Here is a 50,597-nt window from a genome sequence, read left to right on the forward strand (position 1 = left end):
ACTGAAGCCGCACCACACCTGTGGCAAGAGTGAAGACGTGCACAACAGCATTAGTAATAGCTCTTAACTCTACAATCCTGAAATGATTTTGATAGCTACAAATCTTGTATACCAGGTGGTCATAAAGTTGAAAGTGGCAGGGGAATCAATGCACAAAAATGTTTCTGTGCAAGAAACTTATGTCAACTTTGCTGCCATGAGTTGAATTCCTAGGTGTCATAGTTTCGGATGTAAGGCGTGATGGGGCCCGTTGCATAAAAGTTACAATTATGGTAACTTTGCCATCCAATGGCAACTACCATGGCAACAATACTCAACAGCCAATCAAAATCAAGAATTCCATGGAAGTTACCATTGGATGGCAAAGTTACCATACATAGTAACTTTTATGCAACGGGCCCCAGAACTGACCAACCATAGTATCTTTAACCCTAACTTACCTGGACTATTTAGCAAGCTTGAATTCCTGGGGGGGGGGGGGGGGGGGGGGGGGGGGGGGGGCATCTTCAGATCTCGGCCGTTGATCGCGCAATCGCCGCAAAATTTTGCATGAACATAAAGCCGGATGTAATCTACAATTAAATATGCAAATATATGCAAAAAAAAAAAATCATTTTCGTCTGTAATTGGCTTATAAAAGCTTATGGAATGCTGATTTTTTTATGTAAATATTCCTAGTGACATTCCGAACATTTGTGCGTAAAAAAAGTTAATTTCTGTTATGGTTTTTTATTGTTTTATCAATTCTTTATGTATTTCTTTGTTTTTTCGAACATTTGTTTTTGTTGTTTTCTCAGCAGAATTTGTCACACACATTTTTTGAAGCATGATTATACTAAAATAAATTGATTTCAGCTATCAAAATAAAGAATATGAATCTTTATATGAATTAATTGAAAAAATACAATTTGTATTGACTTTGTACACAAAATCACGTTTTCAAGCAATTTTGGGGTTGACGAAAGTTTTTTGAAGGGGTGTGGCTTCGGAACGGTATGCCCGGGCGCGACAAATTTGGTCTCAAAAGTTGCGCGAGACTTGAAATTAAAAAGTCAGCAAACGGTGCGGTCAAAAAATTTTGCGCGCCGGAATGGTCGCAGAATTCATTGAGGGGGGGGGGGGGCATTATGCCCTCCCCCCCCCCCCCCCCCCCCCGGTAAGTTAGGGTTAACTTTGCTGTGGGAAAATCGACACAAATTTGCAGTTCATGCTGTGGAACATCTTGATTGATAGAAAGGATAGAAAAATGAAGACTGATTACAGCCCCTCTGCAACACTACGACAAAAGGAAGCTTGTATCCTACATGATGGGTTTGTAAAAGTATTGTTGGTAAACTTGCTTGAAAGTACACATTAAAAAAAATGCACGTTATAAAAAGTCTAATCATAGTCACAAGATATTAGTGGTATATGCAGGCCAGTGAAACTACATTACTCCCTAAAAGTCATTTTTTGGGGGGGCCAAATTATATTGCTGCATTCACTCAGTTCACATTAATATTATGGGTTCTTTCCCCTTTAAAGTTTTCAAGGCATGATACTACAGCAATCAAAAGGTAAACCTTGAACAACTGTCAGCCACACACACAAGGTAAGAGTCACTCTACCTGCTGTTTGTGGTGATGGATACTGTGATTGGCTGGATGTCACCATCGCCACGGCGCTGTGGGCCCCACCTCCTGGCTTTGCCCCCTTGGGAGCATGGGTCGAGGGCTTCTCATCTCCTATCACTTCGATGCCTGCCTTTTTCCCTTCAGATGTTGGCTTGGCATCTATGGCCCTGCCGTCAGGGAGAAGCAGTGCCTGCAGGCTGCTACTTCCATCATTTCCTGGGGGCGAGGTTGTCAGCTGAGGGTCAAGTGGCTGAATCCTGTTTCTCTCTGGAAGGAAAGTGTGTACACAACAGCTTGCTTTTAAGTACTCAATGGTCACAACAAAAGTGGCACCAGGCTGTAAATAAAACATCTATATTACCGCCTTTACTATTTCCTGCAATAATATTTACCATAACAAGACATTTCTATAACTGGTCTCTCATTCTCTGTACACTATCAAACAAAAAATTGTCTCCTGGCTAAATCTTTAGATTTCATGTCTGACAAGAAATAAAAGATCAGTGAAAAATTGAAGCAAAGAAAATGGGATCTGCTTTTAAGAAATGAAAGAATTACAATATAACAGGCTATGTGTGCTATCATAAAACAGATGGTATCAAAATAGTGATGCCCAGCACAGAACTCGAGAAGAAAAAAAAAAGACAGAAAGCAATACTCTTACCCTTCACCTGCTGCAGAGCAGTTGCCATGGAAACACACTTCAGCATCAGTCTCCTGCTGCTCTGACTCGAGGGTGGTAAGACAGCCCCAAGCCCCGCACCAGGAGATGAGGGCTTGGTGACGGCTACGAGGACCCGGTCATCGGGCAGGCTGAGGAGTCCAGCTGGCCGCTCCATCTCCTCCAACTCCTGATGGAAGGCAGAGCAAGTTTCAAAAGTGAACATTGACAACCAGTACTGTAAAACAAGGAATGTTCATGTGAATTTTGATTTCGCAAATTTCGCGTGCGCCAAGATTTGCGAAATTTCTTATCTATACTATATGCATTGAACGAAAGTGGCAATTCGCAAAAATTTCATGCCATGAAAAAGGCCGCTGGCTCCAATTCACGAAAATTTCGTGCCGCGAATATATTGTTTTACAGTATATACTGCACAAGATTAATCCCAAAGGGTTGAAAACAGTGAAGTCCTGTTAAACAACTCTGAAGTTTTACTGTAAACCCCATATATTCAGGTATACTAAATTTTAATGAATCAGAATTTTGCGACAATATCGCGAGTGGGTAAATTCATAATTGTGGAGTACAGTACTGAACAGGGAAATGTATGCTTGCACATGACATTCATGTCCGGATCGGATTTAATAGTTCATGTGTTTATGAATTCGTGAATAGCACTTGACTCGCAAAATTTGTGAAAATAAAAACCTCATGAAATATTCAGCTTATACAGTATTTTTATTTCACAGGTATATTTGACAATTGTTTTAACCCGTTGAGGACGAGTCCCGAGTATACTCGGGATGGTGTCTATGGGAAATGCTTCTTGTAGCAAAAATCAGTCCGTCCTCAATGGGTTAAAAGCAGTGAGTTGGGTTGTTTGTTTGTTTGTTTTTATAAAGGAAAGTGGCATGTTCATGTAAACTAGCAAAATGTGTACTTGCATTCGACATGGTTATAATGAATGAGCAATATGCAAGCTTGTAAATTTTGTGCACTCATATTCAACAGCGCACATATGCAAACACTTACCATGGAAAATGGCTGGAGCAAAGCATTACGCTCTGAACAAGGAAAGACAGACAGCGCCCTCGTACTGCAGCTGCCAACAACAATGCATTTTGGCCGCTCCTTGGAAAAGGGTCCAAAATGAGAGGGGGACATGAATGTAAACATCGTGCATCTCACACATGAAGTTAAACCTAATGACACCTCGCATGGAAAATAGAAAGGATGGCCTTTTATATAGACAGATGACACAGACAGGTTGAGGCCACACTTGATAATACAAAGTATTTTGACAATATTTTTTCCCTCTGCCCTGTTTGTAAATAGGAAAATATAATTTTTGGAAAAAAAAAAATTATAACTCCCATGGGGATGTTGGGTGTTATACTGCTCTTCTGAAAAGGTAATATCTGTCTAAAATTACACCTCTGACAAGGCAATATTTGTCTAAACCTACACCTCTAAAAAAAGGCATATCTGTATAAAACTACATTTCTGAAAAGGCCTATCTGTACAAAACTACACCTCTGAAGTGGCGTATCTGTATAAAACTATGAGCCTGTGGGAGAGAAATCATATTGTTGCTGGATGTCTTAACCCACTGCCCAGGAACCTATTGGGTTTTGTGCAAAATTTCGGAGGATTTTAAAACCTTCATGGGAATGGTTTAACAAATGAAGAGTTTGTTCGCAAAAACCGATAAGTCCATTTTTGAAGATTTTGAAGTACAGTCTCTGTCATAAAGTACAAAGTAATACCTTTTCAATGATATATTGGTCACTACATATAAAGGTACATTTTTGAAGTTATGGCCAAAAGAAGCAAACATTTTCTTATTTCTCTCTTCATTTTTCTTGACCTTTAATCGCAAGCTGTATCTCCATTTGACAAATATGGACTTATCGGTTTTTGCAAACAAACTCTTCAAATATACACTTTTACATGGCACAGTGACCTCTGACCCCACTTTGACCTTTTTACCATTATAACTTCACATATACTATGTTCTTCATTTAGAAAGGACTGCTAACATTCAAATATCAGAATGTGGAAGGTCTTACAGAGTGAATTAGAAAGAAAATTGAATGGCGAAATGCATCTATGTGGGGCAAGAATTATTCAAAAATATGGAAATACTCTCGTTATTCTTTTGTCATGGTATAAAGAAATGTCAAATTTTTTATAGAGCCTCCTGTAGAATCAGGGAGAGATGGTACAATGTAGTTCTATTTATACTCTTCCTAGCAACTACTATTAGAAATTCCCAGATGAACATACTGCTGAAACTAGTGAAAATACCATTTTGTAGTCAAAGTCCTGTGACCTTTGAACTCTGACCTCAAGGAATTTTGCACAAATTCTAATCAGCACATCTATACGTCATGTTGCATACCTGAGCACAGTAGGCCTACTAAAAAAAAAATAAAAGGGCCACTTTTTTTTCATAAATGACAATAACACCTTGATGAAAGGGAAAGACAGACAGACAGACAGAAAAACCCAAACTAATTGTGCCTCCAACACCCTTTCGGTGGGGGTAAAAAAAATAAACAAAGCAAAAGCAAAGAATGAAGAATACAGGAGTTTTGGCAAACCTTATAAATCAGCAGTGAGGGTGAGATGATGCCTTCCACTGAATGACGGCTCACTATTTCATCCAATGCTGTATCAAAGAGAAACAGCTCGGCAGTGCTACCAGCTCCTGGCTTGAAAAAACATGGGAAGAAAAATCGAACAAACACACTGAGCAGCCACATTACTTCAAAGGACAACTACACAAGGAAACAGAATAGGCCAAATCTATCCCCCTACTACAATTGATATAAGAGGCAGCAACCATCAAAGGGAACAAATTTTCAGAGTGTGGCATGTGGGAATGATGGATATCAAATCTCAGCATGGATGCTACAAATATACCTACAAACTTTAATTATTTTTTTTGCATTTTTTCCATTTATTGCAGTTAATGTCATAATTCATACTGTTTATGCCATACTTACTGAAATTACAAAATGTCTACAATCTATCTAGAGCAATACACTCGGTTAGCTGCACATTCTAAGTCCACATCCTCATAGAAGTCACCAATTCAAAGAGATTGCCCCACACCTCAACGCTAGCTTGGCAAATTGAGAATAGTGAACTGAGCCTGTGCCACAGCCATTATCATCTGTCATATTACTTTTAAACATTCGCACCTCTGGATTTCACTACGTATCTTTTATTGGAGAAAGGTTTATAGATGGAACTGGTTAGTTCATTACATCTGCACCCAGTCAGAATGTTTTTGTTGTTCTTGATGATGTTGCAAATTTGAGTCTATTATAGATTTAGTACCAAGATTTGATTTAAATCAACACACTTTTGAAAATTCTGCCATTGAAACAATCATATTTGAACAACAAAGGATTCAAGCGAAATATTCATTTTTGGTCTACTGTAAAAGTGGAAATTTTCGCGGTGTTCAAATTTTCGCGCATTTCGCGCAACCAGAAACTAGCACGAAAATAAAAGCATGCGAATATTTTTGCTTGCCATATGTGCCTGTGCGTGATGTCTTGATTCCGCGGAATTAAAAACACGCAAAACTCTTCCGACCCGGCCAAGCGCGAAAAATTAGTCACGCGAAAATATCCACTTTTACAGTACTTCATGAGACACTAACCATGAAGAGTAAAACTTATACATGTAATAAAAAGATAAGGCTAAATAACCACAGAAATAGAACTGTCAAACACCACTTACCATGGTTGTGTGCTTGAAGTGGGGAACAGTTGTTGTTTCCACAGATTTCAGTGAAGTTAGATCGACTGGATTATCAGTGTGGTGAGAATCCTCTTTACCACAGACAGGACTCTCTGCCTCATCGAGATGAAGCAATAGCTGTGCATCTCCTGGTTGGCTCATTTGAACATGCCGCAGTTCATCGATGTACGAATCGGCATCCTCCCCTCTCAAGCCCGTTCCGCCATCTCCAGAGCCCAAAGTGTTTCCTGGAGATGTCGTCCCATCCTTCTCCGGGTTCAGATTGGCTTCCACTCCATCCGCACACTTTCTCTCGCTCCCTAAGTCGCTGGGAAGCAAAGTACTGCCGCTTTGGGGGCTCTTTAGCTGGGATAACAGCTGTGTCAGGTCTACGGGTCCCTTCGTGTCTTTCAAGGCAGCCTCCAACACTTGTTTGGATGGGCGATCGCAGATGTCGCGGTACTTGGTGGTAATTATATTTTCCTGTGCAGTGACACAAGTGTCTGCCACGAGTGATGTAGTTCTACTTGTGTCACCTTCACAAACCTCAGGGGTGTCTTCAAAGTCGGAATTTCCAGCTTGTGGTGCTACGTGATGCATTGGTAAGACGTCTGCACCAGCTGCAGCTGGCATGGTAGCTCCCTCATCACACTCTGCCTGTGTTTCATCGAGAATCGATTGTTCGATGTCGTGGTCCAGTTTGGCAGAAGCCGTTCCAAGCATGCAATCGACACCTTTGCCCTCAGATGTACTGGACAGAAGGATGCCCTCTTGAGTTCCTGTCCTATGAATACAGCTCTCATCACCACCATAAGATTGAACAGGGATTTGTTCATTGGACTGGGTCCCCATTTCACAGTTTGTTCTCCGTAACTCAGTGCTGCTCCCTGCAAAGTCTACGTGCTCTGCCGTAAAGAGGTCAACTGATGTCTCAGTGATGATCTTCTGTAGGGGGAGCTCAGTTGTCATGGCAACCAACCTCTCGGTTATCCGTGTCATTGAGCAAATGGAACCTGGGATCCTATTAAAATCAAAGACGAGAAACACCTTTTAGAACACACAGACACTTTGATGGAAAAACAAATAACTACAATTCAAATAAAAAAATATATATATAATATATGTATATACATGAATGTAACTGTCCATTCAAAATCGCTCTTAAACCCATTGAGGATGAACTACAACACACAATTTCCCTTTAGATACCTGCCAGAGTATACTTGAGACTAGTTCAGTCTTCAATGAGTTAAAGCCAACATTCATTTGCACAACATCTTTGCAAACTCCTGTTTTAGGCATATTTCCTCTCTCTCACTGGTTGTTGTTTGATCATTCATTAACTCCTGCTATGTTTGAATAAAATATTTTATTCAGTAGTCTGTTTGCATCTTGTATTCTTATATGTGAAAAAAAAATAGTATTTCAACAAGTGCCACATATATTCCATGATCCTCTAGAAAACAAGTGAGGAACATAAAGAGTCATGAGAGCAGCTTTGACACTCACCCTTGTTCTGTCATGTCAGTTTCCGATATCTTCACTGGAAGGTTATCATCCACATCATAGATCTACAAGTGGGAACAAAGAGAAAGATAGAAGAACGGAAGAAATAAGAACTAAAACACATCATTTCAACCAATCTGCACATAGAGTAGAAATGCTCTTTGCATATCAACAGAAGTACATGTACAAAGTACAGCAGTCTCAAGTGTCACAAAGATTGAACAAATCTACCTCACTGTGCTGAAAGTTGGGTATGAAAGATGAGACAAAAAAGAAGAACAAAAAAAAAACACCTACCCAGGGTTCTCCTGACAACCAGAAATGAATGATCAAGGGGTCACCCTTTGTAGCCTACAGCCATGCTACAAGCCTACCTTCTGAGCGAATGGGTGTGATGTACAACCTACAGCAGGCATAATCATTAGTATGCTCCATTCAAAAGACACATGTATTGTCATGCTCCCTAAGGCCACAGAAGCTTTATGACCACTATGAAGAATCTAGTACATGATTCTTCATGAAGGGAAATAGTATAAATCATACCAAGAGCTGATTCTACAGTGGAGGATGGGGGGGGGGGGGAGGGGGCAAAGGACATTGAAGATGGCAAATCTTATTCAGAGATGAAAAAGTCAAACTTGTGTTCATATACATTCAATTCAATCATGTAAACATGTTGCCCACAGTTACCACTAACTGCTGTCCATCTGCCACCATGAGCCTCTGTCCATCAAATGTCCAGCAAGCTGCAGTGATGTCCAAGCCGCGGTGGACGATGCTGACCATCCCGCTGTTGGTGTCGCATAGTGCCACCTCTGACCCAGAAAGAGTGAGCAGAGTCGGCCTGCTGGGATGCCATGCACAGCCTTAGGGAACAAAAAGAGGAGGAAAGGAGAAACAGAATTTGGTCAAGTATGCGATGGTTTGGACCAAATGTTGGTGACAACAATTTTTTAGTCTTTGAAAAAACTTTACATCTATGTATGAAGTTGAAGCCCAAAAGCCCTCATATATCACATTACGCTAAATGTTGACTTTGATTCGATAATATATTCCTATCATCTTTCAAAATCCACAACACAGAACAATCTGGACAATGCATAGAGAAAATATAAATACACATTTTTGATAACTGATGGATTAAAGACATGCCAAAGTAACTCGTGTTGGCCCCGACACCTTACAAAGTAGTAAAAAGATACTTGGACATGTCATGTGACCCATTTCTCCTTCTTATTTCATACTGATGCAGAAAGACACACTCTTCGGAAGGAATCACCTATTAAAGTTGCAAAAACTTTGGGGTCATTTGTCATACATGGCTGAGTCTGACAATGTCATTGGAAGTGATGACTGAATGATAACTCTGTTTTACCTGGTTTTCTACTTAAATCTCACCATTTTGAAATCTATTTATACTGCGATAGATAAAAAGAAAGACTGCCTGGGCACACACCTTTCCTTGGAGATGAAAACTGGAATGTGTGAGCCTTCTGACAATCCAGACCAAGGGCATTTTCTCTGTTGAAAATGAGGAAATTTTAAACATATTTTGAAACAAGTGCAAGCCCCATTTAAGTAAAATACAAATCCATCCACATTGGAGGTATACTGTAAAACATGATATATTCGCGGCATGAAATTTTCGCGAATTGGAGCCAACAGCCTTTTTCGTGGCATGAAATTTTCGCGAATTGCCACTGGCGTTCAATGCATGTAGTGTAGACAAAAACTTTTGCGTGCATTTTAATTTCGCGAATTTCGGCGCTCGCGAAATTCGCGAAATTAAAATGCATGCGAAAATTCCTCGTTTTACAGTAGCCTACAAGTTGATTTTGTGCAATATGATTTTTAACACAATTTGAAGAGACAACCCACTCCATGTTCAATAGAGTTTAATAAGTAGGGTTAAATCAAATTAAACAATACTATAGATAGTTCAGTCAAAGTGTCATATAAAATAAGAAAAATATAGCTATTCAACTTGGAACTACAGAAACATTTTCATAAAACAATGATATCAATCACATCCACATTATCAAATGCAAAATGTGATATAAAATAGGAGAAATAGGCCTAGATAGCCATTCAACTTGAACTATACAACATTTTTACAAATCTATGGTAGCAATCACATCCACTTTAATGCAAATTATGTGAGGTGATGATCTTATTGTCAAACAACTCTCATCAGCACAGAACTTGTCGCGATGTACTGTACTTAAACATTTTATGAAAATCATGTAGCTTAATTTAGGACCTGTCAATAAATTGACATGGGGGATAAAATACATTCTTCTGATGTGATCATGTCCAAAATATAAAGAATTATGTGATTATTTGTGGGCAAATTCATCAAGTGACCTATAACTTATCACTATAGATTTACAAAAGTTATTTTATTCCTTGTCCCAAAATTAGTCTTCTTGGACAATGTTGACTGAGATACAGTAGGTGGGAGCTACTCTAAATTAACATTAACAGTATATGGCCCGTGCAGTCATACATTCAAAAAGAGTGCCATGGACAAGGAAGGGCAAACATACAGTACAATTATGTGCATGGAGAATGATCATACCTCTGTGCTTGTACTTTCCAAATGACCACACAAGACTTCTGCCGTACAGCTAGAAAATTCTCTACAGCACAATGCAGTTTGGGGCCCCAGACACAGCTCAAGACATCACTGCATGATCAAAATGCAAAACAAAATCAAGAAATGAAAACCTGGGCATACTTTCTACTGATAAGAAGATAATGACTAGACTAAGAATTGAGTGATCTAGACATTATAATTGTGATGACAATGATATAAAATATCAATGATAATGTAATCACTATCATCATCATGATGACAATAATAATAACAATAATGAAAATTATGATGAGTAATCTCTCCAGAGTCAGCACAGTTCTCCATGAGGACTGGCCCTGGCCTTATTACTATTCCAACATTGCAAAGTTGTAATGATACCCATTTACACCTTGGTCAAGAGAGATAGTACATTACAGGATTAACTTTTTTTTTTCCAAAGATGTACAGCATGCACCAATTGGGATTTGAAGGCAGGATCTCCTGTTTAAGTGTCTGCAGCCTCATCCAACACACAACACACAACTGTCAACTATCATAATATTACAAGTTTGTCTGAGGGACAGCATCTAAATTTACTGTTTCTCACCTGAATTCTCCAAGCACTTTTGTCGCCTCAAGGGCTGGTATTCCTGGGGCTACGTCACCATCATCACCATCAGGAATAGGACTGAGGAAGACCGCTCTGCCGTCTGTCCATACGAATCCAAATTCTGCATGTACAGCTGTGAGTTGAATTAGAATTAACCAAGAAGGAGATGGAGATCCAAGGAGGGGGTGGAGGAGGAGGAGGAGGAGGAGGAGGAGAGGGAAAAGAAGAAGAGAAGAAGAAAATGAAGAAGAAGAAGAAGAAGAAGAAGAAGAAGAAGAAGACGAAGAAGAAGAAGAAGAAGAAGAAGAAGACGACTTTTTTTGACTTTTCAAAATGGTACTTTATTTACATCACTCTTGCACACTATTCACACAGTGAATATAGTGTTTACATACAAATTATTTTAAAAGAGGGGGTACATTAGAAGAAGAAGAAGAAGAAGAAGAAGAAGAAGACTTTTTTTTTGACTTTTCAAAATGGTACTTTATTTACATCACTCTTGCACATTATTCACACAGTGAATATAGTGTTTACATACAAATTATTTTAAAAGAGGGGGTACATTCGCCCTCGACATTTTCATTTTTTTTTTTTTTTTTTTTTTTTTTTTTGCATTTTAATACACCACGTGTGGTTCACAATTTCCATGGGGTAAAGTCGAGGTGTTAAGGCAAATCAAAAGAAGTATAACAGTATTTAGCAGTCGGCATGATTACATTGTCATGACAACTAAAGGAGGTTTTACAACATTGTTGCAGTCAGCTTGTTAGCAGAAAGTTCGTAACTACACGTATGATATTGAGAACTAATTGTTGTTTTCAGTGGGTATATATGCATGATTAACTCAGATATCCTTATTTGGCCAGGTTATGGCGTACATGCTGTGGTGACAGCGGATGGTATATAAACGTCGCAAAGTACTGTGCGGCGTAATATGGGGAGCAATAAGCTCTACACCGAAAAAGAAGAAAACGTTATGGCTTTTCAAAAAAAATTGCTTTGTTTACATCATGCTTGCAAGCTATTCACATTGATACATATTATGATGTGTACATACAAGTCAAAACAATTGATGACTGTGCTTACAGTCAGCATGATGATTTCTCATAACGAGCTAAGAGTGACACAGAAGGCAATAATTTTTGCACTTTTTTTTTGCATTTTTGCATTTTTGCGCACTTTTCACATGGTGAATGCGGTGTAAACATACAAATCAACAAAAAAGGGGAAACATATTTGCCCTCGACATTTTCATTTCTATGTTTTTTTCTTTTCTTTTCTTTTTTTTTGACATTTAATACATCACGGGTGATTTTACAATTTCCATGCGGTAGAATCGAGGTGTTGAATACAAATCAGGGGATTCAGTCGGTGGTAAATGGAAATGAACAGACTCTGTGTAACTGTCGGGTCTAACACTATAATCGAGGACTGCGTTTGCAGTCGGCATGATTGCATTATTATAACAACTAAAAGAGGTTTTTACAAGGTGCAGCCAGCTTGTAAGCAGAATGCTCGTGACAATATTAAGGATAATTAGCTGTTTTCAGCGGGTGTACATGAAAAACTCAAATGTGCTTGTTTTGCCAGGTTATGGCGTATCTATGCTGTGTTAGCAGCGGATAATATATAAACATAGCAAAACATTGTGCCGCGTTATGGGGAGGCAGTGAGCTCTACACCGAAGAAAGGAAAAACTTTGTGGCTTTTGAAAAAGACACTTTGTTTACATCACACTTACATACTATTCACATTGGTACATGTTATGATACAAGGCGAACAATATGACTGTGCTTACAGTCAGCATGAAGAACTCGCATACTTTCGCTTAAGGTGTATTGAGCCAAGAGTGACACAAAAGCAAATGGAGGTCATAATGTTGACAGTAATATCAATTATTATATCAACCATGTGATGTTTTCCCCGTGCATCGTGAAGAGTGAGTTGTTATGACACCATCGTTTTGTGAAGGTGCTCGTGTTGTTCTGTAGCTTATAAAATTCATATTCAAGAGTGATCCTGTTCTTTATCTTTGTTGTCCAAAAGGGGATCGGGTCTAGGAACCGAGAGGTACGATAGAGCCAATAGAGGGTGCTCTTTAGGCTGATGATTAGGTAATTGGATAGACACATGGCTTCCCTGCTTCGACCCCGCGCGTGTGGGACCAGTGTCCAGTAGAGGTCGAAGTCGAGCTTAATCGTAGGTAGGAGACGCGATAGCAGGTTGTGGAGAAGGTCCAAAACAGGTTGTATGGCCTCGCAGGTGAGGAACAGGTGAAGAATGGTCCCCCTTTCATTGCACCATCCACACATCGGCGAAATGTCAGGGTTGAAGTGGTGGAGGACTGTGAGTGGTGGCAGGACATTGTGCAACAGTTTATACTGTGTATCTCCATCTCGTTTGGAGGAGGGGGGACGATGAATGTCCGACCAGTGAATTGTCTTTGTTGGTGACAGCACGCCGTTTTCGTGCCAGGCTGTTGAGGTGAAAGACGGCAAAGAGTTCACTGATTTGTTCAGGATGCGGTATATGGAACGGGTGGGCGTGATGAGGAGGTTTCGATTGTCACTGGTTCTGGCCGGAAGGGGGGAAACAATGCCTGCGGAGATGTGATGGGGGGGATGTGTGGATGACCGAAGTCCGTCAATGGTGAAGAGGGCAGGGAAGTGTTCGATGAGAGATTCGTGTAGATGGGAAAGTTCGTGATCAAGAAGGCGGAGTGAAGATCGTCGCAGAAGTAGGGGAAGCTTGATGTCACTGGCTGGGAGCCACTTGCCATGGGTTGGGTTGATGAGATCTTTGACGAGTTTGGTACCACTTGCGAAGAGTCTGGCGGGGAAAGCCATGTGACCTACTACTGAACTTGGAATTAATAGGGGATGGTTCAGGGGTGTATTCATCACATGGTTGAAGGAGAGGGACGACGCTTCAATATGAGCTCCGGATATTCTCCAAGCACTAAGTAGTTCAGCATGAAAGGGTGACAAGCTATGATAGTGTTTTGGTTCTAGGTCAGTGAGAAAAAGTTGAGAGTCTAGTTTGAGATTCTTGTACTTTTGGAGATTGTGTGAGCACATTTTGTACGCGGGGTGAGGAAAGAGGTTCAGAAACCGTTGGACAAAACTAAGGCGAAAGGTAAAAATTCGTGCTTGGAGACAAGCTAGACCAAGTCCACCTTTTTCACATTCCTGAAACAAGGTTTATTTCTTTAACAGATGTCTTTTGTTACACCAGATAAAATTGACAAGCATGTCTTGTAATTCAGACAGAACACGCTGGGGTGGTGAAAGAATAGCGAGACAATGGAATGTTTTGGAGGCAGCTAGTTGATTGGCAACTAAGGTTCTGCCTTTGAGGGAGAGACTTTTGGAGAGTGAACTCCAACGAGACAGAGTTTTACTTAGTTTTTCCTTGCATTTAATCCAGTTACAATTTATGTGTTTGTTGTTACTACCTAAGTGTACTCCGAGGATGACAAGCCCCTCATTACTCCATTTAAATCCGAGGGGCTTGTCGCTACGATTTGCCCATTGGCCAAGCCACAGTCCCTGTGACTTGTCATAGTTAAGACATGCTGCGGATGACTTACTGAATATGCAATACACATCATGAATAATATCAAAGGCAGTGTCAGTGGTAACAAAGATTGATATATCGTCAGCGTACGCTGACACTGAAACACACGTGCTGGTGTTGGGTAATAAAAAGCTATGGCCATTGAGTCTGTGCCTGAGTGTGTGAAGAAAGGGTTCGATGGCAATGGAGTACAGAAGGCCGGATAATGGGCAGCCTTGTCGGATCCCCTTTTGTAGGGAAAACGGTGCGGTGAGGGACCCGTGCACTTTGACCATGCCTTCGGCGTTTTCGTACAAGAGTTTGATACAAGAGATAGACGAAGAAGATGAAGAAGATGAAGAAGAAGAAGAAGAAGAAGAAGAGGAAGAAGAAGACAAGGAAGAAGGAGAAGAAGAAGAAGAAGAAGAAGAAGACATAAAATGAAAAAGAAAAGAAAAAGGGAACTTAGTCTGTTGCGTTGCTGTTAGCCGGATAGCCTACACCTAGCATAGGATCATCCCAGAGCCAGTTGACCCTCTCTTGGCTATTTTAATATTTAACACAATCAGTAAGTTGTTGGTTGCCTAAGAGTTAGAATCTAGTTCTGTGAATCTAATTATCTGATCTATGTTATGTCATTAGATCTACTATCTAGACCACGGTGGCACGACACCTTTTTGAAAAATAAATAAAGTTAGCAATGTTTAACATTGTCTAAAATCCTGAAATGGTGTTGTTTTTAATGTTACTCTTAAGTAAAACTTAAACAATAAAAAAGGGACAATGCTGACAGGTTCAAAACAGGTATTTCGACATATAGACAATAAAAAAGTCGGGCCCAAGTCCATGGTAGAGTCCATGTCAATAAAGTCACAATTACCGTTAAAAAAAAAGGAAAAAGAAAAAGAAAAAAAATATCAGTTAAACCAAGAACAAGTCACACTCATTCGCAATATGTGGGACTACTGTCGACTCACCTGCGTCCAAAATATTTTGTTTCGAGTTGAACGTTGAAATGATGGGTTCCCTTTCCATCTTGTATTTCACAGGGTTTTTTGTTTTTTGTTTTCTCGTTGGAAAACGTGACTGCGTCTAACTCGTTGTTGGGCAAATGACACAATAAAAACATGCAAAAGTTATGCATCTATCAACGACGACAGTGCTGTAATCGTATCAGGCGACACAGACAGGATTTCAAGTTTGCCGCGACGCGACGCCACTTAATCTCTTCAAGTCGGAGGAGCGGAGCTCGCTACCTCCGCCGCGACAGCACAGGCAGGGACCTTTGGGAAATTTCGCTCCTGCTCGCTGGTGCTGCAGCATCCTCCGAACGTTCTCTTCCGTACGTGGTCTCCTACCGTAGCCCCACACACTTCTACACAGCACGTCGAGTCTTGCCGGTGTGTTTCGCGAGCTTGATGTGAACAGCGACACGGCCAAGCGAGCTTTACAGTTTGGGATAGGCAAACTTTTCGTCGTATCCACTGAAAATCCTGCTCCTAAAATGGCATCGCAGATAATACGAGCAATACCAAAGAAACTGGTAAGCAAATGAAATCCAGACTTCTCGCAAATACGAAAATATATTTCTTTCTTTTGTTTTAATACCTGCTTGCGTCAAAGTAGATGTCGTACTCGTAGTATAATTGCTGGTATAAAGCTGCATTCCTCATCTGTAGCAAACATCATACTTGTACAGTAGTAAACCACGTGAGAGTGAACTGTCGATAACCTACCATTGTTATGCAATAGTGCCAGTGGGCCTAATGCAGTCTACACGACACATGAGTTTTATCTCCTTCGACACCATTTCAATTCCTCGCACCTTAGTCACAGAAAGTTGATGATGACACAATACACATTTGATCTCTGATTCATGTTGTTCCAATTATTTCAGAATATTTCTTTCTGCAGGATCGACATGATCAAAACAGCGGAAGTCCTGGTCAAAATGGCTGGAAAGTGGTCTTTCATGTTGCTATAGATCCAGCTACTAGAAAATATTTGTGATCTTCCCTGTCTGCAGTGCATGTTCAGAAAAGAACTGATGGTCTGACCTCATGATGGTAGCACAATACACTTCCAATTCTAGGTTGTTGTACTATTACACTTACAGCATTTCTGTTTATGTACGTGCTCGTGCACGCAGCTGGTCATAGGGCTTTGTGTTGGCTTTACAGAGAGCAGTTCTACAGAGTAGCTGTGACAGGAAGCCGGCGTAATGATCCCAGTTACTACCAGCATAGCTAGCGAGCAAACGGTGTAATTTTTGTCATCCTGTTTGGCTGTGGATTTACTTAGTGTTGTACGTCACTCTCGCTTGCCCACCTCAGCACAGTTGGCAAGGGCTAGTTATGCTTGCCTATGGAACTGTTACATCAAATTAACAAACTTCTGCCTCTGTTGGAGCGCCACAACCACAAGATTGTTATCGGCACTTACAAATGCACCGCATGCACAAACAATGACAGAATATACCATATGTCTGAACGAAGAAAGCTAATCATTAAAACTTTGTTTCACTATGAACTTACCCAAGTGTTCTTTGTTAAAGGTTTCTGCATGAATTTTTATAAATACAGCTGTACTCATAATTGGTGTTATGCCCAGTGGATTGTGAAAATGGACAACTTGCTTTAATAGCAACTTCAAGAGGACATCTATAGGTATATACTATGAGACTGCATGGTTGATAGGCTTGATAAACATGTTCAGTGTTGGCCAATTGTTAAATTGCTTTGAAACCACAGATATCAAGTTTACAAGAAATTTATCAGTTTTGAGGATCTTAGAATTTATCCACCCTTTCAATGTACAATGTACCTGGTACATGTAATTGCAGATGATATGACAATAAACAATATTCTCATGCTTAATACCACATTGCAATGTTATTTTCACTGGTTTTCAGGTGTGGACCCCTTCCAGTAGACAATTTTCAACTGTCAAAGGGCTTAATGTGAGTATCATTTTTCAGAACCAACTAACAAACCACAGCTCTGATGAATCATGCACACTCAGCAATCAGACAATGTCGAGCTCAGTATGCATTTTACCGACACCACTAGAAATCAAACCAGTGGTTTGTGTTGATCACTGGGGCAAAATTATGTGAGCACTTACAAAAGTATGTTGGTAGTGCATCATTTTTGTCTTCAATTGGGACTGACAAGTCATGTCAACACAGGTTATTGTCTTGTTACATTTTGCAAGTTCAAAGATTAGAAAAATAACAAAATACACAGTTCTAAAAACTATTGATAAGAAGATCTTGCAGTGTGTCAACTCAGACAATTTGTTGACTTCTGCAAGGATTTCCAAGTCTTAAGTTAGGTCTAATCAGGAAATGGAGTTTTGATTTGGTTTTGTTATGTTTTTTTGTTTTGGGGGTCTTTTTTTTGGGGGGGGGATTTTTAACATTTATCTTTCATTAGTGCATGAGAATATTAAGTAGAGGGGTGAAGGTTGAGGTTTGTTAGAGGGAGACAAATTGAAGAAATCTCAAACTTCATATCTTTCATTAACTGTAAGAATCTTGATTTTCACCACTGTGTGCTGTGGAACTCATGTTAGATATGACTTTTACCTACCATTTTGTTTTCTTGCAATGGAATAAAATGTGAAAGAATTTATCAAGTATTTAAGATTCCAGGAGACTTGCTATTGAAGTCACCATATTGCTCAGCATGCATGCTAAGACAAAAAGTGATAGTAATGATATTGTGTGATCCACATGTTTGAGCTCTAGTGCATTGAATAGTCAATGAGTAACATTGTCAAGCCAAAAAAAATAAAAGTTTTCTTTTGTTATTTTTCCAATCATTAGGATGTTGTAATTGTAAGTGCTGTGCGGACTCCAATAGGTTCCTTTAGAAGTTCCTTAGCCTCACTTCCAGCCACAAGAATGGGTTCTGTAGCCATCCAAGCAGCAATAGAGAAAGCAGGTAACAAGAAACAGCATATTTCCATAGATCTTTTCCCATTAAAGGGGATGGCTAGTAACTGATCAGTGGGAATCAGTGCGAATGCTGAGGGATGATTGTACCAATCCTTGTGGGATTCATTTAAGAGTACATTAGATATCTACTGTTGTTTGAAAATTATTTGCTTCAGAACGGTCTCATATTCAAGTAATGTGCAGATTAATGCCCCGTCACTGACCAGGCACGCTAACCTGGAAACATTAAACTGCACATTACTTGAATATGAGACCGTTCTGAAGCAAATAATTTTCACACAACAGTAGATATATGATGTACTCTTTAATGAATCCCACAAGGATTGGAATAATCATCCCTCAGCATTCCCACTGATTCCCACTGATCGCTTACTAGCCATCCCCTTTAAGATATTCCTTAATAATAAAATATGTGTGGTTGTTCAAATAGTGCTCTTCTGGAATGTGAGTTATTGTGATGTAAAGATACATTTTTTTGTCATGTCCTTAAAGATTTTGTTTTACTCATCTTGAGAAAAAATAGTAATGTAAAAATAATTACATTTTTAGAATTGTTCTTTTTCTTTGACACCTGCTCTTGGTAAGCTAGCCCCAGATCCAAAGATAGCATGTCATAGTTATTTTAAATTTTATGAATGATATGACAAGTCTGCACAGATAAGCTTTGGTTTATACCACTCAAAGTTGTCCAGCCATTAGAAAAGCAAACAAACAAACAAACAAAATGGAGAATGTGTAAGTAATATCTAACATTCTGTAGCCTGTAGTGTGATAATGATATACCCGGTACTGTCAGCATTGGATATTTTGTGGAATACTTGTGCAATATGAACATTTTCCTCCATTGATTTTGTGCTCCACTGAAGTAGCCCAAAACTAAGAACACACTTATAGTTTTGAGGTGCAGAAGAAAAAAGAGCAATAATTGTCTTATCTGCAACTTATTATGAAAAAGTAATTAGATAATGTAATACTTTCCACTTTTGTACCAAGGCATTTGGTGTGCTTGTACAAATTTGCCTTTAATCTGAGCATGATACTAGTAATTTTTTATCAAGAATTTTGAGAGTAACTATTTTTTTTTTTTTCATGCCAATGTTGATTGTAGGCATTGCTCCAGAAGAGGTGGATGAGGTTTACATGGGCAACGTCCTCCAAGCCGGTCAAGGTCAGGCACCAACGAGGCAGGCCGCTCTTGGAGCAGGTAAGCTCTCTCAGTGCCCCGCCCTCTCTGTCCCCCCCCCCCCATCCCATTCCACTACCCCTTCCTCACTGCACTGTCTTACCCCTAATATTCCATCCATACCATCCCACCCTACTATACCATATCACCTCCGCTGCCCCATCCTAGTACCCTACCCCTACTGCCCCACCCCAACTGTCCTTACCCACAGTTCCACCCCGATGCCCCACCACATTGCTCTAACACCACTGCCCCACTTTCAATGCTCTACTCTGACAGATACTGTTGTATCAATTTATATGTTTTTGTATTAAACATGCTTTTGATTATTGGCACACTCATTCAACAGACCCAACTTCCTAACCTACTTTGCGTGTTCAATGTGTTTTGCATTATTTTTTTTCTTTTATTTTTGGCAACATAAAGCAATGTAGCACTATTAAGACAAGCAACACATATGCACATATATAAATAAGTACACAGATTAGAATGTGAATGAATTAATTCACTGTGGAAGTTGTGCACTCTTTGAAATCTTATGGAAGTTTCTGGTGATGAAAGTCATTCCTCATTATAAATCAAATCACATAATATATTTTTGCCTTGGATGCCAGGTCTCCCCCTGGGCACACCCTGCACCACCGTCAACAAGGTCTGTGCCTCTGGAATGAAGAGCATCATGATGGCTGCTCAGAGCCTCATGTGTGGCCACCAGGTCAGTGACCCAGCCTTTCTACCTCTAGCAAAGATGCCGACTTTTGATATACCAATATATATATATATATATATATATATATATATATATATATATATATATATATATAGCGATATTTTGTACTTTTTTTTGGGGGGGTGGGGCAAAATACTGCAAGTTTCATGCAAAATACTGTTTTTCCTAAACTGTAATCTTACATACGTACATCTGTTTGTTGAAAGGTATATACACGTAGTATATTCTTAAAGTGTTATTGCTATTGTTGTATACGTACATACTCAGACTGAATTCGAACTAACGACCTCCTGATGATTGGTTGGTTCAAATCCAGCCCAAGTATGTATGCCCATTATTTTTTTTTAAAATCATGGTTACTGCTAAAACACTGAATTTCATTAAATTGAATAAATGTACAGTTTGTTGAACACGGAGAGAATAGCATTGATGTCCATTATTACAGGGTAGTCCACGAGGGGTTTTAGCATGTCGCTGCAACATGCTAAAATTCTTGTGCAACATCCTAAAAAGCCAGCAACATGCTATGCAACATCCCCAAGAATTTGCAACAAGCTCAAAGTAAAAGTATTCAAAAATGTGCAAAACATGTGCATAACATAAGAAACATCAAACTACCAGGTACTTTAGATATTTGTGTGCAAAACATGAGAGAGAACATTGAGTGTAAGCAGCACAAAGAGAGATAAGCAGCAAAATATTGCGTACTATGTACTCATCGTGTGCGCTCCGCGCATATTCAATTTCTGCAATATTCTGAGATTCTGAGCTTGCAACATGCTAAAATTTCAAGTTGTGGACCACCCTGTATCATGTCATTGATTTTTGTGTGTGTGATATTTTATTCATTTGTTGTTGTTTGTTTTTTTGTTTTTTCTACCAGGATGTGATGGTTGCTGGGGGTATGGAGAGCATGTCTAATGTTCCTCTTTTGATGGCCAGGGGTGACCCAGGCTACGGAGGAGCAAAGTTGGAGGTGAGTCAGGCTACACCCTTTATCTTTGTCCCCAAGAAGTGTGGGAGCTTTTATCTTAATCATCCCTCTCTGTTGCATTCTTAGCTATCTTCCAATGTGAATCTGTGTCAGTGTGAGAAATGGAGCTGCAGTTTAGGAAACAAGCCCTTGAGCCGAAAACAAGATATTTTATAGGGTTCAAATCCTATTCGTTGTCTACGTCCCTGCGCAAGATGTTCTACCTGGTGTGCCCCTCCTAACCAAGGTTTCAAATGGATACCTGGCAACAATAGGGTAATGGTAGTGGCAGGACATTTTGTGAGGACAGTTTTTAATGAAAAGCGACTTCTCATTCTAATCAAGACAGTATTGCATTTGCAGTGATGATGAGAATGATTAACATTGTCCTCTATCATCCTCATCGTCGTCATCATCATTGTCATCATTGTGATAATCATTATCATTACTACCATGAGTTACAACCTTGTAGTCAAGAAGAAAGTTTCAGAATGTTATCAAGCTGTAGTAGAGTGCAGATTAAAAAGTGACATATTTGATCCTCAGATATGATAGTTTGTTTGTTTCTTTTTTCGTTCTTTTTTTGTAACTTCTTCTTCCATGATAGTAACCACAATCAACTTGTTTATTATATGTCACTTTCATATGGCCCTACGGGGAAGTCTAAGTTGCATGTAGCCTGTAAGAAATTGTAAGAGTTGCAGAAATAGTCATCTGAATAATAAAATAATCAAATTTAAACCACCACATCAATGAGTAATGGAAATACAGAAATAGAATGTAAAAAATTGGATGTTCAGCAACTACTCCTGGGCTGAGGCCTGTGACGTTAACTCCTTGAGGACGGGATGATTTTGCTACACCACATATTTTCCATAGACATCTGCCCGAGTATACTGCCTGGGATTCGCCCTCAACGGGTTACTGTATACGCCGAATATTTCGCGAGGTTTTTATTTTCGCGAATTTTGCGAGTCAGCTGCTATTTGCGAAATTAAAAACTCGCAAAATGTGACGTATGCATATACATTTCTCCGTTCAGTACAGGACTCCACGATCGTGAATTTAACCACTCGCGAAATTGTCGGGAAGTCCCGATTCATGAAAATTGGGACTTCCCCACAATTTAGACTCGCGAAATATATGGCATATACAGTAATGTGTCTGTGGTTTTGGCCTCGACTGCCTCCTGGGGTAGTCTGTTCCAGTCTTTGATGATTTCTTGTATCTGATCTAATCTTCCCCTTCCCAGGATGCCATAGTGAAGGACGGCTTGACGGACGTATACAACAAGATTCACATGGGCAACTGCGGGGAGGACACGGCCAAGAAGCTGGGCATCTCCCGGGAGCAGCAGGATGACTACGCCATCGGCTCCTATCAGAAGAGCCAAGCAGCAGGGGCGGTGAGTGATTGTTGCTATGGTGATGACTGGAGTGAGTGGATGCAGCAGTGATAGTGATGATGATATGGAGAAAAAGGATGATGATGATGATGATGATGGTCATGATGGTGATGATGATGATGACGATGATAACGATGATAATGATGACTGAAGAGATGGGTGCAGTAGTGATGGAAGAGAACAAGGAGGATAAAGATGATGATGATACTTATGATGGTAATTGTGTTAATGATGACTGAAGTTTTGGGTGAGGTCATGATGAAGGAGAAGAAGAGGAGGAGGATGGTAATAATGATAATGACTTCATTGATGAGATTGGTAGTGATGAAGAAGAGGAGGAAAAGGAGAAAGAAGGTGATGGTAACGATGATTACTGAAGTGATGGGTGTGGTTATGACAAAGAGGAGGAAGAAGATGATAATCATGATGATGATGTTGATGAGGATGATTGAAGGGACTTAAATGATGAGGAAATGAGAGAAAAACAGGATGGACATATATGCTGAGAGGGTAGGATTTTATAATTGAAATGTCCAGTCTAAACTTGTGTTCAGGTTTATTATAATGATTAGGTACATTGATGATGATCATCGTTGTCATGGTGACCATGATAACTGATAAGATACGCATGGAAGAAAATAATAGAACATGATATCATTGACACAAAGAGATGCGTCAGCTGTATCGAAAATAGGTTGATTGTTGATTTCATGAAGGCTCAGTTTCATAGTTGTAGTAATATTCATTGTGAAGAGAACAATAATGCTAAATATAGATTTTTCAGAAGAGGATTGAAAATTACAGTAAACTTTATTTATCACTGAATGGAAAGAACACATTCATTAAAAAAAAACACAATATCGTGAAGCCTTATTTGGAGAATTTTAATGAGAATTGATCCAAATGGATGGGATGGTGCTACAATCGGAGCAAAAATGATGACAGGGTCCATTTGGATGGCAACGACACTCTTTAAAAATGAAATGGAGAATTTTTTTTTTCTTTTTGATTTTTTTTTTTGATTTTTTTTTTTGCAGCACATGAAAATATATATTGAGGTAATCAGTCATCTTTGGGTCATGCAGAATAGAAATTTTTTTATCTTTACCTTGCTGCTCCTCTCTTCTCCTTCCCAGAACAACGTATTTGACAAGGAGATCATCCCCATTGGCGTCCCACAGAAGAGGGGTGAGTGTGTGTATCCTCACTACAGCAAACACTTGCAGTGGGAGGAAACTCCATGTCAGGGTACTGGGGAACCTTGTTAGATAATGGGGACCTAAAACCTGTAACAATGACCCTGTTAAAGAAGAAAATAATAATGATGATAATAATAATGATGATAACCGATGTGTTGGCTCAGTGAGTAGAGCGGCTGCCCTCACAATCGGGAGGTCGTGGGTTCAAACCCCAGCCGCGTCATACCAAAAGACGTTAAAAGATGGGAGTTGCTGCTACCTTGTTTGCCGTTCAACGGTTGAAAAGGTTAGAGCAACGTCGATCTGGCGCTGCTCAGTGGCTGCCGGGCCCACGATCAATTGGGCAAAATGAATTTCCATTCTTGGACAATAAAATGTGGAGTTTGGAGTTTGGAGTTTTTGGAATAGTGGCCTCTTGTTATAAAGTGCTGAAGTCCATCAAAAATGTTGCTCATGCCGCTGTTATATCAGGTTCTTGCTGTATCAGGGTACGCAAGTAAAGAAATATATAGAGTAAGAGTTAAGACCTGAAGAAGCGCCTTAGTGTAAGAGGGTTTGTTATATCCGACCTGTTTATAACAAGTTTACACTGTATATAAAATATGTTTGAGAGCCTCTCTTGTAGCAGCCACCTGTCTGTAACAGCCACTCTGTTCGTCTCCCTTGGATGGCCGCCACAGACTGCTTTGATTGTATGTGCATGTGAGGATGCGACAATTGCTCTGGTCTTATTCTCTCCAAGGACCTAGGGTTAGGGTTGTAATAGGATTTGAGGTTTAATTTGATGTGAGGATTAGGATTAGGGTTAGGGTTCTATTTGCAGTTAGAAACTATGTTTGGCTTTAATAGCATGCAGATATTTCATGGGAGCAATTGTCACAGGAGCAAATGTCATGGAACCGCGAGATCAGGAACAAGGGGTGTATGCTGAGTACTTTATGTTAACTGTGTATCACTCACACTTGTTCAATTTCAGGGAAGTCAGATGTGGTGGTTTCGGGGGATGAAGAGTACAGCAAAGTCAACTTTGACAAAGTCAGAGGTCTGAAGGCAGTCTTTGAGAAAGATGGTGAGTGCCGTAAATTGATCCAGGGGTGCAGTTCTGACCATTTATTCCAGAATGTTTGCTATGTCTACCAAAACTCTATTTTTTTTTTCTTTTAGTTATTGTACAGTGTACTGTAAAACGAGGAATGTTCACATGCATTTTAATTTCACGAGAGCCAAGATTTGCAAAATTAGAATGCATGTGAAAGTTCTTGTCTACACTATATGCATTGAATGTTAGCGGCATCTCGCAAGAATTTCATGCCGCAAAAAAGGCCGTTGGCCCCACTTCACGAAAATGTCATGCCGCGAAAATATTGTGTTTTACAGTACCTCCGAATGGATCTATTATGTTAACTTTCGTCATTTAACACTCTTCTGATAAGTTTGAATTTTATTTTTTCTCTAGGCACGGTGACTGCTGCTAATGCCAGCACGCTGAACGACGGAGCAGCAGCCATGGTTCTCATGACAGCACAGGAGGCGGCCAAGCGTAACATCAAACCGCTTGCGAGGATACTCGGTAGGCAGTCACTTTGCCCCGAACTGAAGCATTTCCTCAAGTTTTGGCACGAGTTGGTAGTGCTTATTATATGCTGAGGCATTGTGAAATATCCTGCACAGTTGCGTGTATCATTTCACCATAGAATATGAATCAATAAGTGGAGATATTGCAATAATTTATTTGATGGCATAGTATGTCCCCATGCCATTTTGCTGAAGAATCACTAACAATGTCTCACTGGAACACTTTTACAGCTTGTTGTAACATTTTGTACTCCTTAAATGTTTTTGTTTGCACTTTTAAAGTGAGTTATCAGATATAGCGTAGAAAACTGGGGGGGGGGGGGGTCCTAACTTCCTTGCCATGTCAAGTTTTTCACTCAGTAAAAAAAGTTTTTCTTTCCAGGCCATTGAAAGTCATCTGGTCAGAAACTTAATGCCAGTGTCAAAAATACATTTTATTTGTAGCACATTTGCACTTTGTGAGAGGCACAGTGATTTTGATTACAATAATGTTGAAGATGCTGGCACACATGCAATTAGTTTTTGTTCAGCTGCAACCGTGTTAACTTGCATTTGTAGGCATCAGTTGAGAGTCCTCAGACCATGTCCACGTCTTTGTCTTATTTCACTTTGCTAAGAACTTTTTCACAGCAGAGTTCCAAGGATGATGATGATTATGATAGTGATGCTGTTAATTTTGATGTGACACTTTCTTCTATACATTGTCAAGTATATCATTTTTTATTTTCTGAACAGGATTTGCTGATGCAGCTGTTGCACCCATTGAATTCCCAATCGCTCCAGCCTATGCCATGCCAAAGGTAAGATGTCTATTTTTCCCTGAATATTTTAGAAATATCTGTAACACCAAGTACTTGAATTCTTTACTAAGTGTTGCAACTGGAGAGGGTGTAGAATTGGTAGCCCCTGCCATGTGAGGCTATTTTTTTTTTAACCTATCAATGGAGTAGAGCATTGTCTCCTACTTCAGATGGAATGAATGAATGGAATGAATGAAATGAATGAATGAATGAAATGAATAAATGAATGAATGAATGAATGAATGAAATGAATGAATGAATGAAATGAATAAATGAATGAATGAATGAATGAATGAATGAAATGAATGAATGAATGAATGAATGAATGAATGAATAATGAATGAACGAGCGAACGAAAGAAAGAAAGAAACATGTCGAGTACTGCCATCCATGCCCAATACAGAGATCTGCTTTTGGAGTCGAGAGTTGCTCGCCCCAGCATAAGGCATAACATTGCCACTTTGCTGCTTGGTACTAGTCATATCACTATTCAACCATGAGAACTCTTGTTCTTGGGCTCGATGTCCAGTATCAGTGTCTAGTGGCGATGAGTTTTTCGATCTCGTTTCTACCTCTCACAGGTGCTTGAGCAGACCGGGGTGCACAAGGACGATGTCAGCATGTTCGAGATCAACGAGGCCTTCAGCGTCGTGGTCCTTGCCAACATAAAGATGCTGGACCTTGACCCTGCCAAGGTCAATGTCAACGGCGGTGCCGTCAGCATCGGACATCCCATCGGGTGAGTAGGGTTCTGACAATTCCAAATGCCTGCTTCACTCGCTTCCAAGAAATGTGGAGCAACCACACACAAAATGAAACTCTGCAGGGCAAGAAAAAAAATGGTTCTGGAAGGGGACAGTTGTTGAAGATCAGTTCTAACGGTGGGTAAAACATATAATTTCAGTGATGTGACTGAGTGAGCATTTGCAACATGGAGATGGACCTCACACCATCATATTTGGCTCAGTAAGTTCTGCCGTATCATAAAAGGGGATTTCTGAGGGCACTTTGTGGAAATGCATACTGTCAACCTCGCATGACTCGTGATGAAAACCTGTTTTGGGAGTGCCTTCTCATAAATTTTCCAACACAAAAGTCAAGTGAAGAGTAGATTTATGCAGTCCAATTCCTATCAATCAATAAACACAGACCAAATTTTGCTGATATCAGTTTTGACATACATATGCTCTCTCCTCATGCCTTGCCTCTCATATGTTCATCAATATTATTCAGGGCTCCGTGGAAGACCACTATTTATTGGTGAATGGGCTACCCTGACAAAAGATTAGAAATGAATAGATGAATAAATAAATGAATAAATAAATAGCCTATAAAGTGAAGCCAGTGAAAAAGGTCAACATGTGTTCATTTTCAGACTCTGCTTATAGGTTGCAAAGTAATGATTTAAAATTATGTAGCTTTTTAATAACTGTGTGCGCCCCATTACAAAAAAAAAAAGTAGGAAAACTCAAATAAAGTGGAACCTTGTTATGAAGAGGTTGGATATGATGAAACCCTCATGTAACAAGGTGATTTTGTGGGTCCCAGCTCTTGATATATCTTTGTTTTCCTTTGTACCCTGATAAAGTGAGAAAATTGATATAACAAGGTAATTGCCATGGTCTGTAGGATCTTGTTATAACAAGTTTCCCTTTGTACATTCGTTTTATCCCCATTTCAGAATGTCTGGAACAAGAATCACGGGCCACATGGCGCACAACCTCCAGCCAGGAGAAAAGGGGCTGGCAGGAATCTGCAACGGGGGCGGCGGAGCATCGGCGATACTCATCGAGAAGTTATAACTGCGACGACCTCTCCTCTAAACTCTCTGAATCCACAACAGAGACAGTGGAGCGAGCGCCTGTGATACTTTTCGAGAAGTTATAACTGCGGTGACCTCTCCTTGACCCTCTCTGGACCTACAGTCGAGGCAGTGGAGCATCTTGAACTCTGACCTGGATATTGTTACCATGGTTACCTCCACTCTCATTGAATCAGCTGATGTATTTCATGTATTGTTGGTGGTTTATTGGGTATAGTTTGAAATCATTTGGTATGATTGTTACTGAAATCATTCAGTATTGTAATCATTTAAATTATTCAGTGGGACTATTTTTTTTTAATGATTTTATTTTGTATGAATGGTAGTCTTTGTGATGGAGATAAAAATATGAGAGCATTGTTTGGTATGAAATCAATTCTATCATGTACTTACAACATATTACACTATCTTGTAATATAGTATCTGCTATCCGTGGTATAAAGCGATTCTTGTTCGGTTGCTTATTGTTTGTGGGTTAGAAGGGTGGCTGATCAAATGACTTTACGTTCAAAGTGAATGAAGCGAGTCATATACAGGGGGATATTGAACAATCATTTAGGCAAACTTGAAAATTAAATATGAATAGAATTGAAATGGAATTGAAATTCTTAAGTTTTTACAGAAACAAGTATGAGTGCATGGTAAGCAAAACATACATGTACATGTATTACTAAAAAACAATCAAGTTTGTTTTCTGCAATGTTGAGCCCTAGTCCCGAGTTCAAGAGTTTATTTTAGAGAGGTCTGTATTGTTGCTTTTGTTGATTTTAATTTGTGTTGTTTTTTAAAAATGCAATGTGTGCTGTGTGTTGATGACACATATAATGGTATCACCATGAAGCAGAAAAAAGAACAGTGTGAAAATGTTGGCAAACTGCATGTAATGTTTTGACCCCTTATAAATGCTTCACATGTGATAGACAAATGGCTGTAGTTGTGTGTATAGAGAGCAGGACGATGAGAGAGATTTCTTTGGCATGATGTATGCCATAAAGCATAAACAAATCTACATATGATTACAAATTGCTCCTCAATCTTTGATTGCTCAGTGTGAATTACTGTAAAGGTGGAAATTTCAGAGGTGTGGAAATTTTTGCGCATTTCGTGCTACCAGAAACCAGTGTGAAAATAAAAACACATGAACTGTTTTTTGCATGTCACATGTTCCACTAATAATTGTTTTGATTCTGCAGAATTAAAAATATGCCGCCAAGCAAAAAAAAAAAAAAAAAAAAAAAATGCAAAAATAGCCACTTTTACAGTATGGCGAATTTGCTCACTCCATAAGGCCTTCCTTTCATAGAAAGAGTGATCATTTGATTACCTTGTTAGTGCATTGAAATATGGCTACTGCACTCTAATCTGAACTTGCATAATTATACTTTGTTTTATTGTTTGCGAACCTGTTCATGTGACTCACACACAGATTGCAGTTTATGCCCGTAGTCACTTAATGTGTCCAAGTGGTCAATTTTTTTGTTAAATGTTCAATCATGTAAGTGATTTGCAAAAAGGCTAATGTGTGCCACCTTTAACCTCCCCCCCCCCCCCCATCCATATTTCAGACAGTTTTGTAAGGATTAATAAAATGTCTTATACAGCAAAATATCTGTGATGTTTGCTTTCCATAGTGTTTGTTTGTGGTACATGTACGTGTACTATTTCTGATACATTTGCTGTGTAACATTGGTCACACTTTGTGACCAATTGTGATAAAGGACAAATTGGTTGGGGGAATTTGCTCTTGTTAATAGTCAACTTGTGTACCAGGCAATATTCTCAGATGTGGCACATATGATGTGTGTATTTCAATTCCATCTCCAAGATGGCAGCAGCTGTATCACATAGTATAAGAAGAGTCATTCGACTATAAATTTTCCCCGTAAGATTTGTACCAAGTTCTCTCCTTGGTAGGATTTGGGGTCAGAAAATGTTATTTTCAAAGAGGACATACATTGTAGAAACTTTGCAGAGTCCATATTCTGTGTCATTTTACTGTTATCATTTTTCATTAGTGTCTTGACACATATTGTATCATTGAAGAAAATAATAAACAAAATCATCATTATTTTTATGGTCGTGGACCCTACAAGCATTTTGTCCATTTATTTGTCAGTTTTGTCTCATTGTAGTCTACCACAGATGAGGTAGTGTTTTTTAAAAGAGTACAGAGTTGATTGTGTTTTGAGACAAATGCAGTAGAGATTTGATGTCCCCAAGTTTCACAGATCAGCACATGGTTTGCCATTTCATCAAGAAATTGAGATACATAAAATTATTCATGTAGATAAAATCTAAGATTATTGGAGATGGTACGTATGACAATCAGGGACTACATTTAAAGTATACAAATATGAACAGCTGAGCTTTTCAGTAGCAAACTTCTCTTTTATTGCTGTAGCATAACTTTATATAAATAAATAGAACTCTTTGGCACTATAATTACATATGTTCTAGATATGTCATTCATAGAATTTTCTTTCATATGCATATGCAAAGCAAAATTCAACAGTAACACACGAAACCCACATAAATACGAAAGCATAACCAAAACCATAAATAATGTTGGGTTCAAATGAATTCCCATATGTACAGAAAAGAGCAGTATAGTGGTATATTTGACGTGTATCCATGTGATAAATTATTGTGGTAAACCTGTCTTTTTGTTCTATCATGAATTAACACCAGTGATAACACACAGTGCTTAAAATAGGTCAGTGACTTGAAGAAGAGAGATTGTGTAAAACCAAAGTTTGGCTTTTGAAGTTTACAGCTTGTGGCAACATGAAATCATAGGTCATATCTTCTTTTCAAGCTCAGAAGTATTGGTTACAACATTTACCATGGTAAATTCAAATACGATCAACTTTTGTTTTCGATGGTTGACTTCTCACAAGTGGATCTTTATCAGCTAAATGTCAGTGTACAACAAACAGTGGCACAGATATCAGTGCGTGGGACAGTGAGATCAATAGTTTGTATGCCAAAGCATGAAGTTGGTATAACTTGAAATTTGGTTGCTGATAATTTGATCTCATTAAGATTTCATCTTAACAGTGCCATATTTTGTTACTTCTACTACATTATATAATCTGGAAAGGGGAGTTAAGTTTGCATTTTTCTTGTGGTAGACTTCAAGACTGTTCTTTAGGGTGAACTGCAGTAACCTTTATTTGTGCAAAACATGTCATTGGTGAATATATGTGTATGTAGGGGAAGGGGCCTCTCACATAGAAACAAATTCACTGTGGCTTCAAATGATAACATTGTGATGAACAATGCTAACTAAACAATTCTTGGTATCACCAGTACCTAGGTGCTGTGTGCAGAGCAGTGATTTAGATGCACTATGGGATAGCCCTGGGGACAAACTTGCCCCAGATTTGGCTGCATATGCACTCGGGTCACGTTCCATCTTTATCCAGGGATATTTTTTTGTTGAAGATTTCTTTGCTTTTCATGATGTGACCAGCACATTGAAGCCTTCCAGTAGTGAACCATGAATCTAGTGACCGCAAATCAGTAAAATTTTGAAATTTTAAACTTTTTTTTTTAAAATTCTAAGCAAAGAAAAAAAGCAGCAATGAAAGAAAAGCAGACGAAAATTGCATTGAATTGTATGGGAACTGTGACGATCACAAGACAACTGGAAGTGACAATGGCACCAAAGAATCCCACAGTGCATCTGTGACAGGGCTTTTTAGCAGGTGCAGAAGTTTTCTGCACATTGGCGACACCAAGAATTAAATATTCACAAGGCATAAGTGTTGCCTCATCTGCAAGTAATTGTAATAACATAATATCCCATATTAAGAAAATAGGTACCCTGACACAGAAACAACTGTTATTTTCAGTACAGATTGCATACAGGCGTGTATATATGTATGTGTGTAATCACCATTAAGACAGAATCACATGTCTTTATATCAACTGTCAGATGCCTCAATATTCATTTTAGAAAATCCAACTTCAAATATTCACAGATTTTTGACTACTCACGGAAAACAACAACCTTGACTTAATGTTCATCCCTTGACCAAACTGCAGCGATTATCATAAGTGTCCGAAATAAATGCCTGTGCAACTTTCGTAGGAATTACAACTGAGGGTGGCTTCTTTTCAAGCCAACAATCATCAACTTTAATCTGGGAGCACAGTGGTATACTGCATAAAACAGCAATGCTGAATGGTATATCTTTCATCATCATCATACATCCACCAGTATGAGAAATAGACCCATTCACATTAGGAAAATAAGCACATACAGGGAGAAAAGATGATGACAAAAATGAAACATATCTTGTATAAAGACAACATTTGAACAAAAATGTGAAGATAATAATCAATGTCCTCATAACTTTTTCCCCCATGGAAAAGAAAAATATGATTGGCCCCATTACCATCTTATGATTACAAAACAATGCTCTGTAGTCCCACAGTCAACAAACTGCTGTAGAGTTAACACAAGACAAATTAGTTCATTACTCACATACATTCTAAGATGACATAAAGGAAACAGAAGGTTATCTGACTTTCACATATTTCAAAGACCAAGTCTCAACGGGCTCCTAATTCACTGTAAAACATAACTTCAAAAAAAAAACTAAATTCATTTAACAATCAAACTGAATGCTGTCCCTTACAACTGGAATCCAAGGAACATATAAAATAGCATCAACGTTGAAACTGTTCTTGTAAGGTACCATTATGGAGCAGGAATGAATTTGAAATCAATGAATATGAATCCATACGCACTTGTGCTTTGATAGCTTTTTTTTGTTTTGCACATGGTACATTGTACATAGTTCAGCTTCTAAAGACAGAACCTACGCTGGTATACAAATTACAAGCAGAACAAATGCTTACACTTTCATCATCTCCACAGCTCAAAAAGGTTAATCAGTCCTTGTAATGCTTGACACAAAGCATGACAAAGAAATTATACCAAAAAGAGAAACTCTTTTCCAAGAACTGCCTTTGGAATCTGATTTTCATTTCACTCCTTGGAATTTTCTCACACAAGTTTTTCACTCACAGTGTACACTGATACTGAATACATCATGGCTGGAATACTAAACTCCTTCCATATAGTACTGGACTTATGACTAAAGGTCCATAGCTCAATTCTGGAATGTGTTACTTTGGTGGTCTCATGACAATGTCTTCAAACTCTTCGGTGTTTTCTGTGCCCTCAAAGTCTCTCTGTCTTAAAACTGAAAGCTATTGTAAAGATGAAAATTTTTTGCCGTGTTGAAATTTGGAACGTGAAAACACAAAACAAGCGTGAAAATAAAAGCACTCTTTTCTTACTTGTTCTATGTAATAGTACTTTATATTTTAATTCTGCAGAATTTACCAAACATGCGAAATTCATCTTACCTTGCCGAGTGCAAAAAAAAAATTAAGCAAAAATGTCCACATTTACCATAATGCTAAAAAAAAAATGCTGTATCAGTTAACTAATAAATTCAAATCTATGGTTTTTCTTTCTCCCTGAGGACCTAGCAATGAGCTCTTTGATCCATTGGTGGACATGTGATGCATTTCAGACATTTTAATACTTGGAATCTAGTTTTCATACAATTGTCATTGATACACAGGGCATACATTGGTCAGGCTTTCTGGTCGTCAAAAATAATGCCTGTCACAAAAGTACACAAAAAACATGAAAATATCAGTAACGTTTTCTTTTACTCATTCTTGCCTACGTGCAAGAAGAGTCACAATTGTTATTAAGTTGTTAAGTTTTACATATGCAGCCTCTAAAAGGTCCTGAGAAGTAACACATGCCTTCTTTGGAATGCGAAAGATTAATTCTACATTGGCTTGAAAAACAAACAAAACGAAAATATGCAGTTTGTTCAGCTTTCCCATTGTCAAGTTGAAAGAAACAATGCGTATGGAACAAGATAATGACAATAATATTCACACTTCTATAGCAATTGCGAATTGTGCCACTCTGAAAGCATCTCCATGGCAACTTCCTAGAATCTCTTCTTTGTTTCCTCGACTTCAAGTATGTGTATTCATAGAAGAGAGGGGTACAATCACAACATCCTCATTCAGTCTACATCTTGCAAGGAAACATCTGCAACATACATACTTTGTCTTTTTGCTGCATACGTTCACTCAACAAAATTTTCCTGCATCTCTTGATATCAAGTTCCATACATTATCAAGACAGGAGTTGTTACAGAAAGCATGGGAGTTGATGCATCAAATACCAATACGACCCTGCATACATGGTGAAATATTACGGAGTGTCACAAATCGAGAGGCACCAAGCAGTGAGATTTGGTGGCTAGGATGGACAGTGGGTTTGCAAGAGCTTCCCTACCACCCGGCCTAAGTTTTTGCAAAGTTTTTGCATGGCAACACTTTCGCAAACGCCCTGCATCTTGACGATTCCACTTCGGTGTTAGTTCTTAACACAACGCGCTCCGTAAGCCGCTCCGAAAGCCGCAAATTTGACATCATCCAACATCTGCACTGCAGGCAAGGAGATGTGCCCTCAACTGACTACTGGACGGAGAGAGGAAAAAAAAAATCTCAAATAGCTATGAAGTTCTTCCACCTCTACTGGGTGATGCAATTTGACCCCACGTCCTCGGCATACTTGTCCGAGATCAGGCTGCGGAGGAGGTCGATGTCTTCCCGAAGCTTCTGGACCTGCGAGAGCCTGGCCTTGATGACGGTCTCGCTGGTCGGGGTGTCGTCGTCGTCTCCGGGCTCGTACGACATCGCTGAAGAAGCTGTGTTTGGTAAGAAACGATGCACAGGCTCTGTTAACCCTATGTGTGATTGGGAGTGCAGATTGGCACAGTAAACTTCATAGCATAGTATACACTGTCCAAAATGTGTGGCATAGAAAGAGTTAAAGGCATGAAAATTCATGGAGGCCTCTCAAACTAACATAGGCATAAGTAAAGTATAAAATAGAAAATAAAAAATAAAAAAAACACTAGAATACTCTTTCAGAGACCGAGAGATACACAGTGTTTAATAGAAATGATATCAATGCTTTAAAATGAGATAATATCCATGTCTCTGTTACGTGTCTGGCAGCATCTGCAGGTCATACGACTTACAAAAGAAAAATGTAGGGTTTAAAACACTTTGTAAACTTTCCATGAGAAACAAGACACATGTCCATAGTTTAAAAGACCCAAGAGCATACAATGTAAGTTCACTGTAAATCTTGATTGGGTATTCCTTGAGAGTTTAGCTGTTCAACTACAGATGAACTTTATTAAACATGTAACAAGGACCTATAAAACTAAGATAATTCCTTGTCAACTCAGGTTTCTCACTATAGTCTCATTATATGGTGACCAGGGATGATATCTCACAGTGCTTTGTATCCAGTGGAAAAGGCGCTCTAAAGAATCAAATACTGTATACGCTATAATTTTCGCGTACATAAATTTTCGCGAATTGCCGCTGTCACACATTTTCGCGAGTGGTTAAATTCGCGATTGGGCGACCAGAGAAAATATGAAGTGGCAAAGAAAGTGTGAATTTTCAACTTACTAGCAAATAAGAATGATACTAGTTATACACTGCATGAAAAAAACTTACCAAACTCTGCGAACTAGTAAGTTAGAATTCATCATTTTTGAAGTGGTTAAGTCCATCGCGCTAGATTTCTGACGAGTGGTCCCCTTGCGATAATGGATTGGCTCTCTACAGTATTCGTAAGTAGACGTGGACGTGCGTAAACAAGCTTAGCCAGTATGGTCTGTTCGGTAAGCCGTGACATGGTATACTAGCACTGAAATGTTCGTATCATCAAGGCAAGGGATTCATTTTGGAAGGTAATATTTTCGCGTGTTGTTAATTTCGCGAATAGCTCCCGACTCGCGAAATTCGCGAAAATAAAACCCACGCGAAATATATAGCGTATACAGTATTATTACTATTATATTGGGATACAAAGACAAGGAAATATAAAGAGTTGCAACCTGCAAGATCATCTTGTTATGAGAGGGTTTTGCCTTACATGACTTCTTTATTATGAGGTTCTTCTGTATTACAACAAAGTCAAATGAGGGGGGCAGGGGTTCAAGACTCACGTCTGAAGCCAAGTAGGAGGGAGACGTTGGGCTCCCGGCCCTCCGCCCTCTGGCTACACAGCTCCACCAGCTGCTGCAGGTCCTGCACGCACCGGGTCAGCTCCTTGACCAGCTGACCAGTCAGCCGGGCCTTGTCGGAGGAAGCCTTCAGCTCCAGGGTGCGCACACTCTCCTGTAGGCTCAGGTTGTGGTCATACAGCTCCTGGCTCTGGGATGCCAGCTGCTCGCAAAACAATCAACAAAGAATCTTGCAATTACACAAGCATGCTCTTATTATATGTACGAGATGCCTATCAGCAATTCAGCTGTACATCAAGACAGTGAAAGAGGCTTCAGTAATACAGTCTTCTCAAGATCAAAGGACTTATGATTGCAGAATTGTGGAATTTGTAGACTTTTATTGAATCTTTCGACCCCCTCTCGGGGTATGAGAGTACAAACAAACATAGAATACAACAGAGAAAGCAAACAAAATATAATAAAATGATGCATGCAATAAAGATTTTGTTTGAACAGACTTTACATTCATATGGGCACAGCCTTGAATAAAGGCTAACTTGGGAGTGAAAGCATGGTTCAAAGAAACCCCTTTTTTCATCTCTTTCATAAGATCCAATGGGGACAAGAAAGAGATGAAAACCTAGATAATACCATTCATCCCATTGGTTCCTTTTTGCAACATGTTTGTTAATTTACAGATCAGCAGTTGCGATCTTAAAAGGTGTGTACAGTTCTGGTCGAGGTGAGGATTTACCTTTTGACGTTTTGCGAGATATTCAAAAACCACTCTATGAGATGTCAAAGAGCATGCAGTTCTACGGGTATCAAAAGTTTCTTAGATGAAAATCGGTTTTGAAATGGCTGAGATATCCCAAAATAAGGTGAAACAAAGAGATCCTAATAAAGTTGTGGCATGTCGCCTTTTCTTATTAGCACTTTTTTTTATATCTCGGCCATTTGAAAACCAATTTTCATCAAATAAACGTTGAATCCATCTTAAAATTACATGCTCTTTCATATTTCATATGAGGCTTTTCATTATCTCACTTAGGAATGTTCAAAACATGAATCCCCACTTCAACCAGTACTGTGGAGTCCCTTTAACAAATCTAATTTGTAGAGGGAGACAAACTGAAGAAACTCACACCTGAACCTTCACCCCTCTGAATATCTTTCTTTCATTTATCCTATGCCTTGTCCGCCTTGGACTACTTAACATAACAATGTTGGAATTTCGGAGCGTGGGTATTTGTTCCATGTTCATCGTGTCACTGCCGGCAACCAGGGACAGCCTGGTGGTAGTGTCGCTGCCCGGAAAGCAGTAGATGACAGGTTCAAGTCCCATTGGTTCCTTTTTTCCAACATGTTTGTTAATTTTTATATATAATAATTAAACTCACACTTGAACCATTCATCCTATTACCAAATACATCATTTTAGGTAGGATTAGAGCAAGAATATTTTGAGAGGAGGAAAAAAGTTGAAGAAACATACACTAACCTCCACCATGGCTTTTTGTTTCTACTTTCACAAGATCCAATGGGTAAAGCAAACAGATAAAACCTTTGATAATGCCATTCATCCCAGTAATAATACATCCTTCTAGTACGTAAAGTTATGGCAAGAATGAATTAAAGGAGACCAAGAAAAGAACACTAACCTCTACCATGGCTTTTAATTTCTAAGTTCACAAGATCCAATGGGTAAAACATACAGACAAAGATCTAGATAATGCCATTCATCCGACACCACTACATCCTTCTAGGTAGGTTATGGCAAGAAAGAATTGAATTGGGGGGGGGGGGGGGGGGGGTGAAAGGGGAAGGGGCGGGGGCAAAGGAAAGTACACTGACCTCCTTCATGGATCGACTCATCTCCTCCATAGAGCGCTCCTTGTCCTTGACCTCCAACCTGAGGGCGGTGATGACCCCTTCCTCCTGGAGGAGGCGAGACTCCACCTCCTGCAGGGCCCTCTGGTGCTCCCCCTTCACCTTCTGCAGGTGCTTGTGTTTGCTCTCTATCACCTGGGGTATGGTGGGGGTGGATGAGGGGTGAGGGGACAGGGGGAGGGGTGGGGGCAGGAGCAGAGATGATGGGTAATGAAATTCAATTGTTGCTGCTGTAATAGTTGTAGATGTACTTTTACTTAGCATTTGAAGTTGTACACCTGTAGTTGAAGTTGCACTAGTAATATAGTAGTAGTAGTATCTAGTAGTAGTAGTAGTAGTAGTAGTAGTAGTAGTAGTAGTAGTAGTAATAGTAGTAGTAGTAGTAGTAGTGGTAGTAAAAGTAGTAGTAATTGTAGCAGTTGTAGGATGTAGTCCCAGTTTTAGTTGTAAAACTGTAGTTGTGGTCATAGTTGTTGTTGTATAAGCACTTGCAATTCGAGTTGCAGCTATAGCTGTATCTGTAGTTGTAAATGTAGCTGCAATACAAGTAGCAGTTGTGGTTGGTATCGCTGCGGCTGCTGCTGCTGCTGCTGTTGCATTCAAATCTAATATGTTTTTTTCTTCTTCACACCTTTTTTATTGCTTTTGATTCCAAGGTAGCATATACTGTACAATACAGGAGGTTTCTCGTCTTTATTTACCACTCTTGATAAATGTGTAAAATGTATAATGGCACAAAAAACAGACTGTGAATTACAAACTCTAGACTGGTCAAATCTGAAAACGAGTCCTCACAAGAAAGAAAAAAAAAAACGACAACTTATATCTCACTAGAGATCTACAAACCTTCTTCAAGTGCTCCACACTACTAGAATGTTTCTCGTTCTCTTCCCTCATCTGTGCAAGCTGGTCCCTGCTGCAAAGCTCGAGATCGGTTGGATCACCAGTCTCTTTGGAGCCCAGTGCTGACTGCAGCTTGCCCATCTCACGTTTCATCCTGAAAAGTTTCAGATAATTTCAAGACCACATTCATGATGGAATCTCGGTACATTTACAGGGAAACCTTATTATAGCAAGGACGTATTAAAAACCATGGTGATTTCTTTGTTTTATAAGGTTTCTCTCTATATCAGGGTACAAAAGCAATGAAATATAAAGATCGGGAAGGGGAAGCAATCTTCAGAGCTTTGACTGAGACTGAGGCTTTGCCTTTGCACGCAGATTTCCCATGGCCTGCTGTGATCACGGTTAAAGCGTAAATACCCCTTCCCCCTGCATTGCTGCCAAGGGGACAGCCCTGCTCGTGGGCCGCTCGCAATGCTGGTACCCGCTTTACGGGCCAGCTTCTCCGGCAGAAATTTCGACAATGAACAATTTTCCAAAATCACTTCCATGGCTCACCAAAATTGAACTCAAATGATCGGGGAGGTAAAGAAAAATAAGAAAACCACAATTTTGCGAATGTGGCTGATCGATAAATGGTGGGAAAAAAAGGTGAAATATCATAATCAAAATGGCAACTAACTGCTTAGGAGCACACGCTACAAATGAATTGACTGCACATGCATTCAAGTAGGATCTCATATTAATGAACTACAGATATTACGAAAAATAATAATACAGTGTTAAGAATATCCATGGATACCACATATCACTTGTTCACAGTGATGAAAACTGTTGCCTACCTCTCAATCTGCAGCTGAAGCTCGTTCTTCTGCTCCTCGAGCGAGGAAGCCTCCATCTTGCTCTTGAGGGCCTTCTGTTTGGCCTTGGCCAGGGCAGACTCCAGGCTCGCCACCCTCTCCTCCATCACTGCCTCCTTCTGATGGAGACTCCTGATGTGATGAGGGGTCGTCAAGGAAACCCCTCCAACAACTCAGATTTGCAGCCTCTGCATGGTCACTACATTAGATTTAGATCTCTACCCCTATCAATGTTTCCACGCCAAACCTTGATAACTTACAGAAAAATTGAAGACCACTCTTACAATACTCCCCTCCCCCCCCCCCCCCCTTACTGTGATAAACATCAAGCCCATGTTCGCACGAGAAGTAAGAAATAAGGAGGTCATTCAGAGAGCTATAAACCAGGATTAGACTTATTGTCTGCTTCTCACAAAAAAAAAAAGAAGGCAGATATGAACTAGCATTTGAAATCCAATCATGAGGTGGATTCCAGATCTAGCCAAATGTTCACATCTGTAAACCACGATTTGTATTTTGCTTTTTACACTATGCAAATATCGAAACAAAAATATCAATGCTGTCAAAATCAAGTTGAGGAAGAGGATATGGTTTCAGTGCTCTCCCGATACTCGTCTGCCGTCGGGAGGTCGTGCATGTATCTCTCCATCTTGCCGATCTTCTTCTTAAGCTTGTCATAATCTCTCTTGCTCATCTCCGCCTGAGTCCTGGAGCTCCCTACCTCAGACTCCCGATGCCTCAACTGGGGCGAGAATGAAATGGAGGAGAGATTTGTAAATTGTCTGCTGCCCTCTTGTGCCAGAGAGAGACTTAATTTATCACTCCTCATATTCCTGTATACAACCAGATTTCAAATGATTATATCTGAAGGCTGCATAGTTTGTACTTTTCTTGGAAGTTCTTGTATTTAATGAAAATATTTCCACCAGATTTCTTAGTCCATTTTGTATAGAACTTTGGCCTGGAACACTTTATTGTGCATTGTCAGTATGCATCATATTTTTTGAGCACGTACAAAATAATGCAAAGGTCACACAAAGGCATTCTTACATCTTAAATCATTTACCTCTGCCATAGAGGTCAAGTGTTTGGCAGCATTATGTCTGTTCGTTCGTCCATTTGTCTGTCTATCTGTCAGCAACATGACTCAAAATATTATAAACATATTTTTGAGATATGTCCATCATGGTAAAAGAAAAGAAAAGAAAAAATTAATTGCGTATACTTGCAAGCACTGGCAATATCAATACTCCCCATCAGCTTTGGCTATCTCACCAGCTTTGAATATTCACTGCAAAATGAAACATTGGAAGCCTTTGCATGATAGAGGGGGGGGGGGGGGAATGCAGCTGCATACTAAATGGTTAACCCGTTGAGGACGAGTCCCGAGTATACTCGGGCAGGCATCCAATGGAAATGCCTGTTGTAGCAATATCAGCTCGTCCTCAACAGGTAAAGGAAAAAGGACATGAGTGATGATTGTTCACTGAATGTCCAAATAATTCAGCAAAACGTGTCCTTAGTCCCACACATACCTGTTTCTTGAGGTCTGCAATGGTCTTTTCATTGGTGTGCTGAGAGGCCTTCATTGCCTCCTGAGCCTGTCTCATCTCGTACTCAACTTCCCTGATTGAAGAAACAGAAACAAACCAGGGGCCGTTTCATTAAGAGTTATAGAAATCCAATCAAGTTGAATCACCATTTCATTATTTCTTTTCCTTTTCTCCAAACTTGGGACCGTGTGTCACTTCACCTCACTGGAATAAATGAAAGATACTGGATTGAAGAAGACCAGGAAATGAGCATCATAAAATGAGATGAGATGACAACATGAGGACAATATCTGAGAATTCTTGGTATTCCTTGGAATTTCTTTGAATTCTTTGGTATTCTGTGCTCGTCCCAACAGCTCAGGACACATATCAATAACAACCTTTTCAAATACATTATCGTTTTATTTCAGTTCATTTCATTCAGTGTCATTTCCAACAAGAATGCGATTATGGCAAAGTTTTTACTTACATAGTTATGCAGATCAATACAACATTCTAATATTACAAGGAAATACTGTGATCTGTGAAGATACATCAACCCAAAACATGCTTCTGATGACATTTATGTGTACAAATTAACCAGTTGACGACAGCCTGATTTTCCTACAACACGCATTCCCCATAGACCTCTGCCCAAGTATACTCAGGACTCATCCTCAACGGGTTAATGGGAGAGTTGTGAGGTATGATATTATAGCCTCTTCCAGATTACATGTGGTCAGTGAAAACCTGTAAAACTTTAAAATCAAACAGAGTTTTTCATGATATGTCCAGTTTTGATGAATCTTCAATCATTCTTGGCCCTGTTGTATAAAAAATATAAAAGTCAGACAATTCAACATAAGTATGGTATCAGCCAATCAGAGCTGAGTATTCAGAGACTTATGTTTGATGTCAACTTTCATGCAACAGGGCCTGGTCCTGACAATCAAACATAAGTCAGGTGCCAGCCAATAAGAACTACGTATTCAGAGACTTATGTTTGATTTTATAACTTACGTTTGATCTCAACTTTCATGCAACAGCAACAGGACCTGGTCCTGACAATCAAACATAAGTCAGGTGTCAGCCAATAAGAACTACGTATTCAGAGACTTAAGTTTGATTTTTTAACTTAGGTTTGATCTCAACTTTCATGCAACAGGACCTGGTCCTGACAATCAAACATAAGTCAGGTGTCAGCCAATAAGAACTACGTATTCAGAGACTTCAGTTTGATTTTTTAACTTACGTTTGATCTCAACTTTCATGCAACAGGGCCTGGTCCTGACAATCAAACATAAGTCAGGTGTCAGCCAATAAGAATTACGTATTCACAGACTTGTGTTTGATTTTTTGACTTACGTATGATCTAAACTTTCATGCAACAGGACCTGGTACCGACAATCAAACATAAGTCAGGTGTCAGTCAATCAGAACTGGATATTCAGAGACTTATGTTTGATTTTCAGACTTATGTTTGGTTTCAACTTTTATGCCACAGGGCAGTAGTTGTACGATGTTCCTCTATCTGATGTAGTTAATTCAAATGTGGTGTGGCTTTGCACTTTACAGGTCCTTCACTCACCCAAGCTTGCGGTTAAGTTGGTCTCCTTCAGCTATTCGTGCTGTGGACACTTCAGCCAGCTGGGCCTTCAGCGAGGCAATCTCATACTGGTACTCCTGTAATCAAACAATGGACAAACAGATAGATAAATCAATAGATAGCTGGATAGATCTCATACTGGTATTCCTGTAATCAAACAATGGACAGACAGATAAATGAATTAATAGATAGATAGATCTCATACTGGTATTCCTGTAATCAAATAATGGACAGACAGATGAATAAATTGATTGATAGATAGATAGATCTCATACTGGTATTCCTGTAATCAAACAATGGACAGACAGATGAATAAATTGATAGCTAGATAGATCTCATACTGGTATTCCTGTAATCAAACAATGGACAGACAGATAAATGAATTAATAGATAGCTAGATCTAATACTGGTATTCCTGTAATCACACAATGTACAGACATATAGATATGTAGATAGATAGATAGGTAGATAGATAGATAGATAGATAGATAGATAGATAGATAGATAGATAGATAGACAGATAGACAGATAGACAGATAGATAGAGGGATGGATGGATAGATATAGATAGGTAGACAGATGAATGGATAGATAGATAGATAGATAGATAGATGGATGGAATAATGGAGATAGACAGACAGACAGACTGAAAGACAGAAAGACAGATAGACAGATATAAAAGTATGATAGCTTAATAAGTAAATTAATGCATAGCTGATTGAAGTACCAAAATGCACTGATACATGAATAAACATGATTCAAAAAGTATATTAGTAGATATAAGTAAATGAATGAATAAATAAATTATAAACTGAGAAAATAATTGAATAACTACTGTGACATCATTCCTTCATAGCTTCAGGGAGCTGCAGAAAGGCACTGTCTTTAAACATGGTTCGATGTCCAAGTCCTGACATGGCAATACCACAAGATTTGATATCATGACAGTGTGGTGACATAGCTCAACAATCCAGGAAACACAACAATATCACACCATGGAATGTGATAGTATTCTCTGGTATCCATGGAAACATGTCACTTGATATTGTGCCAGTGTGGGATTATTACTTTAATGGTATGCCGAGAAAACACAGTTACAGACTGGAAGTCATATTAAATTCCTGGAGACGCACCATCTGATATCTAATTTTGATTGTACCATTTCATATTGTAAGACTGTGGTAGTAGCAGCTAATCATCCTTTGAAAACACAAACATTTCATATCATGACAGAATGGAATTGCTACTTTACTTCTGGAAAGAAAGCATTTGACATTATATTTCATAGATATATAACATATATTTCATTTATTATTTTACTTTTGATGTATCATTTAAAGTTTTGGCATAGTATGATGTAATTTTCCTGGAAATCATGTCATTTCATTTTGTGAAAGCATGGTAGTGGAATTATCAATACCAGCATATTTCTGGTAACACACCAATATTTGAAAGTCTCAAGCACGTTGGCAAATTGAAACAAAATGCTGCAAGTCAGCACGACTTGCAGCATTATGAAATATAGGATTATGAACAGTGGGACAAAATATTTCTGTAGACGGAATGTGGATCTAATTTAAAAAACAAACAAACTTGCCTGCATCTTTAAGAAGAGCATGTCACCATCTTCTCTAGAGCGTGCAAACATCCGTTGCCTAGCGATGGCCTCCTGCTCCTCATTCTGTTTCTGTAGATGGGCAATCTCCAGCTTTTGTCTGGCAATTGAAGGGAATGGGAGGGAATGAACAGCTTAAAGGACAAGTCCACCTTCATATACATAAGGAGTGAGAGAATGCAGCAATATTAGTAGAACACATCAGTGAAAGTTTGAGGAGAATTGGACAATTCGTTCAAAAGTTACGAACATTTTAAGTATCTGGGCAGTCACTGCTGGAAGAGAAGACCACTACAGTGTATGATGTCACATGCATACAATTATATAAGGAAAATAAAAAGAGAATTTCACAAAACTTTACTTTTTGAATAAAGTGCACATTTCTTCGACTTGCTACTGACGTATGTTAAGGGCAATATTATTCCCCCGCCTTCTGAAAGAGAGAAGTCGAGTGTTCTTTTGTAATGCGAGAAAAATGGAAATATGTTGAATTTTCTTTAAAGTAACTGAGCAGAAACTTCAAATATTCATAACTTTTGAATGGCTTGTCTGATTTTGCTCAAACTCTCACTGATGTGTTCTACTAATATTCCTGCATTCACACAACCCACATGTCTATGAAGGTGAACTTGTCCTTTAACTGTGCATCTTTCATCAAATCCAAATGCACATGAACTATAATACATTTCCTGTCTGCTTTCTGTTGTTTTTGGTTTCTTCTTTAGAAATTTGAAAGAAGAACTTTGAACATCTGTGTGCAGTCATGGGAAAGCTTCATGAAAATCTTCTGGAATAACACTGTGAAACTTCAACAATAACATCATTAAACAGCGGATGGATGCATGGAGGGTTTAAAAACAGAAAAGAAAGTAACTCCTCCCTATACATTTTGCCAAAGAATGACTAACTGTCATTCTAGTTTCATAACGTAAAGTAATATTATCAGTAATTCACACTATTTGTGTTGGTTCTCTGTTATAACGACAGTTTTGGGCAAATGTCACAAATCTGTTTTCTTACAAATATCCACATGAAGATGAATGTATGGGACTTTGAACTATCAGTGATTTGGATTAAGCTTTATCCAGTTTCTCTCTGAATAGATTTGTGTGAACAGAAAGTACTGACACTTACTATGACAGGTTAGGAATGTTGTAGTAGTATCATCACACTAAAATCAATTATGCCACCTCAATGTAACCTACAAACCTACTTTGGTTGAAACACATTGCTGTAAAATCACGAGAGAATGATACAGATCTTGTAACACCTGCTCACCTTTCAATTATGATATTCCTTTCATGTAACATGTTTTCCTTCGCTCTTATCAGTCCCTCCATGTTGGTGGTGTCGGTGCTCACCACCCCTAGTCCAACATTAGGATCTCCCAACGTATATACAGCTCCTGCTGCATGTCTGTGCAGGCCGAGGCCACCTCCACTGATTGAGGAGGGGTGGCCGGCGGGATTGAGCTGGAGGTGTTGCATCTGCTGCTGGAGTTTCAGCTGCGAGTCCAGGTTGTGCTGCCACTGGGACAGGTTCATCTTGGTGTGATGCGGGACTGGGTAGCCCGTTGTCCTGGCAACCGGATCCATGGTGGGATAGTCTGGGTACTGCGGATAATCGTGGAGGTTTGACTGGAATGGCTGGGTGTGTTGGGTGGCATCATAAGCCGTGGAATACTGCGGGTGCCGACGGAGGTGCACAGGACTCTTCCGTTGCTGATAAACAGACTGGGAGTGATGGGCAGGGATGGGAGAATACTGGGTAGAGTCTTCCTTGCCCGCCGGTATCCGAGGGTCCTTGACCTCCATCAGCGTGGCATTGGGGATAAAGTCCGTCTGGTTGAGGGTGTACTCCAGGTCCAGAGCCTCAAACTGGTCCTCTGCACCATGGTTGAGGATCTTTGGTCCGTCACCGTGGGGACCGTCGTGGAATGCCACCACATCTTCGCGCCCATCTCCGCTCCGCCCCCTAGGACTCAACCTCTCTTTGGTGGTGGGCCCTCCTCCGATGTCTGGGGAGAAGAATGATTTGGAAAGCATTATAAAAGTTAAATAGTTCCTGCTGTCACTTGCTGTCTGCGTAGTGTGGGTCACACAACACAATCAAACCAACTCCAGTATCCACCTCATCCAAGCTAACAGAATGCATGCACTTCAGCACATACCAGTCAAAGACGATCCCATAAAATTTACAGACAGCTTTGTCTCATCTTGCAGACCTGTCTGCATATTTGCCTGATACACCAATGCAGAGCATGCAAGATTCACTCTAACGTCAAAGTCCCACCACAAAGTTTATGCCAAGTACAAGCAATCTATAAGAAGCACAAAGTATCTGTCCCATATCCACTGGTCCAGGGCATAAATCTGTGTGATGCAAAAACAAAAAAAGTTTCAGACCTCTCATTCGCTGTCACCAAATTTTGATGTGGGAGCTCTACCACAAGTCACGGTGCTTCATCATGAAAGAACAGCTATCAATTCCATGATGTGGAAAAAACTTTTAGCAGAGATGTCACACACCTTCACATTCCAATTACAGGTATTATCTATAGATCTCTGAAACATGCTAACACTGTGGTACTACAGTACTGTGATGTACCAGTGGCTCCACACTACCATGCAGCAAACTCTGCTGGTACAGAGAATGTTTTCTCTTCTTTGCTGAAAACAAACAAAAGAAAACACCTCGTTTAAAAACGCTCTATCTCGTGACAATGTTACCGGTGGTATTGTTTCACATACAGTTATCAGTCTTTGATGCACCGGCATACTGGTACTCGCGCTGTGTAACACAAGTGTATTGGTGGCATATGAATCATTCGCCACTGACTACTTAGGACATCCTACATGTATGCACTGTAAGTTAATACTGTACTGTATTAAATATATACGCCAAATATCTCACAAGTTTTTATTTTCAAAAATTCTACGAGTCAGGTGCTCTTCGCGAAATTAAAGACATGTGAAAATATTGCCTCTGATCCCGACATGAATGTGATGTGCACACATACATTTCTCCGTTCAGTAACTGTACTCTACGATCGCAAATTTAACCACTCGCAAAATCGTCTGGAAGTCCCAATTCGTAAAAATTTAGACACACTTTAACATACATGTATGGTGTATACAGTATACCAATGAATTGAGGATCCTGTTTTCACTCTTACTCAATGTTCATATTTCCTTCGTTTCTTACCATAATGAACAGCTGATATATTTTCACACCATGATGGATAGTTTGGATGTATTCTCTCGATGTTATCTCTACACATTCTAATTACATGCAAAGTAAATTTCCCATTCATACACTCATCATTCATTTTGCCTCTTTCTTAAAGCTTCCGCTTTAAAAGCTATTGCTCATGTAAAGTGTAACATGCAACATACAATAGATTTATGACATGTCATAAATCTACTGGAAATATCAGTATTTATGGGGGTGATTCCCCCCCCCCCCCCCTAAAAAAAAAAAAACAACTTTGATCTGCTTCTCTGATTTTTATGTGGGTGTGCCTTTTTTTTAACACAAAGTACATGTAACAGAACAGCAGGATGGAATTTCCCTTAAAGGCAAATATATTAAAGATAATATAAAGTTTTGGTACCTCAAAAGTTTCCCTGAATTTTTGTGTTTCAGGTTAAAGTACCTTTCATATAACTGACACTGTGAGACTTACTTGCCCCAAAGCTATGCGTATGGGGCTGCTGGTCGCAGTTAGGTATGCGTACACGTGTTTTGTATGGGACTGCACGCTGCTGTTCGCAGTTAAATGGTGTCATACAATACGTGTACTACCTCGCCGTTGAACGGCGGCGGCTCTGGTACGAAACCATTATTGCATGATTACTAAGACATAAGAGCACTTTGGGGCGAGTAAGTCTCACAGTGTTAATTATATGAAAGGTACTTTAACCTGAAACACAAACTAAGACAAGGAAATTCAGGGAAACTTTTGAGGTACCAAAACTTTATATCATCTTTAAGCAGACCTTACAAAATGAAGGCATGTACCAGTTTACAAGAAGTTGTTTTGTTTTGTTTTTTAACTTCTGGGTCTGAGGTCATTGAAATTTATCATACTACATAGATGTCCAAACCTTGTTGGCATCCAAATGAGGGAGAGCATAGAAATAGCTTCAATACCAATGATGTTGGGTGATCCGCCAAGCCTGATAGGGTCTGATTGGTCGAACTGGTCATCAGGAAGGTCTCCATCCAGTTGGTTGTTGTTTGGCAGGACCTGGGCCACGGGAGGTTGGTAGCGGGTCTCTGCAGAACAGACCAAGACAAAATACCAAAAAATATAATTGGTTAAGCCTGATATAGGGAAGACTAAAGACAATACTGACTCATTAGGTGCATTAGTCTTAGAATTACCATGATGGTTAATACAATCATGGTAATTTGTGGTCACCTTTCTCATTTGTGAAATACCATGATAACAGATATCACAGTATTTCAGTTGGTACCTTTCCCATTCACACAATACCATGGTATTTTGGGTCAGAAAGTACACCTCTCACAGGTATTCAAGTACTGCGCATGCGCATGTCTCCTGTCAAAATGTCCATGGACCATGTAATAAAACAAGGCAATAGTCATGCATCATTAATAAGTGAACAACAATCACTGTAGATATGAAAATTCAGTCTCATGCCACTTTCATGGCAATTTTGTTTGTGTACAATGTGAAGAAAAAAAAAAACTCTTGTGTGTCCCATCAATCCAAGTATCCGTCCTGTTCTAGTGAGGAATGGAGAAAATCACACATTGCCCAAGATGATATTCGGTACTTGGCTATCAGCTGTTTTTTAACTTGAATTTCGGTTGAAGTTTTATTCATGCTTCACTGCATGCAGATTGTAATCTGAGCATAAAATGAAGCAAAAAAGGTGACTCTGTCAAAATGAATCAATCATGCTAGCAGAGCAGCACACATGAGAAAATTGATGCCATGTATCTGCTGGCATTTTGCAGTTTTTTGTTTTTACTTATACACCTCATGGAAAAAAAAAAACTTTCACATTTCCAAGCCTTGAGATTGTTAAACATTCCCTGAAGTAACCATCATGGAAGTACACATGCCTCACCCCTTTAAAAAAAATAAAAATAAATGAATAATAAATAATAAATATAATATAGAAAATGCTAAATAAATAAATGACTAGAAACGATAAGTCAAATAAAAAATACTGAACTTGACTGCTTCAGAAAAAACCTCTCTAGTCAGATTTTTATTTCAATTCCCTGTCCATATTCGCTGCATTCAGTGAATCAGGAAAGCAGAAAGGCGCCTGCCAGGGATTACAATCCAGTAAAACTCCAGACTAATCCTTGAATTTATCTCTCGCCTCTCGTCAAGCAGAAGTAATCCCTTTCACTGACAGTTACAATGCCTGACCCCAATAATGCTCTTTTTTCAATGCGTATCTTTTTATAACTATGTCAGGCGATATCTTACCCTTACAAACTTAATTTTCATGCTAAAGCTTTTTCCAATTCCAGCTCTTGGAGTAACACTGAAAAGCGGGAAAGGTTTTTGGCTAAATTTGTGGGACACGGATTAGTGTTTTGTATGAGAACTGTAGAAAGGAGGAAAGACAGATCTAGGTAGTTCCACAATGAAGTGTGTGTGTGTGTGTGTGTGTCTTTTTTTAATCATTTCTATAAATACTTCCCGCAGAATATTTCGGTCTCCACTGTCAGTTAGGGACTTGAAACAACAAAGTTAATTGTTCATTATGCGATACATTGAATTCTACATGTAGTGTGGACCTGTAGTACCGGTATTGAATGAACAGGTCAAGATTGTGTAAGTACTTTAAGATGCGGATTGCCTTTCCTTGTTACCATTTTGTTAACATCCTTCATTAATTAATAGTGTATTAACCATTACTATAACAATTAGAATCCAACCCTCAACATTTGGAGATCTACAAGTGTCTGCTGAGTGAAGTACAAAGACAATACTTGTATGAATACACACCAAAATGCAAATTAAAATCATGAATAAATAAATAACAACAAACAAATTCAAATACATTTTACAGCCAATCAAGCTTTATCCAAGTCCCACTATTTCTGCCCTGTTATAGACTCAAATTTCAACTTTTTAAATATACTTTAATCTACGCATATCTGCCGGTAGCGTAATGCACTTTATAAGCTTTCGGTGCCAGAGGCTATTTCATGTACGTTCACAAACTGTGCCATCTGAAATTCAGGGTGATGTCACTGACACTTATGAGAAG

At 39.3% G+C, this 50,597-nt stretch overlaps 2 protein-coding genes and 1 long non-coding RNA gene across 3 annotated transcripts in view; 2 read left to right on the top strand and 1 right to left on the bottom strand.

The window, feature by feature from the left end:
• The first annotated feature begins 15,695 nt into the window (after positions 1–15,695).
• Positions 15,696–18,221, top strand: LOC139730306 (uncharacterized). Its single transcript, XR_011710915.1, has 3 exons — positions 15,696–15,819; positions 17,188–17,235; positions 18,103–18,221. It is a non-coding gene; the product is annotated as an uncharacterized lncRNA (long non-coding RNA).
• Positions 18,222–19,329: 1,108 nt separating this feature from the next.
• LOC139730952 (acetyl-CoA acetyltransferase, mitochondrial-like) lies at positions 19,330–28,249 on the top strand. Its single transcript, XM_071641836.1, has 10 exons — positions 19,330–19,438; positions 20,032–20,132; positions 21,031–21,123; positions 22,373–22,525; positions 23,662–23,713; positions 24,701–24,793; positions 25,181–25,294; positions 26,035–26,099; positions 26,681–26,838; positions 27,781–28,249. Exons 1-10 carry the CDS (start codon positions 19,330–19,332, stop codon positions 27,899–27,901), a joined length of 1,059 nt encoding a protein of 352 aa, XP_071497937.1. The 3' UTR covers positions 27,902–28,249.
• Positions 28,250–34,497: 6,248 nt separating this feature from the next.
• The window catches only part of LOC139730962 (centrosomal protein of 85 kDa-like), a 20,131-nt gene continuing 4,031 nt past the window's right edge, over positions 34,498–50,597 (bottom strand). The window contains exons 2-12 of the mRNA XM_071641845.1: positions 48,490–48,615; positions 45,616–46,354; positions 44,320–44,437; positions 42,706–42,800; positions 41,121–41,190; positions 40,175–40,327; positions 39,568–39,722; positions 38,729–38,879; positions 37,847–38,017; positions 35,994–36,213; positions 34,498–34,673 (exon numbers count right to left, since the gene is read on the bottom strand). Of these exons, the coding sequence (XP_071497946.1) occupies positions 34,498–34,673; positions 35,994–36,213; positions 37,847–38,017; positions 38,729–38,879; positions 39,568–39,722; positions 40,175–40,327; positions 41,121–41,190; positions 42,706–42,800; positions 44,320–44,437; positions 45,616–46,354; positions 48,490–48,615 (2,174 nt within the window). The remainder of the gene's footprint in view (positions 34,674–35,993; positions 36,214–37,846; positions 38,018–38,728; positions 38,880–39,567; positions 39,723–40,174; positions 40,328–41,120; positions 41,191–42,705; positions 42,801–44,319; positions 44,438–45,615; positions 46,355–48,489; positions 48,616–50,597) is intronic.

This window comes from Diadema antillarum, unplaced genomic scaffold, assembly GCF_040938485.1.
Source record: "Diadema antillarum isolate AM-2024a unplaced genomic scaffold, OU_Dant_1.0 scf00000022, whole genome shotgun sequence".
Taxonomy (NCBI): Eukaryota; Metazoa; Echinodermata; class Echinoidea; order Diadematoida; family Diadematidae; genus Diadema; species Diadema antillarum.

Bases quoted from the DNA above. Each gene is read 5' to 3' on its own strand.
- LOC139730952 (XM_071641836.1), top strand. From the start codon at position 19,330: ATGTTGATTGTAGGCATTGCTCCAGAAGAGGTGGATGAGGTTTACATG. The intron at 20,133-21,030 runs GTCAGTGACCCA...TTTTTCTACCAG, and splicing joins GCCTCATGTGTGGCCACCAG to GATGTGATGGTTGCTGGGGG. The intron at 22,526-23,661 runs GTGAGTGATTGT...TCTCCTTCCCAG, and splicing joins AGAGCCAAGCAGCAGGGGCG to AACAACGTATTTGACAAGGA.